Here is a 72,089-nt window from a genome sequence, read left to right on the forward strand (position 1 = left end):
TCCATTATCTCCGTCGCATCTGAAGCATATCATCTTTGCCGACAAAGGCAAAAGTCAGGTATTGGGTCTAGGTAACGTTGCGATCACAAAGGATCGACACATGGACAAAGTCATGCTTGTTGAGTCCTTAGGATACAACCTTATGTCTGTCTCAATGCTTTATGATCTTGATATGGTTGTTGTATTTGGCAAGTACCATTGTGTTGTGGTTATGGAAGCTGACAATTCCAAAGTCTTCGAAGGCTTTAGGAGAGGAGACCTGTATGTTGTTGATTTCTCTACGGGACCACAACCAGCCGTGTGCTTACTTGCAAAAGCTTCAGAAGGCTGGCTCTGGCATCGACGACTTGGTCATGCAGGCATGAGGAATTTGCACACGCTTGCGAAGAAGAAGCATGTCATTGGCATTGAGAATGTCAAATTCCTTAAGGATCACTTATGCGGAGCCTGTGAAGCTGGGAAGATGACGAAGGCCAAGCATCCAGCGAAGACTATCATGACCACCACTCGCCCATTTGAATTGCTTCACATGGATCTCTTTGGTCCTAATCATTATTCTGCTATTTTAAATGAAGCATCTCAATATGGGGTTGTTATTGTTGATGATTATTCTCGCTACACATGGGTACACCTTGTTACTTACAAACATGAAGTGCAGGAAGTCTTCAAACGATTTTCCTCGAGGGCTTCAACCAACTTTGGTGTGAAGATCAAGCACATCAGAAGTGACAATGGCACTGAGTTCAAGAATTCTGGTCTCGATGACTATCTTGATGAACTTGGTATTACTCATGAGTTATCTGCTCCTTATACTCCTCAGCTGAACGGTGTCGTGGAGCATAAGAACAGGACTCTTGCTGAGATGGCTCGCACTATGCTTGATGAATACAAAACGCCTCATCGGTTCTGGACTGAGGCAATTGATACTGCGTGCCACATCATCAACAGAGTATATCTTCACAAATTCTTCAAGAAAACTGCCTATGAACTCCTCACTGATAAGAAACCCAATGTAAGTTATTTCAAAGTCTTCGGTGCTAAATGTTGGATTAGAGATCCTCATCACAACTCAAAATTTGCACCGAAAGCACATGAATGTTTTATGCTTGGTTACGGAAAGGAATCGCACACCTACAGAGTCTTCAGCAACGTTCTTCATAAGGTTGTTGAAACTATAGATGTGCGGTTCGACGAAACTAATGGCTCGCAAAGAGAGCACCTACCTACTGTGATAGATGAACCAGCACCTGAGGAAACTATAAATTTCAAGGCTACTGAGGATGTCATTCCCACTGAAGAATCTGCTGAAGAATTCATTCCAAAACATGAAGAACGTCGAGCTAATGCACCTGAAGAAAATGCTGAAGAAAATGGTGCTGAAGAAAACGCTGATCAAATTCTTCAACGGCAACCAGCTCATCCTCGCATTGCAAAAGAAGTGCAAGTTGAAAAGATCATCAATGACATCAAAGCGCCAGGTCCTCTCACACGCTCAAAAGCCTCACATTTGTCTAACTTTTGTGGGCACTATGCTTTTGTCTCTATTACAAAGCCCACTAAGGTAGATGAAGCATTTCTGGAGCCTGAGTGGATTCAGTCCCTGCAAGAAGAATTACATCAGTTCGAGCTCAACAATGTCTGGGAACTGGTCAAACGACCAGATCCTCGCAAGCATAATATCATCGGCACAAAGTGGATCTACCGCAACAAGCAAGATGAAAATGGCCTTGTGGTGAGGAATAAGGCACGGCTTGTAGCTCAAGGCTACACACAGGTTGAAGGAATTGATTTCGATGAAACTTTTGCACCTGTTGCTAGACTTGAGGCTATTCGCATATTACTTGCTTATGCTAACCATCATGATATCACTTTATATCAAATGGATGTGAAAAGTGCATTCCTCAATGGTAAGCTTGAGGAAGAAGTATATGTTGCTCAACCCCCAGGTTTTGAAGATCCAAAGAATCTTGACAAAGTCTTCAGACTCAACAAGGCCCTCTATGGCCTCAAGTAGGCCCCACGGGCTTGGTATGATACTTTGAAGGAATTCCTCATGACGAAAGGATTCAAACCCGGTTCACTCGACCCTACTCTTTTCACTAAATATTATGATGGTGAATTTTTTGTGTGCCAAATATATGTTGATGATATTATCTTTGGCTGTACTGACCAACGTTATAGTGATGAATTTGCCTGTATGATGAGTGAAGAATATCAAATGTCTATGATGGGAGAGTTGAAATTCTTCTTAGGTCTTCAAATTCGTCAACAACGCAATGGCATATTCATATCTCAGGAGAAATACCTCAAGGGTGTACTGAGGAAATTTGGCATGCAAGATTGCAAAGGCGTCAAAATTCCTATGCCCACAAATGGCCATCTGTGCACTGATGAAAATGGTATTGACTTTGATCATAAGGTATACCGCTCCATGATAGGTTCTTTATTGTACTTATGTGCATCTAGGCCAGATATAATGCTTAGTGTTTGCATGTGTGCCCGATTTCAAGCTACACCAAAGGAATCACACCATAAGGCTATGAAGCATATTCTTTGATATCTAGCTCACACATCGACACTTGGATTATGGTATCCCAAGGGCTCGGCTTTTGATCTCATTGGATATTTTGACTCTGACTATGCTGGTGATCGTGTGGACCGCAAGTCAACATCTGGTACATGTCATTTCCTCGGACGATCTTTGGTCTGTTGGTCCTCGAAGAAACAGAACTGCGTATCACTATCTACTGCTGAAGCTGAGTACATTGCCGCTGGTTCTTGCTGTGCCCAATTGCTATGGATGAAGCAAACTCTCAAGGACTACGGCGTCAACATGAAGAATGTGCCTCTCTTCTGTGACAATGAGAGTGCCATCAAGATTTCTCACAACCCAGTTCAGCACTCGAAGACAAAGCACATTCAGATTCGTCATCATTTTCTTCATGATCATGTGTTGAAGGGCGACATTTCTATTGAGCATGTGAAGACTGAAGAACAACTAGCCGATATCTTCACAAAGCCCTTGGATGAGAAGAGATTTAGCAAGTTGCGGTGTGAGCTAAATATCCTACAATCGTCGAATGTTCTTTGAAAAGGACACTCATCCTAACACTTATGCAAAATTGATGACTTAGATGTGCAACACATGAAGAAACGTTTTTCTTCAATCAATGAAGAATAACACTCCTAGTGTGAAGAAATTAATGAAGAATTTGATTCTCACAACCCTACAATAATTGTACGCGGTGTCTGAAATCATCATTCTTATACGGTGGGTCACGCCACCACCAAAAGTTGAAATTCCTCAAAATTGTTCATATTCTTCAACTTTGCATAGTCTTCACTATTTCCGTTGTTTCTCTTCATTGGCTATATATATATATATATGAGTTTATGTCCTCTACAGCATTCACTTATTGCTATATCTTCAAGTTGGTTTTCTGCTAAGTGAAAGTGATCAGACCCTTCCCCTCTATGCTATACTCAACCCAATCTGTTCACAAATTCTTCATGTGCGTTCTATTTGAAACTCGTTCAAAATCTTCACTGTGTCCTTGTCAGCTGAAGAAATTGCGAATGGAACTTTAAAACCTATCTTATCTATATTTTCGGCTTTGCCACTCAAACCGTCCCGCATCCCACGTTATATTTATCCACTCACCCACGATCGCACACGATCTCCACCTCTCACTACGTGGGTGACACATGTCATGCGAATGAGAAGGGTCAGGGGCACGTTCGTCCAATTTCTTCGGGCAAGAAGTTTTTCACCGTGGCTATAAATACCCCTCCTTCCCTTCCTCACTTCTTTTACTCCGCTCGATCTCTCTCCAGCTCGAGCTTCTCAAACCCTAGCGCCTCTGCTACTTCATCGCCGCCGGTGAGGAAGAGCTTCACTGCCTCGACCTCGTCGCCGACGTACTCATGCCGACCGCGGAAATCTTCACTCCGCCGCCGCCGTAGCCGTCTTCCTCCACCAAGTTAGGGCGTGGAAGATCTGCACAGACGAACTTCACATCTCCTCACTCCAGTTCGTCGTGTTCTTCGTCCAGGCTAATTAAAAGTTAATTTTACTACCCTCATTGATTCGAATGATTATCTTCAAAATCTTCAAAGGTGTTTTTCTTCATAGTTTCACACACTAAACACCTCACCAATCATCTGTTCTTGATTCGTTTTTCTAAGCATCATTTTTCTTCAAGATTCCTCAATTGTGTGGTTCTTCGATCTATATAGCTCTGGAACCTAAGACAAAGAACGCTTAGTGAAATTCTTCAAGACTCATCTGGTCAAATTCCTCAAACTTGTTCTTTTGAAAAACCCTCTGAGAATGCATATGACCTCTCCAAATTCCTCGCAACTATACTCTATTCATAGGTACACATGTCAGCTGCTGAATCACTAGGTTCTCATCAACTTAACTCATTTGCAGCGTTCCTCGAAGAAAAGTTGCATACTTCTTCACAGAATTCAATTGTTCAAATTCCTCAACTGAAGAAAATGGCTGACGGTAAGAAGCCATAGAAGGGAGGAAAGAGGCCTGAGGTAAATACAATGTTTGAGATCCCTGATGAAATATATGCTGGGTACTGCACACCTATTGAGGAAACCAAGAATGAGCGCAAAGTGCACATTCAGAAGATAGAGAGGAGATGGGCAAGAGAATGGAGGGAGTACAGATATGTCACTCCTAAGTATATGAAGAAATTCGCACTCAATCATCCATGCCCAAGAACTCCATTGGCACCTAGCCAAATCGCTGATCCCACTAGCCTCAAGCGCGGTGAGGACTATCCTAATGAATGGGCCAAGCGCCAAGGCAAGTTGGCTAAGCAAGCCAAAGAAGCAGTAAGGAAATTCAATGAAGACTCTGCTGCTGCTGCTGCCTCTGCTGATGCCTTTACTGTCAAGCCAAAGAAGGCTATGTCAAAGAAGCCTGCGTGCAAGCCAAGTGCTTCACCAACAATGCCCTCAAGGCCAAGTTCCTCAGCAATGCCCTCACGGCCAGAATCCTCAAAGCCCTCACGACAAATTCCTCATGCTGCTTCTGTTCCTCCAAAGTCCTCATCTCCTCCGCCTAAGCCCTCAGTTGTTCTGACTAAATCCTCAGCACCTGTGCATCTCGCCTTGTGCCAAAGGACTGCAGGCATCTCCATTGCCTCAGGTGTCTCAGCTAGTTCCTCAGTTGCACCAAGTTCCTCAGGTGGCCCCTCACTGCTGAAGAGAAAGGCCACTGCTAGACGAGGTCCTCGCCCAAGTCCTCAAAAGAAACAAGTCGCTTTGCAAGTACCGTCTGAAGAAGACGAAGCTGATGATGGTGAACTTGCAGAAATCATCAAAGACAGGCAAGTCAGGGCCGCTAGAGCCAAAGGATCAGAGGTGCCACTGCTTTTGGATCCCAAGTTGATCCTCGACTACATTGACGTCTGGCACAAGGACCCCAACACTCCCTTGCCTGACTTCAAGCTGACTCCTGGCCAAAGTCACATGCTGACCCACTTCATTCAAGAAGAAAAGTGGAAATTTGAGAAGGCCAGGCAGATCAAGAAAGCGCAGTACAAGAAAGAGCGCTATCTGAAGAAAAACGTTGTCTCTATGACAACTGAAGAACTTGTCACTATTCAGACTGAGATCAAGAAACTCAGTGATGACTTTGACGCATATCGCGCTGATTGGCTTGGAGCCAAGGTTCGTTTTGTGAAACTTGCGGATAACTTCACTTCCAATGTTGCAGCCCCAACGCAACAGGAAATTCCTCAGGCTGAAGCATCTGCTCAGCCTACTGAAGAAAATGCCAGCACCGCTGATGACAATCAAGCTGCTGAAGAAAAATGTGAGTTCCAGGGCTGAGGACTGCATCCCAGCCACTGAAGAAATTGCCAGGGCACCCACTAGTGGTGCGCCTGAAGAAACTGAAGAACTCAGGGCAACTGCATCAGTTGTGCCTGAAGAAAATCAACCGGATTCCTCAGCTGCTCCTGCACCAACTTCAACTCCAATCCTTCCATCTGCATCAGATGTGAAGAAGACCAAGGCTGTAGAGCGTGCTGCAGTGAAGAAAAGGAAAGCATCAGCTGCTTCAGATTCTTCAGCTTCGAAGAAAATGAAGCCTATGACAAGTTCATTTGCAAATCCAATTGATGTTGTTCCCATCTCAACCAGGCCATCAAAGGACCTTGTTCCTTTTGATGAAGAATATGTGATCCCCAGCGGATCTGATGAAGAAACTCCTTCTGCTGCTTCGTATGAACCGTTGGATGAAGAAATTGAAGTGGATGCGATCCCTTCAACACCTATCATCTCCTCGCCTATGCCTCAGTTCACAGCTGAAGAGGCTGGCGTTGAAGAAATGGAAGATGAAGATGTGGACGTTGGCTGCTGCACACCCGTAATCAGTGATGAATTCTGGGAAAGTCAGCATCCAAACTCTCCAATGTTCACCCCTCTACAGCAAATTCCTCAGTCCCCCACCCAAACTGTACCAATGGGCTCTGAAGAAACTCATCCCACTGCATCTGTCCATGAGGAAATTCCAACCACTAGCACTGAAGAAACTGCTGATGCTGAACAACCAATGACGCAGACTGCCACTAAGGAGGAACTAGAAATTCCTCAGCCTGAAGAACCTGCGATTGAGATTCCTGAGGTCGTGATGCAACTCACTGACACTCCTCTGCTGAAGCCAAAGGACCCATTCTCACACAAGCAAAAGTTCAAGGCTGATGATTTCTTCGGCGAGCACGTATTCTTCGAAGATTACAACCCATAAAACTCTGCTCGCATTAGGAAGAGGCATTTCTGGACTGCTAGACAAGCCAATTTTTATTCCTCAGTGCTATTCAACAAGGAGAAGATCTTCTACCATGAGCATATTCCTCACGTGGATATGGAATCTCTGCCGTGCTTCGCACCAGTCCCCAGTGTTCTTCATGACACTGGACTGCTAAACTTTTGCTCTGACATCTGCGATTGGAATGAAGAACTGATTCTTCAATTCTATGCAACGCTGCACATCACTGGAGATGCTGAAGATGTGAATTCTTGGGTGTTGGACTGGATGTCTGAAAACACTCACTACACTGCACCAGCCTCTGAATTGCTTCGTGCTCTACCACTCAGTCCTCCCCTTGAAGAAGCTCGCTGCATCTACAGTGAACCTGACCTCACACATCATTACATGCAGGTGCTGATGAAACCTTTGAAGCCAGGTCAAGCACCAAGAACCAAATTCCTCGTGAAGGAATTGTTGTATGTGCCCAGAACTGTCTATCGTATTCTTACGAGGACAATCAGTCCGATCAAAGGCCACAACTCATCTGATGAGGAAATTGTTGGCATCATGAAGAATCTGGTATTCAACATCGTTCATGGCATTCCTGTCAATTATCACGATTTCTTCATGAGCACTATGGCAAATGTTGCACTGTCTGTGTTTGAGCTGAAGCCTTATGCACCTTGGATTATGAGATTCCTCAGGACAAGGTCTTCACTCAACTACAAAGCTGATTTCCAGAATCACCTCAGCTACTTGCCCCCAATTGAAGTCCTCAAGCAGACATATTCCTCAGTTGATGGAAAGGGCAAGGCACCAGCTGTAATAGATGAAGGCATTCGTCCATTGGATTGTCAGTTTCGCAAAGCTGCATCTTATTCCACCAATGATGACTCTGCCACACATGACTCTGCCAATGCACCCAAGTCCACTCCTCAAGCCACTCCTCCGCGCGTGATGACTGACCGTGAACTTCTCCTTAGTCTTCACCAGAAGGTGGATCGAAATCACAAATGGGTTAAGCATCAGTTTGGTTCACTTCTTCACAACATGACTGCCACACACAATGCAGTGAAGAAAAACCACTACTACCTCCATCAAGTCTTCGGTCGCACCTGGGCAATCCTGTCACATCTGTATGGTGAAGAAGATCTGAAGAACATGGGTCTCAAAGAAGATTTTGACTGGTCTGCACCTCCACCGAAGAAATTCAAGAAGGTCAAGGTTCCTTCTCTGGTGGCCAGCTCATATTCTTCATCGCGCGACATTGATGAAAATGAAGACTTGCACGACACTGCGGCAGGCCCTACTATGACAAACGACCCCAACAACCCTGGCGCTCCTTCATCAACTTGATATTCTTCAGGGCATTAGTCCTCATATTCGATCCTTTTGGTCATTTGATGACAAAGGGGGAGAATTTTGAGTTAATCTTCAAGCGGGTCTTACTATATGGGCATTTTTGTTAAGTTACAACTCTCGTTCTTCTACGACTTTATTGGATCGAGTTGTAAACTTAATCCTGATGGTGCTCTGATACTCTTGATACGTTTTTCCGCATACTTATTCCTCGTTAATGTTATTGCACGCATGTTGAATTACATCAGTCACCATATTTCATCATGCATTTCAAATTCTTCACTGTTATATGTCAAATGCGTGTATGAATTACAAGATATAGGGGGAGATCTCCATGATTCAACTCTTCAAGTGTGCATTGCTTCAAAAGCAAATTCCTCACTATGCACATCTTCAGGGGGAGTTCTTCTATATCTTGCAATCAAATTCCTCAATATTAGTAGTTACACTTCATATGTTTATCCCCGTTGAAAACTTAACCTATATTGTCATCAATCACCAAAAGGGGGGAGATTGTAAGTGCATCTAGTGCCCCTTAGTGATTTTGGTGTATTGAAGACTTATAGGTTAAGGGACTAATGTGTTTATGAGTGTACACAGGTCTATAAGTCTATGAGGAGCTTGATATTTACAGAGAAATTCGACCCCTAAAAATGAAGTTCTTCGACTGAAGACTTTGAATTTCTGAAGACTTTCTGAAGACTTTGAAAGTGAAGAAATTGGTGTGACCTTGAAGACTTGGTATTCATTCGAGGAACATGAAGCGTGAAGACTTTTGTTTTCGAAGTTTCATTTTCTCTTTCTTGAGTCATAGGAAACACCGTACTGTTAAAGGGGGTCGAGGAAATACTAAAGAAAAATTTCCATGTGATGCTCAACTCAAAATCCTACACCTACCAATCCCTTCGAGTGAAGCCATTGGAAATCTCATACAGTTCAGTCAATTTCTTTAGTGACAGAGACGAAGTTATTCTGGTCTCTGAGGAATCTGTTCTGACTGAGGAGTTAGGAATTCGCTAGTGCGGATTTCCTACACAGTGAGGAACATGATATCCCTGAGGAATTTGATACTCAAATTTCCGACCGTTGCTGTGCAATGCGCCAGCTGTCCCAAAATATCTACTCACCTAACGGTCATATCATTGAAGGGCATTTATGTCTTATCATGTCGGGCTGCTCCCTAGGCTATAAATAGCCGCCCCCTACAACCACTAGCTGGTTGGCTGCTCCGAGAGAAACTGACACTTGTCATTTGAGAGCAACCCATCCTCTGAAGACTTTGAGCGAAAATCATCAAGTGAGGAAAAACCAAAAACCCAAAACCCAAACACCTACAAACCCCAAGTGATTGAGCATCACTGAAGAGATTGATCCTGCGTGGATTCGACTCTTGTTACCTTTGAAGACTATGCTTCTTCCAGATGGTTAGGCGTCATGGTCTAGAGCATCCAAGAGGAATTGTGGATCGCCGAGTGACTGAGTTTGTGAAGGTTTGGAAGTCGCCTGAAGACTTACCACGAGTGATTGGACGAGGTCTGTGTGACCTTAGTTCAAGGAGAATATAGTGAGGACTGGGTGTCTTGAGCTGCGTGTTCAGTACTGGGTGTCCAGGACTGTGTGTCCTCGAGTTTAAATACTCAGCCGCTCCAACCAGACGTACAACTGAGACAGCAGTTGGAACTGGTCTACCAAATCATTGTCTTCACCAAGCTTACTGGTTCTATTTCCTCAACTCTTTCATTTCCTCATAACCGTGTTGTGTGCTTGTTCATATCTGTGTTTGAAGACTTTGACTGAAGACTTCCTCAATTTCCTCAGTTCAATTCTTCAGTCTGTTTGTCTTCATCCTGTGTTATCCTGTGCTTACGCTTCCTGTACTTTGTGCCTGTCTTCATTTCATCATGATGACTATGCTTGTATTCTGTTATGTTTACTTTTGAGTACTCATTCCGCTGCTAGTAGTTCTTCGCTAAGGAATTTCCTCACCGGCAAATTCCTCAGTGAAGAATTTCATAAAAATCGCCTATTCACCCCCCCTCTAGTCGATATAATGCACTTTCACAATTGCAATTTATCATAACATTGGAAAGAGTCAATTCAAGTGCTTTTCAGCAAGTCCACATACTCAACTATCATATAATCTTTCACAATTGCTAACACTCATGCGATACTTAGGGGTACAAAGTTTCAATCGGACACAGAGAAAGATAGGGCCTTATAGGTTCACCTCCCAACTATTTACCTCAAGGGTAATGTCAAGAATAATACTTTATGATAACCTACATCCGAGTGGATATATATATCCGGATCTCTCCAACACATAGTGCTTGCCAAAGGAAAAAGTGTAAAAAGGAAAGGTGATGATCACCATGACTCGTGTATAAGGGTAGGAGATAAAAGTAAAAGATATGCCATTCGCAGAGGGAAGCAGAGGTTGTCATGGGCTTTTATGGTTGGATGCACAAAATATTAATGCAAAAGAATGTCAGTTTATATTGCCGCTTGTGATAAAGACCTTTATTATCCAGTCCGTCGCTTTTATTTCTTCCATATCATAAGTTCGTATAAAGCTTATTTTCTTCACACTAATAGATCATGCATATTTAAAGAGCAATTTTTATTGCTTGCACTGATGACAACTTACTTGATGGATCTTACTCAATCCATAGGTAGGTATGGTGGACTCTCATGGCAAAACTGGGTTAAGGGATGTTTGGAAGCACAAGTAGTATCTCTACTTGGTGCAAAGAATTTGGCTAGCATGATAGGGAAAGGCAAGATCAACATGTTGGATGATCCATGAAAATATAACTTCTATTCAGATATAAGCAAACATAACTCATTATGTTGTCTTCCTTGTCCAACGTCAACTTTTTAGCATGTCATATTTTAATGAGTGCTCACAATTACAAAAGATGTCCAAGAAAGTATATTTATATGTGAATCCTCTCTTTTTTATTACTTCCTATTAATTGCAACAATTGCCAAAACTAAGTTTACCAACTCTCAACAACTTTTATTCATCATACTCATTATATGTGAAGTCATTACTCTCCATAAGATCAATATATAATCTTTTATTTCTTTCTTTTTATTTAATTCCCTCAAGATCATAGCAAGAAAGCAAAGCCCTCTACTCAAAACTACTCTTTATTATACAATCATGGACTCGATTACATAGAAGGAACATAAAGCAAAACTCAAAGCTAGATCATGCTAAAACTTTATTCTACTAGATAAAGATATAACCAAAAGGATTGAACTAAGAAAATTGATAAAGATAAATATGTGATGGTGATACGATACCGAGGCACTCCCCCAAGCTTGGCAGTTGCCAAGGGGAGTGCCCATACCCATGTACTTAGATCTATTTCTTCAGAGGTGGTGATGAAGGAGTTGTTGCTGAAGTAGGCTTGTCATCCATCTTCCAAGGCATAGGCACACCATCATAGAAAGATGAACTAGTCTCTGGGATCCTCAAATCCGCAGCCAAACTCATCCTCTTAAATCTGTATTCATGCTGACAATTTTGGTTTCGCAGGTCATAGATATGGGCTTGGAGGTGCTCGATTTTCTCGTGAAGCTTGAAGATGGTCTCCCCAATGTTCTTGGCATCCAGCTTGTGATTGTTGGTGAACTCTGTGATCATCATGTGATTGGCGTTAAGTCCATGCTCCACCATCCCTTGACACTTGAAAACTTGCTGCTCCATTGCTTCGAGTCTTGTCTCCAGGCTTCTGGTCTTCTTCAGCCCCTCAACATCGCGGATGTGCAGCACCCCCTCACGGATCTCAATGGCTTTAGGGTGTCGTAGCACCTCCGCAAGGTATGGGTTGATGACCTTCACAAAAAAATTATCCTTGGGGGCGCTTGGAGACGTCATGGCAATCTAGATCTGTCAGGAAAAGCAGCTCAAAACAAAAACAGGAGATATTTGCATGGTACAGTGGTCAAAACCTTCAGGAAATTATATAATGAATTTTTACTGACCATAAGAAGTATTCTGCAAGAAAATGGAGTCCGAAGGGCACACGAGGTGGCCACAAGGTCGGGGGGCGCCCAGGGGGGTAGGGCACGCCCTCCACCCTTGTGGTGGCCTCGTGTCTCTTTCAGACTACTTTTAATTTTCCTAATTTTTTAAATATTCCAAAATGGAGAAAATTTATCATTGGAAACCTTTTCGGAGACTGAAGCATTCCGGAAAGTGTCCCTTATGTACTCCTTCGGGGTTACGATATCAATTATATTGGTCCCGTCATTTATGAGAGTACCTGAGATATAATGATTGAGTCTTTGACCATTTACCACCCTTGGATTTTTGCCTTCGGCATTGTTAATTTTTATGGCGAACGGTAGACCTCCTAGATAATGTAAGGGCTTCCCATTTAGAGAGAAGCTTTCCTGCAAAAAATCGTAAACGAGAGTTGTATAGAAAAACATGACCACCTACATTAAACTCATGCTTTTGTATCCTCCTGTCATGCCATCTTTTAATGTTTTCTTTAAACAACTTGTCATTCTCATAGATTACGTGCAAATCAGGATGTAATGTTCCATCTCCTGCATAAGGATTAGCTAGCAGTTTCTCTATCATACCCGAAGGAATTTCATAATAAATGTTTTCATTAGGTGCAGTAGGTTGAGGGGTAGCTAATTGTGGTTCCGGTCGAGGTGAAGATACCTTGAACAAACCCCTCAAAGGATTATTTTCATTAGTAACAAGTGACAGTAAATTTCAGCACACTATATAAATGTTTCCTTACCAATTTCCACTTACCAAGGCGCTTCACTCCCCGGTAACGGCGCTAGAAAAGAGTCTTGATGACACACAAGTATAGGGGATCTATCATAGTCCTTTCGATAAATAAGAGTGTCGAACCCAACGAGGAGCAGAAGGAAATGACAATTGGTTTTCAGCAAGGTATTCTCTGCAAGCACTGAAATTATCGGTAACAGATAGTTTTGTGAGAAGATAAATCATAATGGGTAACAAGTAATAGAAGTAAACAAGGTGCAGAAAGGTGGCCCAATCCTTTTTGTAGCAAAGGACAAGCCTGGACGAACTCTTATATAAAGCAAAGCGCTCCCTAGGACACATGGGAATTGTTGTCAAGTCAGTTTACATCATGCTCATATGATTCACGTTCGTTACTTTGATAATTTGTTAAGCAGGTCGACCGGTGCTTAGGTGCTGCCCTTCCTTGGAAAAGCCTCCCACTTATGATTAGCCCCTCTTGCAAGCATTCACAACTACAAAAGATGTATTAAGTTAAACCTAACCATAGCATGAAACATATGGATCCAAATCAGCCCCTTACGAAGCAACGCATAAACTAGGGTTTAAGCTTCTGTCACTCTAGCAACCCATCATCTACTCATTACTTCCCAATGCTTTCCCCTAGGCCCAAATAATGGTGAAGTGTCATGTAGTCGATGTTCACATAACACCACTAGAGGAGAGACAACATACATCTCATCAAAATATCGAACGAATACCAAATTCACATGATTACTTATAAAAAAACTTCTCCCATGTCCTCAGGAACAAACATAATTACTCACAAAGCATATTCATAATCATAATCATAATCAGAGGAGTATTAATTATCATTAAGGATCTGAACATATGATCTTCCACCGAATAAACCAACTAGCATGAACTACAAGGAGTAATCAACACTACTAGCAACCCACAGGTACCAATATGAGGTTTTCAGACAAAGATCGGATACAAGAGATGAACTAGGGTTTGGGAGGAGATGGTGCTGGTGAAGATGTTGATGGAGATTGACCCCCTCTCGATGAGAGGATCGATGGTGATGATGATGGCGATGATTTCCCCCTCCCGGAGGGATGTTTCCCTGGCAAAACAGCTCCGTCGGAGCCCTACATTGGTTCTGCCCAGGTTCCGCCTCGAGACGGCGGTGATTTTTCCCGAAAGCTTCTCTCTGATTTTTTCAGGGTAAAAGACACCATATAGCAGAAGATGGGCACCGGAGGCCTGCCAGGGGGCTCACAAGGTCCGGGGTGCGCCCTATACCCTTGTGGCTGGCTGGTGGCCCCCTCTGGTTCTTTCTTCGCCCAATATTTTTTTATATCCCAAAAATAAGCTCCATGAAATTTCAGGACTTTTGGAGTTGTGCAGAATAGGTCTATAATATTTGCTCCTTTTCCAGTCCAGAATTCCAGCTGCCGGCATTCTCCCTCACTACAAAAAAAAATACACTTCCGTGATGATACGTGTTTGTCACAGTAGGTCACGTTTTCTGTCATGCATGTACATCCATGACGTTTTTATGACAGAATTAGGATAGTCATACATGTGCTGTCGTAGAAGTGTTCCATGACATACCAAAATTATCATCATGGAAGTGTCCTCTTCCATGACGAAAAATCGCGCGTCATAGAAGTGCTTTCGTCAAGGGTGACCGACACGTGGCATCCACCATAACGGGTCGCCGTTAAGCTATTGGGTCCGGTTTTGGATCCGATAACCCGTTAATAAGCCCGGACCAATGAGGATTTTTCACGTGTAAAATTGTCATTGGCCGGAAGAAACACGTGTTGGCTCACCGTTGGGACAGATATCATCCATTCATTGGACACGAGGCGCCTATGATAGGTTGACATGTGGCACGGCCTAATAGAGGCCCATTCCGGTGAAAAGGCCGGCACGTTTGACTTGGTCAAAAGGTAATGGGCTGGCCCACGGAAAGCCTGTTAACGACCTATTCATATATAGCCCATTTACGACCCGCTAACTTCTGGCCCATTGCAGCCTATCGAAGTTAAGCCCAGTAGCTTCATCTGGGCCGTCCAATCTGATTCCATCCCATTGTAACTTTAGGCCCATGTATGGCCCATGATGTCTTTTAGCCCATATGAGGCCCTATGTAACTGGGCCTATTATAGGCCCGAGATGAAACTCGCCCATAATGAACAGTGTATCGCTTTATACCCATTAACGAACCATTATTCCGTCGGCCGTTTCCAGCCCGTGTTAACTTTTGGCATTTTAAGGGCCCATTTATTCTTGGGCTCATTTCTAGAATTCGGTTAGTTACGGTTGAGGGAGTCCTGGACTAAGGGGTCCTCGGGCGTCCGGCCTGTTAGCCATGGGCCGGACTGATGGGCTGTGAAGATACGAAGACCGAAGACTCTACCCGTGTCCGGATGGGACTCTTCTTGGCGTGGAAGGCAAGCTTGGCGATCACACATGTAGATTCCTTTCTCTGTAACCGACCTCTTGTAACCCTAGATCCTCCCCGGTGTCTATATAAACTAGAGGACTTAGTCCAGAGGGGAGAGACTCATTACCCTAGTCATACAGGCTAGACTTCTAGGGTTTAGCCATTACGGTCTCGTGGTAGATCAACTCTTGTAATACTCATATTCATCAAGATCAATCAAGCAGGAAGTAGGGTATTACCTCCATAGAGAGGGCCCGAACCTGGGTAAACATTGTGTCCCCTGTCTCCTGTTACCATCTACCTTAGACGCGTAGTTCGGGACCCCTACCCGAGATCCGCCGGTTTTGACACTGACATTGGTGCTTTCATTGAGACTTCAACTGTGATGTCGACGACAGGGTCAATGGCTTGCCTTGTTCTCAAACACAACATCACCTCCGGAGGAGCACTGGCCCCAGGCCAAACCCTCCGGCTGGGCGGCTTTACCATGACCGCCCATTCGGCTGTTAAGCCGACGATGACCTCTCAGGTCATCAAAAATCCCATCCGTGCCGAATCCGAACGCGCCAAGCAAATGGATCCAGCAGATCTTTCGTCTTTGAACGAGCTCCTTGATCGCATCGCCACCCTGGGGATCGCCACAGATTACGATCGGATTGGGCTTAAACCCGATCAGAGAGAAATCAAATCTCCACCGATCACCCACCAGATTGCGGTAGTCGTGGAGCAAGATGACTCCTCCTCCTCTATACCGAGGACGGACTATGTTCGGATCTTTGATCCCGACGAGCAGGACACTCACCTGCAAAAAGATACGGCTTACCTTTCGAACATAGAATCGAACAGCGGGCCCAAGAAATCAGTGGATACTCCGAAGCCCACACTGTTAAGTCCAGAAGATCTTCAGACTCCAGATCGTCAATTGGGTCAAGGTTCGGATTTAAAGCCACCCACCCAGATATAAGAGCTCTCATGAGCATACAACAGCAGTCTCAGGAAATGGTCCACCACTTCTGGGCCAGATTCCTCCTTGTCAAGGACAAGGTTAAGGATTGCCGTGACGAGGATGCGATATCAGCGTTGTGTAATAATTGCATGGACGAAGGAATCCTCAACACCATCAATGGCCGCCACATACTACACTTTGCTGACTTGGCAACTATTGTACAGAAGTACAGCGCAATGGAAAGCGCATGGAAAGCACAGTCAGCTCGTTGGGAGCCGTCGGCCCCAGCTCATTCTCTCATTCAAGCGAAAAGGGCGCACCCTCGTGGCACGCCCAGTCCAATGGCCAAGAAATATAATCCCAATACGCAGCACGGAACCGTTCTGGAGGGATGGCTCGATGGCCCATGCAAGATACACACAACACCGGATACCATATCAACCCACAGCCTTAGAGCACGTTGGATACTCCGGCAGGTAGCCAAGAGCGGCGAGGATATCCTCACCAAAAAAGCCCCAGAGCAACACCGCCTAGAAAATTATGACCTCAGAGTATTGACGGTCTTCGAGACATTCGCTTCAAACAATAAGAGCAAAAGGGCACTCCGTGACCTCGCCGAAGTCTGCCAAATCGCTGCAATAAACCCTTGGAACGACATGGCTATAACCTTTAATGCCAGAGACGTCCGAGCGCCAGCCGCCTTAGTCCTCAGTCCAATTGTGGACGGCTTTCGGCTCACCAAGGTCCTCATGGACGGAGGCAGTGGACTAAACCTCATCTATGAGGATACACTCCACAAAATGGAAATAGACTGGAGCCGCATCGAGCAAAGCAGCACGACCTTCCGAGGAATCATTCCCAGTCGGGAGGCACAGTGTGCGGGAAAAATCACACTTGACGTGGTATTCGGCACGCCAGAGAATTATCGGTCCGAAGAGATAACCTTCCAAGTGGCCACTTTCAACAGTGGATATCATGCCCTGTTGGGGCGAGACACTTTTACGCGTTTCCAAGCTATACCTCACTATGGGTACATGAAGCTCAAGATGCCCGGCCCAACGGCATAATCACTCTTGTCAGTGATTCAGACGTAGCACTCCGCAACGAAAACAAAACTGCATCCATGGCCCTTGAGGCATTATCTGAAGCCCTCGCGGCCGAAGAATTAACCGCATTGCACTACATGGTGGATAGGGACGATGTGATCCTAGACAAGCGACCCAAATCCACCTCCTTCAAACCGGCAGAAGAAATACTCAAATTCCTGGTCCATCCAATGTACCCCAAGAAGACAACATCTATTGGAGCACAACTAGACCCAATGGTCGACGCCGCGCTACGGGAATTCCTGCACGAAAACTGGGATATATTCGCCTAGAACCCCTCCGATATGCCAGGAATCCCATGCAAATTGGCCGAACACAGCCTCAATATATTAAAGGGATACAAACCGGTCAAGCAAACACTGCGGCGCTTTTCCAAACCCAAACGCCAAGCTATGGGGGAGGAGCTAGCCAAGCTAATTGAGGCCGGATTCATCAGAGAAATAAAACACCCGGACTGGCTGGCAAACCTGGTGATGGTGCCAAAGAAGGACAAATCCCGGCGCCTGTTCGTCGATTTCAAAGACCTCAATAAGGCTTGCCCTAAGGATCCCTCCCCCTCCCCCGCATTGACCAGATCATTGATGCCACTGCAGGACATGACTCACTATGCTTCCTCGACGCATATTCCGGATACCATAAAATTAAAGTGAAGGAGTCCGATCAAGCCACAACAACATTTATTACCCCATACGAGCCATTTTGCTTCAACAGCATGCCCTTCGGGCTCAAAAATGTCGGCGCCACCTACCAACGCATGATTCAAACATGCATGGGGAAACAGATCGGCAAGACAGTTGAAGCATACGTGGACGACATTGTCAACAAAACTAGACACGTCGAAACACTCATAGACGATTTACGTCTCACATTTGACAACCTCCATGCATACGACATTAAAGCTCAATCCGAAAAAGTGTGTTTTCGGCGTCCCCGCTGGAAAACTGCTGGGCTTCATTGTTTCCAATAGAGGAATTGAAGAAATCCAGCCAAAATCTGACCTTTGTCACAATTGGCTACGCCAATGGACCTTAAACAACTCCAAAAACTCGTCGGTTGCGTGGCAGCTTTAAGCCACTTTATCTCTAGATTGGGAGAAAAGGCATTGCCACTCTATCGCCTTCTACAGCGCATCAATAACTTCAAGTGGACGGATGCGGCAACAGCCGGACTGGAAGAAATAAAAACCCTTCTAGCAAGCAACCCAATCCTGGCCGCGCCGAACGTCGGCGAACCCATGTTATTATACATATCGGCAACAAACCAGGTGGTGAGCGCGTGCTCGTCATGGAACAAGAACAAGACGGACACAAATTCCCGCTTCAGAAGCCAGTATACTACGTATCCACTATCCTCACACTAAGCAAATCCCTGTACCCTCATTATCAAAAGATAGCGCACACGGTCTTCATGGCATCCCGAAAGCTACAACACTACTTCCAGGAGTGTTCGATCATGGTGGCTTCGGAAATACCACTCAATGACATAATAAACAACCGCGATGCTACCGGCCGGATTGCCAAATGGGCCATTTAGCTCCTTCCATTTGACATAGCATATAAACCGCGTCGAGCCATTAAATCCCAAGTAGTAGCTGACTTCGTCGCCGAATGGACAGAGGCCGAACTCCCTAAAGAGTACGGCACATACTCCAACTGGATTATGTATTTTGATGGCTCCAAAATGTTGGCAGGGCTAGGAGCGGGCGTCGTTTTAACGTCCCCCACCGGAGACGTCTTCCAGTACGTACTCCAAATATTATACACAGACTCCAATAACACAGCCGAATATGATGCCTTATTGCATGGGCTTCGAATGGCTGTCTCCATGGGCATACACCACCTGGGAGTGCGCGGGGACCAAACGTCGCAATATCTCAAATAAATGGAGACTTTGATGCCAAAGATCCGAAGATGGCGGCTTATCGTAATGTCGTCTTAAAAATGTCGGCTCGTTTCGAGGGGCTCAAGTTGCATCACGTGGCCCGAGAAAGTAATCAAGCGGCGTACGTCCTTGCCCGCATCAGCGCCAAATGCGACCCCCTCCCACCTAACATCTTTCTGGAAAGGATTTTAAGCCATCTGTGGTGTGGCAAGAGGAGAGAGATAGCACCAGTCCGGATCCAAACCCAATCTCAGATCCCGAACACTCCGATATCACCGGGGGCTCAGCCACCGAAATAACACCGCCGACACATATCATTATGGAAGTCATTGCCCCATGGACCGAACCCTTCTTGGCCTACCTCAATAGAAAGGAACTCCCTGAGGATCAGAACGAGGCCTGCCGCATTGTCCGGCGTTCGAAGGCCTACAAGGTTCACGACGGTGAACTCTACTAGAAAAGCGCTACTGGAGTCCTTCAAAGATGTATCTCCGAGGAATAGGAGCGGTAGCTCCTGGCTGAAATCCATGCCGGTCTCAGTGGGCACCACGTCACAGCTCGAGCCCTTGTTAGCAAGGCCTTCCGTACAGGGTTTTATTGGCTGACGGCCCGAGCAGATGCACAGGACCTTGTCCAACGTTGCGTTGGATGCCAACTTTTCGCCAACCAAACCACATGCCCCCACTGCCCTACAAACAGTCCACATCACTTGGCCTTTTGCGGTCTGGGGATTGGATATGGTTGGACCCCTTAAAGGAGGAATCCATAAGAAAAAATATCTACTTGTCATGGTGGATAAATTCACAAAGTGGATAGAGGCCAAACCAGTTAAAACGGTCGAGTCTGAGCCGGTGATAGAATTCTTATCCGGCGTTGTGCACTGCAATGGTGTGCCACACAGCATCATCACCGACAATGGCTCCAATTTTACAGCCGACGAGGTGAAAACCTGGTGCGCTAATCTGGGCATTAAGCTCGACTATGCCTCCGTCTATCACCCACAAACAAATAGTCAGGTCGAAATGGCCAATGGTCTTATTATGAGTGGCATTAAACCCAGACTAGTGCGGTTTCTGAGAGAATCATACAAGCACTAGGTTGAGGAGCTCGACTCCGTACTCTGGGGCTGCAAACCACGCCCAACCGTACTACTGGATACACTCCTTTCTTAATGGTGTATGGTGCAAAGGCGGCGTTACCCTGCGATATTATCCATGACTCACCTCGAGTGCGCATGTACGAAGAGAGAGAGGCCGAGCTTGATCGGCAGGACAACCTAGATGCCCTAGAGGAAGAGTGCGATGTCGCAAAAGCCCGTTCCACATTTTATCAATAGCAGGCCCGCAGATATCAAAGCAGAGAAGTACGAGCCAAGACTTACGTTCGTGAATTCGTTCTACGCTTGCCGGAGAAGAAAAAGGACAAACTCAAGCCCAAGTGGGAGGGTCCCTTCATCATTGACGAAGTTCTCACTGGAGGAGCGTATCGCCTGCGTGATGCATCAGACAATCGCCTAGAGCCGAACCCTTGGAACACGGTCAGACTCTGAAGATTCTATGCCTAGCGCCAAACTATTTGTTCGTTTCTTTCCCCCTGTGGTTTCCATTATTTTCTCTCACTTTTTCATTTTTCTTTTTTCGCCCTAAAGCTCTTGTGCGGCTAGACCACGCACCTTGGACCTATACATCTTCAAATATGTATGGCCATTATACCTGGGGGCTTCTTGAATAGAAGCTTGTTATTATCATTTCTCTAGCATCAAGCTCCTCACATATGCGTTTTTTTCCATATGTACCTTTTCTTCGCCATTATATGCATTGATATGACTTAAGTTTTGGCCAAGCTGGGTTGTCTGGCTCCTGTGCTTATGCCCTACGTTCCCGTTAGTTCAGCTAGGGCATAAAGGGAGCACCTCTGCGATTGTTACTGCCGGGTCATCCGGATGTGTACCTCAGACTGGGTCAGGCCGAAAGCTAGCGTTCTTAAGGGAATATTCGGTCGATGAATTAAAGATGTTTTTTGCATTCACACCATTGTGAAACCCCAGAAGCTATATACACTGTGCTTTTTCCATCATAGTTCGGACATGCACGCTAACGCATGCACACCCACGGAAAGGAACCCTTAACGAAACTATTCTCTCTGGAAGATGTTTCTTACAATATTAATGTAATATAACATAACTAGACGGATAAAACTTGTTTGTTCAAGCAACTATGACCCCTACGCTTGGTTTCCACGCATACCTCGGTTTATTTTGTCGCTCAGGTATTCGGATGCACTCCGCACCTTCGGGTCGAGAGGTAAAAGCGAAAAGGTCTGCCATGACAATCGTTTTACAATCCAGCTTGAGTTGAATATATCCAGGAAAGTACATAGTCACTTAAGACTCAAAATTTTCATGTTCTATGCCGTCCAACAGGCAGTCTAATTTACAATCCTCTTGGGAATACTTGGCAGCTACTTCTACTTGGTCATATACCAAACTAACGGGAACCTCCTTCCCGTCTGACCCTAGAGGTCCGACTCGGGCCATGCGATTCGGATCAAGCTTGGTATACCGTGCTTTCACCATAACCAGGCCTCCCATGCACCTTCCCGGCTGGCCGATATTTTCCATAATTGGAAACGCCACTGGGCTCCCTTGAATAGCTCTACCAGCTCCTCCATACTTCCTGGAGGGGAGACGGAAGCCCACAAGGCCTTGGCAACGCTCTGCATTGCGAGCCGAGCTTTCTCGTGCATTTGGGACAGCCCTTGCAGTAGATCGCTCGTCGATCCGGACACCTCCTCTTCGGGACGGCCCGTCAGCATACCTACAAACGTACCTCTATCAGACCCTTTGCATCGCGCAATCAAAATAAGGTAAGTTCCGCCACATACTGAATATGCCGCCTCGCAGCCTCTTATTTTCCTTTACAGAATCAGCCAGCTGGGCGCGCACATCTTTTAGCTCTTTGCCTAGCTGGGTGCTGGAATCTTGGAGCTTGTTTTTCTCCCCTCTAACCCAGGTAAGCACACGCTCGCCTGCGGCATGTAGCCTTTCGACCTCCTTTTCTCCCGCTTGAGCGGTCTTCAGCTTCTCCTCCAGTTGATCGGACGATCCTGTTTGGAGATAAGCAACAGTATTAGCACAACTGGCATATAGATATTGTTTCTCGATGGAGGGAAATATCACTAGACAATGCCTTCTTGGACTCTTGTAGTTCGGCAGTAACAGCAGTCAGCTGTGTCCGATACTTTTCTAGCTCTTGGGCTAGCAGGTCACTCTTCTCCATGAGAACCTGCTTATACAACGATCCTTAAATCAGTTGTACCAACTGCTTCAAGTCTCGGGGGATAATAATATATGGTTATCATATCTGGACAAGGCAAACTTATTTGCACATCCTTCAAATGCCGCTCTGTGGCTCTGTTAAGCCCATCTCGAGCAGCTCGGCTGTAGGCGTCAGCCGAGCTGAAGGCATTGAACGCCTCTTTCGAGAACTTCGGGCTCGTAAAATGCCCCTCCAGCGCCGATGGTTCATGGCGCTCTCCACTTCTGAATTGGTAACAGACATATTTTCGGAACCCCCGGCTGAAGGACTGTTCGGCGCCACTCCCGTATCGGCCCCGTCTCTCTGACAGGGTCCGAACCCCGGTTGTTGGGGGTACGACTGGCCGGACCCCCGGATATAGTCTGGTGAACTCTTTTCCTGATACAGGACAAAACATAAAAGTCACAGTCGAATATGACTGCTAAAGAACATATTTACGAATCTGCACCTCTTTGATGAAGGCTTGGCTGTGTCTTCATTTGCCTTCCTTTTCGAAGGCTTGCCCGGTGTAGGAGTCGCTCTCTTCGGGGTCGCTCCTGAAGTAGCATGGCGCGTTGAACGCCTCCCCTTTGGAGCATGAGACAGTGCGGTGGGTGAGGCGGAATGAGGAAACTCTCTTGGGGGTCTCCTGATTACTTACGTGTGAGGCGGGAAATAGACCAAGATAATCGGCGATGATGGCCACTTCTGTGCCGTCATAGCTCACCTGGTAGAACACCCCGCCCTCGAGCACCACAGATATATACGGATCCTCTTCGAATCCGGGGTCAAGCTCCCGATTGTGGTCCTCTGGCTGAGGGGCGGGGCTATGAAGCCCCTTGGAGACCTTGCGCCAGTGCTGTCATAAGTGAGCGGGTTAAATACTCACTAAAGATTACTTGAGGAACGAAATGAGTAAAGTGGAGGACTGGGGACTTACCCAGCTAGGAGGATCATACATCGAATACCTGTCTCTGCGCTTAATGTGAAGGAACTCCTCTTCCTCCCCCTTGAACAGTTCAACCAATATGTTGGCCAAAGCGGCGGGGGTGTCCGGACCCTTCCGACTACAGCGGGAGGCGTCATCCTCCCCATTGTAATGCCACATTAGAATCCCTCTGTATTGGAGCGGCTAAACCCCTCGTACTATGGAGGTCGCCATTACCTCGACTATTGTTAATCCGGACTGGGCGAGCGTCCTTATCTTGTCCATGAGTTGACGAACTTACGCACTATCATCCTCCTAAAGACTCCGAGGGTGCCAGCTGTGGCGTTTCTTGAACGGAACGCTTGTGAACTCGGGAAGAGCCTTCCGAACTGGGCTGGGAAGTGTGACGTCCTCAATATAAAACCATTCAGAAGGCCATTCTCTGGATGCCTTCCTTGGTGTACCGGACAGGTATCCGGTATCGGTGATGCGCCATATTTCGGCTCCGCCCACTTCAAATATTGATCCCTCATGGTTATGAGGGACGAGGCAGAATAGATTTCTCCACAATTCAAAGTGGGGCCTCGCAACCTAGAAACAACTCGCATAAAGTGACATAACCCGCGATGTGCGGGATGGAGGCCGGAGTGAAGTTGTGCAGTTGGAGGCCATAATACTCTAGAAGACCTCGAAGGAACATATGAATTGGAAACCCGACGCCTCTTAGTAGATAGGGGACAAAACACACTCATTCCCCCTTGGATGGATTAGGGAAACCCTCTGCCTGGGTCTCGCCATTAAAGGAGGCCAGCCCTGCCCGAACGGGGACCAAATCTGCAGGAGGAAGAGATCCCTATTTTTGCAGCTTCTCCAGCTGATTGTGGGATATAGAGCACTTCTCCCACTCACCTTTTTCTGGGCCACAGGGATGGGAGGAGGAGCCAGGAGGACTAGCCATGTTAGTATGGTTTTTCCTAGCGATCTCTGAGGATTTTTCTGCGTGGTGCCGAATGGATCAAAGATCCAGTCTCTTTAAATAGACATTTTTTCTCATGTCGCCGGGGTGTTATTTGCAAAAATACCCTGACCTATTACATTCGCTTGACACGTCGAACCTGAAGCTGTTGATGCGCAAAAACCGAGGGGTATGACATTAAATGGAAGGCCGAATACATCACTTGGTGGTCAGAGGAGGAGGAACCCACCTTGCAATGCCGAAGACAATCTATGCGCCGAACACCTCGTCATTGAAGCCTGGTTTGGGGGCTACTGAGGGAGTCCTAGACTAAGGGGTCCTCGGGTGTTTGGCCTGTTAGCCATGGGCCGGACTGATGGGCTGTGAAGATACAAAGACCGAAGACTCTACCCGTGTCCAGATGGTACTCTTCTTGGCGTGGAAGGCAAGCTTGGCGATCAAATACATAGATTCCTTTCTCTGTAACCTACCTCTTGTAACGCTAGATCCTCCCGGGTGTCCATATAAACCGGAGGACTTAGTATGGAGGGGAGAGACTCATTACCCTAGTCATACAAGCTAGACTTCTAGGGTTTAGCCATTACGATCTTGTGGTAGATCAACTCTTGTAATACTCATATTCATCAAGATCAATCAAGCAGGAAGTAGGGTATTACCTCCATAGAGAGGGCCCGAACCTGGGTAAACATTGTGTCCCATGTCTCCTGTTACCATCGACCTTAGACGCGCAGTTCGGGACCCCTACCCGAGATTCGCCGGTTTTGACACCGACAACGGTCCGTTACTGGCATGTTCCGGTTGTGGGCCAAATTCAGCATGTGGTTACATTCAGCCCGTTTGTGGCCCGTTAGCCCATTGGGTTGTTGTCATAGCGTTATCAAATACGGCCTATTAACGGCCCATTATGGTCCACGAATAGTACGGCCCATGTTTGGCGAAATGATTATACGCCCCGTAGAAGGCCCATGGATCCTACGGCCCGTAGAAGACCAATGGATCATACGACCCGTATAAGGCCCATGGATGATACAGCCCGTATAAATTCCATGGATCCTATGGCCCGTAGAAGGCCCATGGATCCTACGTCTCGCAGGAGTACCATGGTTACAACAGTCTATGTGTTGCCATGATTATTGTGGCCTAGTTACCAAAAATAGGTTATTGTGGCCACTAGAAAAACGCGGAAAAAGAACTGCAGCGACTACAAGCCAACAACTAAACAAGACAATAAGGAAATAAACAAGCAAGCAACTAATGCTAGCCTATTACAGCTATTACACATATTACATCCATTAGGCATCAAAGTTCGCCACCAATGCAAATATAGGGAACAAAGCAGCATATTACATACACTGGCCGTCAAAATTGGCCAGTGGTGCAAATAAATGCAGCAGCAAAACAAGTCCATAACTGAAACAACTTCACAAGATCTCAAGAAATGTTATCCTGGGTATCCACCATGCTAGCATTAAGCTTAGCAAGCTTATTAGCTTTGTCCTGTTTGGCGCTAAAATCCTCCAACGCTTGTTGTTGCATGATATGTCCATTTTGCATCATGTTTTCTTATTGTTATTTATAATGTTTTTATCCATTATAATGCTTTTTGGAGTAATTCTAATGCCTTTTCTCTCATAATTTACAATGTACACACAAAGAGGGAGAATTCCGGCCGCTGGAAATCTGGACCTGGAAAAGCTACGTCAGGCCACCTATTCGGCACAACTCCAAACAAGCTGAAACTTGACGAAGATTTTTATGGAATATATAAGAATTATTGGAGCAAATAACTACCAGAGGGGGCCCACCAAGTGGGCACAACCCACCTGGCCCACCTCCGGTGCCCATCTTCTGGTATATAGGTCATTTTGACCTAGAAAAAATAAGGAGAAGACTTTCGGGATGGAGCGCCGCCGTCTCGAGGCGGAACTTGGGCAGGAGAACTTTTGCCCTCCGGTGGAGCGATTCCGCCGGGGGAACTTCCCTCCCGGAGGGGGAAATCATCGTCATCATCATCACCAACAACTATCCCATCTTGGGGAGGGCAATCTCCATCAACATCTTCAACAACACCATCTCATCTCAAACCTTAGTTCATCTCTTGTGTTCAATCTTGTTACTGGAACTATAGATTGGTGCTTGTGGGTGACTAGTAGTGTTGATTACATCTCGTAGTTGATTACAATATGGTTTATTTGGTGGAAGATTATATGTTCAGATCCAATATGATATTTAATACTCCTCTGATCATGAGCATGTTTATCATTTGTGAGTAGTTACTTTTGTTCTCGAGGTCACGGGAGAAATCATGTTGCAAGTAATCATGTGAATTTGATATGTGTTTGATATTTTGATAGTATGTATGTTGTGATTCCCTTAGTGGTGTCATCTGAACGTCGACTACATGACACTTCACCATATTTGGGCCTAAGGGAATGCATTGTGGAGTAGCAATTATATGAAGGGTTGCGAGAGTGACAGAAGCTTAAACCCCAGTTTATGCGCTATTCCGTAAGGGACCGATTGGATCCAAAAGTTTAATGCTATGGTTAGAATTTATTCTTAATACTTTTCTCGTAGTTGTGGATGCTTGCGGGAGGGTTAATCATAAGTAGGAGGTTGTTCAAGTAAGAACATCACCTAAGCACAGGTCCACCCACATATCAAATTATCAAAGTAGCAAACAGAAATCGAACCAACATGATGAAAGTGACTAGATGAAATTCCCGCGTACCCTCAAGAACGCTTTGCTTATCATAAGAGACTGTTTTGGCCTGTCCTTTGCCTCAAAAGGATTGGGTACCTTGCTGCATATTTGTTACTACTATCGTTACTTGCTCGTTACAAATTATCTTGCTATCAAACTACTCCGCTACTTACAATGTCAGCACTTGCAGACATTACCTTACTGAAAACTACTTGTCGTTTCCTTCTGCTCCTCATTGGGTTCGACACTCTTACTTATCGAAAAGAGCTACAATTGATCCCCTATACTTGTGGGTCATCTAGGCTATTTTTTGGCGCCGTTGCCAGGGAGTGAAGCGCCTTTGGTAAGTGGAAATTGCTAAGGAAACATTTATATAGTGTGCTGAAATTTATTGTCACTTGTTACTATGGAAAACAATCCTTTGAGGGGTTTGTTCGTGGTATCTTGACCTCATCCGGAACCACAATTAGTTACCCCTCAACCTACCGCATCTACTGAAAATATTTAATATGAAATTCCTTCGGGTATGATAGAACAACTGCTAGCTAATCCTTATGCAGGAGATGGAACCGAACATCCTGATTTGCACTTGATATATGTGGAACAAATTTGTGGATTGTTTAAGCTTGCAGGTTTACCCAAAGATGAACTTATGAAAAAGGTTTTCCCTTTATCTTTGAAGGTAAAAGCATTGGCGTGGTATAGGCTATGCCATGATATTGGATCTTGGAATTGGAATTATATATATATAATTTTTGGCCTCGTGAAGGAAAAAGTATCCTATGTATCTAGTTCATTGTGATCAAAGTTATATATATAATTTTTGGCCTCGTGAAGGAAAAAGTATCGCTCTAGCTTGGGGGAGGCTTAAGTCAATGTTATATTCTTTCCCCAATCATGAGCTCTCAAGAGAAATTATTATCCAGAATTTTTATGCTCGGCTTTCTCGTAATGACCAAACCATGCTTGATACTTCTTGTGTTGGTTCTTTTATGAAGAAGACTATTGAATTCCGGTGGGATCTTTTGGAAAGAATTAAACGCAACTCTGAAGATTGGGAACTCGCCGAAGGTAAAAAGTCAGGTATTAAACTTAAGTATGATTGTGTTAAATCTTTTATGAATGCCGATGCTTTTCAAAAGCTAAATATGGACTTGACTCTGAGATAGTAGCCTCCTTTTGTGAATAATTTGCTACTCATGTTGAACTCCCTAAAGAGAAGTGGTTTAAATATCGCCCACCTATGAAAGAAGAAATTAAAGAACCGCTACCAACTAAGGAAGAAACTATACTTTATAATGTTGATCAAGTTGTCCCTTCTGCTTATATTGAGAAACCACCTTTCCCTGTTAGGATAAAGGAACATGCTAAAGTTTCAACTGTGGTTAAAAAAAGCTACATTAGAACACCTAAACCTGATGAACAAATTAAAGTAGAACCTAGCATAGCTATGGTTAAAGATCTCTTAGAAGAAGATATAGATGGGCATGTTATTTACTTGTGTGAAGAAGCTGCTAGAATTGCTAAACCTGATAAAAGGGATAAACATAGACCTATTATGGGCATGCCTGTCATCTCAGTTAAAATAGGAGATCACTGTTATCATGGTTTATGTGACATGGGTGCTAGTGTGAGTGCTATTCCTTACACCTTTATCAAGAAATTATGAAAGACATAGCACCTGTAGATTTAGAAGAAATAGATGTTACTATTAAACTTGCTAATAGAGACACCATATCACCATTTGGGATTGTTAGAGATGTTGAAGTCTCGTGTGGGAAAAAAATACCCTACTGATTTTCTTGTTCTTGGTTCCCCACAAGATGACTTCTGTCCCATTATCTTTGGTAGACCTTTCTTGAACACCATTAATGCTAAGATAGATTGTTAGAAACAAACTGTTGGTGTTAGGTTCGGTGATGAGTCTCATGAGTTTAATTTTTCCAAGTTTAGTAGAAATCTTTATGAAAAATAATTGCCTAGTAAGGATGAATTAATTGGTCTTGCTTCTATTGTTGTACCACCTACTGATCCTTTAGAACAATATTTGCTAGACCATGAAAATGATTTACATATGCATGAAAGAAATGAAATAGGTAAGATTTTCTTTGAACAACGTCCTCTGCTTAAACACAATTTGCCTATTGAAACTCTGGGAGTTCCTCCTCCACCTAAAGGTGATCCTATGTTTGAATTAAAACAATTGCCAGACACTTTGAAATATACTTATCTTGGTGAAAAGGAAATATATCCTATTATTATTAGTGCTAACCGTACCTTCAAAAACATGACTAAGAAATATTATTGAAAGTTCTAAGGAAGCACCGAGCTGCTATTGGATATACTCTTGATGATTTAAAGGGCATTAGTCCCACTCTATGTTAGCACAAAATTAATATGGAACCTGATGCTAAACCTGTTGTTGATCACCAACGTCGGTTAAAACCGAAGATGAAAGAGGTGGTAAGAACGGAAATATTAAAACTTTTGGAAGCAGGTATAATATATCCCATAGCTGATTGTAGATGGTAAGTCCTGTTGTGTCCCTAAGAAAGGAGGTATTACTATTGTTCCTAATGATAAAAATGAACTTATTCCACAAAGAATTATTCCAGGCTATAGAATGGTAATTGATTTTAGAAAATTAAACAAAGCAACTAGAAAAGATCATTAACCTTTGCCTTTTATTGATCAAATGCTTGAAAGATTATCTAAGCACACACACTTTTGTTTCCTTGATGGATATTCTGGCTTTTCACAAATACCTGTTTCTCAACCTGATCAAGAAAATACCACTTTTACTTGTCCCTTTGGAACATATGCTTATAGACATATGCCTTTTGGTTTATGTAATGCACCTGCTACCTTTCAAAGATGTATGACTGCTATATTCTCTGATTTTTGTGAAAAGATAATTGAGGTTTTCATGGATGACTTCTCTGTTCATGGGAAGTCTTTTGATGATTCTTTAAGCAATCTTGATCGAGTTTTGTAGAGATGTGAACAAACAAATCTTGTCTTGAATTGGGAGAAGTGCCACTTTATGGTTAATGAAGGCATTGTCTTGGGTCATAAAATTTCTGAAAGAGGTATTGAAGTGGACCAAGATAAGGTTGATGCAATTGAGAAAACTAGATGACACCCCACGCGTTGCTGTGGGAATACATGCTAAAAATAAAACTAACAATAACAATAAACATTTCTTTAAATAGAAGTGGAAATAACAAAATATTTTTTAGGAAACCTAAGTTTGGGGAAAACCGGAAGCTTGAAGCAAAAATATTGATATATCTTAAAATTATGTTTAGTAGTAGAGCACTAGATCACGTGACCATATGAAAGGTAAACTGCCATAGACATCACAACTGACATAGAACAAAAGAAAGGCATGAACTATCCGAGCCTAGTTAAAAAATTGAAGGGCAAAAGAAAGGCATGAATGACCAGAACCTGATCCAAAAATATGCCCACAAAAATCTTCCAAGGACAAAAAATATAGCTGCTAGTAATAGTAGTCGGTAACATCAAGAAATGAAATTAATTCTCGTCCCCAAATTTACATACTAATAACAATGGAACAGGTACCAAGATTTGAAATTAAAGTCGCATCAACATTCTAAGTGAGGATGGGCAACAAATAATTAACGCGACCAGACCAGCGTAAGAAAAAAGGCACCTTTTGTTTTACCTGCGGTGGGGCTTCAATTATCGATACTATGGCCACACCAATAGAAGTAGCCCATTGGTCTGCACCGGCTCATGCACACTGCCTGACACCGTTAAGTGTGTGTGCTGAAGTGACACCGTCGAGGGTGTTGACTAGTCAGTGGTGTCGATGATGCGGAGTGTAATGCAATCGGTCATCCCAGCTAACGGAGGCAATCTTTGGTTAATCAGCATAACTTAGTCAACCCCAATACCCCATCCTAACCACAACCAAATGAAACGACACAAAAATGACTCAAATGAAGTTAGCGGGTGGGTTAAGAAAAAATACAAAATCCAATTGTAGAAGGATGAGTAGCAGAGGCGTGTGCATAGTTGGTTGCAATACCAGACCGACATCTCCATCTGCCTGTTCCTCTCCCAGCCCTAAAGGAAGCCAGCACGGGACTCATGTACACCTGATTAGATTGCTGAATTTAGTTTCACCGGAACAGAGAGAGAGGAGGAGGAGGAGGATGACCGCCTCCATCTCAACAATGCCACAGGGCACCACAGGATTCCCACTAGGAATGGAATCATAATCAGAGAGAGAGGAAAAGCATCAACATCGCTGCCATGTCGATGGCGCTACAACTCACCAGATCCGTTCACACCTGGAATAGAACCATAGTCGGAGAGAGCATAGAGAGCCGACGGACACGCCGAAGACCGATGGTCATGACCAGATGCGAAGATTGCCTGTTTTTCTAGCCGCATAGAGGCGGCTATTTAGGGGTGGGGGAGATACGGCGTGATGGAAGACTATTTGGCTCTTTTCTTAATGAGACGGTCGGTGTACTTGTCAATCAATACCATTGGACTTTCCGTTCGTGAAATGTGAACATAAAAATAGCTAAAACGAAGAATAATTGTTGATGTGGCAAAGTGATGAGGTGGATAGGCTGCATGTCAAGAAAAATAAGATAGTGGGGATAAACTATTTAGGTATTATAGATGCCATGCCCTAAAGATATAAAAGTTATTCATAGTTTCTTAGGTCATGTTGGTTTCTATAGGAGATTTATCAAAGACTTTTCTAAAATTTCTAGGACTCTTACTAGTCTTTTGCAAAAGGATATTCCTTTTATTTTTTATGATGATTGTTTAGAAGCCTTTGAAACACTCAAGAAAGCCTTAATTTCTACACCTATTGTTCAACCAGCTGATTGGAACTTGCCTTTTGAAATTATGTGTGATGCTAGTGATTATGCTGTTGGTGCCGTTCTAGGACAAAGAGTTGATAAGAAATTGAATGTTATTCATTATGCTAGTAAAACTCTAGACGGTGCTCAGAGAAATTGTGCTAGTACTGAAAAGGAATTCTTAGCAGTGGTGTTTGCTTGTGATAAATTTAGACCTTATATTGTTGATTCCAAAGTAACTGTTCACACAGACCATGCTGCTATTAAATATCTTATGGAAAAGAAAGATGCTAAACCTAGACTTATTCATTGGGTTCTCTTGTTAGAAGAATTTGATTTACATATCATTGATAGAAAAGGCGCTGAGAACCCCATAGCTGATAACTTTTCTAGGCTTGAAAATGTGCTTGATGACCCACTACCTATTGATGATAGTTTTCCTGATGAGCAGTTAGCTGCAATAAATGTTTCTCAAGGTACTCCTTGGTATGCTGACTATGCTAATTACGTTGTTGCTAAATACTTACCACCTAGCTTTACTTACCAACAAAATAAAAAAATTCTTCTATGATTTAAGACATTACTTTTGGGATGACCCTCATCTATATAAAGAAGGAGTAGATGGTATTATTAGACGTTGTGTACCTGAGAATGAACGGGGAAAAATCCTACGGAAATGTCACTCCGAAGCTTATGGAAGGCATCATGCTGGAGATACAACTGCTCACAAGGTATTGCAATCTGGATTTTATTGGCCTACTCTCTGCAAGGATGCCCGTAAGTTCGTCTTATCTTGTGATGAATGTCAAAGAATAGGTAATATCGGTAAGCATCAAGAAATGCCTATGAATTATTCACTTGCTATTGAACCATTTTACGTTTGGGGATTTGATTACATGGGACCTTTTCCTTCCTCTAATGGGTATACACATATTTTGGTTGTTGTTGATTATGTTACTAAGTGGGTAGAAGCTATTCCAACCAGTAGTGTTGATCACAACACCTCTATTAAAATGCTTAAGGATGTTATTTTCCGAAGGTTTGGAGTCCCCATATATTTAATGACTGATGGTGGTTCACACTTTATTCATGGTGCTTTCTGTAAAATGCTTGCCAAGTATGATGTTAACCATAGAATTGCATCACCCTATCATCCCCAGTATAGTGGTCAAGTTGAGCTTAGCAACAGAGAAACAAAATTAATTTTGCAAAATATTGTCAATAGGTTCTAGAAGAATTGGTCTAAGAAATTAGATGATGCACTTTGGGCTTATAGAACAACATATAAAAATCCTATGGGTATGTCTCCTTATAAAATGGTTTATGGAAAAGCTTATCATTTGCCTCTTGAGTTAGAACATAAAGCATTTTGGGCAGTTAAAGAAATCAACTATGATTTCAAACTTGCTGGTGAAAAGAGGTTAATTGATATTATCTCTCTAGATGAATGGAGAACCCAAGCTTATGATAATGCAAAATTATTCAAAGAAAAAGTTAAAAGATGGCATGACAAAAGAATTCAAAAGTGTGAGTTTAAAGTCGGAGAATATGTTCTTTTGTACAACTCTCGTTTCAGATTCTTTGCAGGAAAACTCCTCTCAAAATGTGAAGGCCCATATGTCATTGAGGAGGTTTACCGGTCTAGAGCCATTAAAATAAATAATTCCGAAGGTACTAACCCGGAGGTTGTCAATGGGCAACGAATAAAGCATTATATCTCAGGTACGCCCATTAATATCGAAAGTAATATTATCCAAACTTTGACGCCGGAAGAACACATAAAAGAGTCCTTCTGGAACACTCCAGAATCGTGAAAATAAGGAGGTACGTGATATGGTAAGTAAACGGACTCTGAAAAATCTGAAAAAATATTTTTTATCAGTTTTGGAATATTTAAGAATTTTGGAAATAAAGGACCTTCCAGGAAGCATCCCCTGGTGGGCACAATACACCAGGGCGCCAGGCTTGCCTGGCGCGCCCAGGTGGGTTGTGCCCACCTGGGACACCTTCCGTACTCCGGTTTTCTCCTGTATGCTTGTCCTCCAAGATAAAAAAATCTATATATACTTCATGAACCTGTTAGCGACCGTATCGCGGAGAAAATCCTCAGTTCTCTTTTCTTGTTGTTTCCGGTTAGATTTATCAAGCCAGGCATCATGTCTTTCTGCGCCTCCAACCACATGGAAGAAGATGCTTGGCTGATGAAGATCGAGACGAAGAGGAGGAACCTACGGACGCCATCAAGGGAGACAAGGGCAAGGAAGCTACCGTAGATCCATCCCCGGTGGCAACACAAGCACTACTAGCCGAGGAGGAGGAAGATATGTAAGTCCTACCTTACTCACCTCACTCCTGCTGAGATTGAAGCTTTTCGCGTCATTGAAATAGTTCGCATACAAAATAAGTATCTCACTTGCGAAAATAATCTGCATCAAGAGCATATCACCTATCTCCGGAGCGTCATTCTTCGGTTGGAGAATCTCTTGATCCTTAAGGATAGATTTCTTGTTCACCACCATCTTCTTCTACACCACCAAAGGAGAATTGAGTATCGGGTATGGGCACTCCCTTTGGCTTCCGCCAAGCTTGGGGAGGTGCCCCGGTATCGTATCATCCCACTATCTTTTTGCTTTTACTTATCTTAGTTCGATCTTTTGCTTTAGAATGAATGAAATTTTAGTTCAATCCTTTCTTATTTGAGAGTTTGCTTAGTGATCTATCCTTGTAATCGTGTGCAAGTTATATAATCAAGCGTAGTTTGAGTTTTTGCTTTGTTTACTTTCATGTTGCAAATAAAGAAAAGAAATAAGAAAGAAAGAAAAAGAGAAATGAAATAAATAAATAAAAGAAAGGAAATAAATCAATAAGATCATATACTAATCCTATGGTAGGTGATAACACCACATAAGGAAAAGTATAAGTAGGAAATTTTATTAGAGAATGACAAACATAGCATTAGTCAATGATGCAAATCATGAAACAATTAATAAGGGAAGAGAAGATTCACATATAAATATACTATCCTAGAGATCTTTTGTGATTGTGAGCCCTCATCAAAATATTATATGCAAAAATTGTTGACGTTGGACAAGGAAGACAACTTAGTGGTTTACGTTTGTTTATATTCACATAGAAGTCATGCGGTCATAGATCCTTCAACATGTGGTGCTTGCCCCTATCTTTGCCCCCTATCTTTGCTTTGCCCCCTAACTTGTGCATCCAAAAACCCTTAAACCCAAATCTCATTTTCAAAGTGTCCACCATACCTACCTAGGGATTGAGCAAGATCCCAAAAGTAAGTTGTCATCGGTGCAAAAAGGCAATAGAAATTGCTTCTAAAAATGTGAGATCATTTAGTGTAAGAGAAAATTGAGCGTTGTACGACCTTGGATGACAAAGAATAAAAGCGACAGACTACATAATAAATGTTGTCATCTTAAGGGGCAATACAACATGATGTTCTCTTGCACTAACGGATTGAGCATACAAACAAATAAGCGCATGGCAACCTCTAATTCCCTCTGCGAAGGGCCTATCTTTTACCTTTATGTATTTACTTTTATGCAAAGAGTCAAAGTTTTCCGTCTATTCCTTTTTATTTTTCTCTCTTGGCAAGCATCATGTGGTGAGGAAAGATCTAGGCACATATGTCCAGTTGAATAATGCTTTCATGAGTTATTATTGTTGACATCACCCTTGAGGTGAGTATGTTGGGAGGCAAAACAATAAACCACTATCTTTCTATGTGTCTGGTTGAAACATTTTGCTCATGTGTACACAGTGAGTGTTAGCAATCATAGAAGACTATATGATGGTTGAGTATGTGGACTTGCCTAAAGGCTCCGACATGTGACCCTTCCTGAAAAGATGATGAATTGTAGTTGCAAAATTGACTGAGAACATAGTTTGTTGGTTTCTAATAGAGTTTTAGCTTTATAATTCGATTGTGTGATGAACTGTTACTTATTCATGAGAAGTTATGATAAAAGTCTGATGTTTAAATTTGTTGTTGTTATAATAATCCACATGATGCTTCTATGTCCATATTTTGTTTTTATCGACACCTCTCTCTCAAAGCATGTGGACATGTTTTTCGATTTCGATTTTCGCTTGAGGACAAGCGAGATCTAAGCTTGAGGGAGTTGATACGTCCATTTTTCATCATGTTTTCTTACTGCTATTTATAATGTTTTTATCCATAATAATGCTTTTTGGAGTAATCCTAATGCATTTCCCTCATAATTTACAAGGTACACACAGAGGGAGAATTCCGGCAGCTCGAAATTTGGACCTGGAAAAGTTACGTCAGGCCACCTATTCTGCAAAACTCCAAACAAGCTGAAACTTGATGGAGATTTTTTATGGAATATATAAGAATTATTGGAGCAAATAACTACTAGAGGGGCCCCACCAGGTGGGCACAATGCACCTGGGCGCGCCAGGGAGCCTAGGCGCGCCCTGGTGGGTTGTGCCCTCCTCGGCCCACCTCCGGTGCCCATCTTCTGGTATATAGGTCATTTTTACCTAGAAAAAATAAGGAGAGGACTTTAGGGACGGAGCGCCTCCGTCTCGAGGCGGAACTTGGGCAGGAGCACTTTTGCCCTCCGGCGGAGCGATTCCGCCAGGGGAACTTCCCTCCCAGAGGGGGAAATCATCGTCATCATCATCACCAACAACTCTCCCATCTTGGGGACGGCAATCTCCATCAACATCTTGAACAGCACCATCTCATCTCAAACCCTAGTTCATCCCTTGTGTTCAATCTTGTTACCAGAACTACAGATTGGTGCTTGTGGGTGACTAGTAGTGTTGATTACATCTTGTAATTGATTACTCTATGGTTTATTTGGTGGAAGATTATATGTTCAGATCCAATATGCTATTTAATACTCCTAAGATGATGAGCATGTTTATCATTTGTGAGTAGTTACTTTTGTTCTTGAGGTCACGGGAGAAATCATGTTGCAAGTAATCATATGAATTTGATATGTGTTCGATATTTTCGTAGTGTGTATGTTGTGATTCCCTTAGTGGTGTCAAGTGAACGTCGACTACATGACACTTCACCATATTTGGGACTAAGGGAATGCATTGTGGAGTAGCAATTAGATGATGGGTTGCGAGAGTGATGGAAGCTTATGTTGGGGAACATAGTAATTTCAAAAAAATTCCTACACACACGCAAGATCATGGTGATGCACAGCAACGAGAGGGGAGAGTGTGATCTACGTACCCTTGTAGACCAACAGCGGAAGCGTTATGACAACGCGGTTGATGTAGTCGTACGTCTTCACGGCCCAACCGATCAAGCACCGAAACTACGGCACCTCCAAGTTCTAGCACACGTTCAGTTCGATGACGATCCCCGGACTCCGATCCAGCAAAGTGTCGGGGAAGAGTTCCGTCAGCACGACGGCGTGGTGACGATCTTGATGTTCAACTGTCGCAGGGCTTCGCCTAAGCACCACTACAATATTATCGAGGACTATGGTGGAAGGGGGCACCGCACACGGTTAAGAGAACGATCTTAGAGATAAACTTGTGTGTCTAGGGGTGCCCCTTGCCCCCGTATATAAAGGAGCCAAGGGGGGTGCGGCCGGCCCTAGGAGGAGGCGCGCAGGAGGAGTCCTACTCCTACCGGGAGTAGTACTCCCCTCCCTTTTCCTTAGTTGGATTAGGACTTGGGGGGGGGGGAAGGAAGAGAGGGAAGAAAGGAAAGGGGGGGGCGCCGCCCCCCCCCTCCTTGTCCAATTCAGACTTGGGGGGAGGGGCGCGCGGCAGCCCCTAGGCTTCCTCTCCTCTTCCTCCACTAGGCCCATTAAGGCCCATCAGGTTACCGGGGGGTTCCGGTAACCTCCCAGTACTCCGGTAAAATGTCGATTTCACCCAGAACACTTACGATGTCCAAACATAGGCTTCCAATATATCAATCTTTATGTCTCGACCATTTCGAGACTCCTCGTCATGTCCGTGATCACATCCGGGACTCCGAACTAACTTCGGTACATCAAAACTCATAAACTCATAATATAACTGTCATCGAAACTTTAAGCATGCGGACCCTATGGGTTCGAGAACAATGTAGACATGACTGAGACACGTCGCCGGTCAATAACCAATAGCGGAACCTGGATGCTCATATTGGCTCCCACATATTCTACGAAGATCTTTATCGGTCAGACCGCATAACAACATACGTTGTTCCCTTTGTCATTAGTATGTTACTTGCCCGAGATTCGATCGTCGGTATCTCAATACCTAGTTCAATCTCGTTACCGGCAAGTCTCTTTACTCGTTTCGTAATACATCATGTCGCAACTAACTCATTAGTTGCAATGCTTGCAAGGCTTATGTGATGTGCATTATCGAGAGGGCCCAGAGATACCTCTCCGACAATCGGAGTGACAAATCCTAATCTCGAAATACGCCAACCCAACATGTACCTTTGGAGACACCTGTAGAGCTCCTTTATAATCACCCAGTTACGTTGTGACATTTGGTAGCACACAAAGTGTTCCTCCGACAAACGGGAGTTGCATAATCTCATAGTCATAGGAACACGTATAAGTCAAGAAGAAAGCAATAGCAACATACTAAACGATCGGGTGCTAAGCTAATGGAATGGGTCATGTCAATCACATTATTCTCCTAATAATGTGATCCCGTTAATCAAATGACAACACATGTGTATGGTTAGGAAACATAACCATCTTTGATTAACGAGCTAGTCAAGTAGAGGCATACTAGTGACGTTTAGTTTGTCTATGTATTCACACAAGTATTATGTTTCCGGATAATACAATTCTAGCATGAATAATAAACATTTATCATGATATAAGGAAATAAAATAATAACATTATTATTGCCTCTAGGGCATATTTCCTTCAGTCTCCCACTTGCACTAGAGTCAATAATCTAGATTACACAGTAATGATTCTAACACCCATGGAGCTTTGGTGTTGATCATGTGTTGCTCGTGGAAGAGGCTTAGGCAACGGGTCTGCAACATTCAGATCCGTATGTATCTTGCAAATCTCTATGTCTCTCACCTGGACTAGATCCCAGATGGAATTGAAGCATCTCTTGATGTGCTTGGTTCTCTTGTGAAATCTGGATTCCTTTGCCAAGGCAATTGCACCAGTATTGTCACAAAATATTTTCATTGGACCCGATGCACTAGGTATGACACCTAGATTGGATATGAACTCCTTCATCCAGACTCCTTTGTTTACTTCTTCCGAAGCAGCTATGTACTCTGCTTCACATATAGATCCCGCCACAACGCTTTGTTTAGAACTGCACCAATTGACAGCTCCACCGTTTAATGTAAACACGTATCCGGTTTGCGATTTAGAATCGTCCGGATCAGTGTCAAAGCTTGCATCAACGTAACCATTTACGATGAGTTCTTTGTCACCTCCATATACGAGAAACATATCCTTAGTCCTTTTCAGGTATTTCAGGATGTTCTTGACCGCTGTCCAGTGATCCACTCCAGGATTACTTTGGTACCTCCCTCCTAGACTTATAACAAGACACACATCAGGTCTGGTACACAGCATTGCATACATGATAGAACCTATGGCTGAAGCATAGGGAACATCTTTCATTCTCTCTCTATCTTCTGCAGTGGTCGGGTATTGAGTCTTACTCAACTTCACACCTTGTAACATAGGTAATAATCCTTTCTTTGCTTGATCCATTTTGAACTTCTTCAAAACTTTGTCAAGGTATGTGCTTTGTGAAAGTCCAATTAAGCGTCTTGATCTATCTCTATAAATCTTAATGCCCAATATGTAAGCAGCTTCACCGAGGTCTTTCATTGAAAAACTTTTATTAAAGTATCCCTTTATGCTATCCAGAAATTCTATATCATTTCCGATTAGTAATATGTCATCTACATATAATATCAGAAATGCTACAGAGCTCCCACTCACTTTCTTGTAAATACAGGCTTCTCCAAAAGTCTATACAAACCAAATCTTTGATTACACTATCAAAGCGTTTATTCCAACTCCGAGAGGCTTGCACCAGTCCATAAATGGATCGCTGGAGCTTGCACACTTTGTTAGCTCCCTTTGGATCGACAAAACCTTCCAGCTGCATCATATACAACTCTTCTTCCAGAAATCCATTCAGGAATGCAGTTTTGACATCCATCTACCATATTTCATAATCATAAAATGCAGCAATTGCTAACATGATTCGGACAGACTTAAGCATCGCTACGGGTGATAAGGTCTCATCGTAGTCAATCCCTTGAACTTGTCGAAAACCTTTTGCGACAAGTCGACCTTTGTAGACAGTAACATTACCGTCAGCGTCAGTCTTCTTCTTGAAGATCCATTTATTTCCTATTGCTTGCCGATCATTGGGCAAGTCAACCAAAGTCCATACTTTGTTCTCATACATGGATCCCATCTCAGATTTCATGGCTTCAAGCCATTTTGCAGAATCTGGGCTCACCATCGCTTCTTCATAGTTCGTAGGTTCATCATGATCTAGTAGCATGACTTCCAGAACAGGATTACCGTACCACTCTGGTGCGGATCTTACTCTGGTTGATCTACGAGGTTCAGTACTATCTTGTTCTGAAGTTTCATGATCATCATCATTAGCTTCCTCACTAATTGGTGTAGGTGTCACAAAAAATGGTTTCTATGATGTACTACTTTCTAATAAGGGAGCAGGTACAGTTACCTCATCAAGTTCTACTTTCCTCCCACTCACTTCTTTTGAGAGAAACTCCTTCTCTAGAAAGTTTCCGAATTTAGCAACAAAAGTCTTGCCTTCGGATCTGTGATAGAAGGTGTATCCAATAGTTTCCTTTGGATATCCTATGAAGACACATTTCTCCGATTTGGGTTTGAGCTTATCAGGTTGAAGCTTTTTCACACAAGCATCGCAGCCCCAAACTTTCAGAAATGACAACTTTGGTTTCTTGCCAAACCACAGTTCATAAGGTGTCGTCTCAATGGATTTTGATGGTGCCCCATTTAACGTGAATGCGACCGTCTCTAAAGCATAACCCCAAAACAATAACGGTAAATCAGTAAGAGACATCATAGATCACACCATGTCTAGTAAAGTACGATTACGACGTTCGGACACACCATTACGCTGTGGTGTTCCGGGTGGCGTGAGTTGCGAAACTATTCCGCATTGTTTCAAATGTACACCAAACTCGTAACTCAAATATTCTCCTCCATGATCAGATCGTAGGAATTTTATTTTCTTGTTACGATGATTTTCAACTTCACTCTGAAATTCTTTGAACTTTTCAAATGTTTCAGACTTATGTTTCATTAAGTAGATATACCCATATATGCTTAAGTCATCTGTGAAGGTGAGAAAATAACGATATCCGCCACGAGCCTCAACATTCATCGGACCACATACATCTGTATGTATGATTTCCAACAAATCTGTTGCTCTCTCCATAGTACCGGAGAACGGTGTTTTTGTCATCTTACCCATAAGGCACGGTTCGCAAGTACCAAGTGATTCATAATCAAGTGGTTCCAAAAGTCCATCAGTATGGAGTTTCTTCATGCGCTTTACACCGATATGACCTAAACGGCAGTGCCACAAATAAGTTGCACTATCATTATCAACTCTACATCTTTTGGCTTCAACATTATGAATATGTGTGTCACTACTATCGAGATTTAATAAGAATAGACCATTCTTCATGGGTGCATGACCATAAAAGATTTTACTCATATAAATAGAACAACCATTATTCTCTGATTTAAATGAATAACCGTCTCGCATCAAACAAGATCCAGATATAATGTTCATGCTCAACGCTGGCACCAAATAACAATTATTTAGGTCTAATACTAATCCCGAAGGTAGATGTAGAGGTAGCGTGCCGACCGCGATCACATTGACTTTGGAACCATTTCCCACGCGCATCGTCTCCTCATCCTTATCAATCTTCGCTTAATGCGTAGTACCTGTTTCGAGTTGCAAATGTTAGCAACAGAACCAGTATCAAATACCCAGGTGCTACTGCGAGCATTAGTAAGGTACACATCAATAACATGTATATCGTATATACCTTTGTTCAGCTTGCCATCCTTCTTATCCGCCAAATACGTGGGGCAGTTCCGCTTCCAGTGACCAGTCTGCTTGTAGTAGAAGCACTCAGTTTCAGGCTTAGGTCCAGATTTGGGTTTCTTCTCTTGAGCAGCAACTTGCTTGTTGTTCTTTTTGAAGTTCTCTTTCTTCTTTCCTTTGCCCTTTTTCTTGAAACTAGTGGTCTTGTTGACCATCAACACTTGATGCTCCTTCTTGATTTCTACCTCCGCAGCTTTCAGCATTGCGAAGAGCTCGGGAATAGTCTTATTCATCCCTTGCATATTATAGTTCATCACGAAGCTCTTGTAGCTAGGTGGCAGTGATTGGAGAATTATGTCAATGACGCAATCATCTGGAAGATTAACTCCCAATTGAATCAAGTGATTATTATACCCAGACATTTTGAGTATATGCTCACTCACAGAATTGTTCTCCTCCATCTTGCATCTATAGAACTTATTGGAGACTTCATATCTCTCAATCCAGGCATTTGCTTGAAATATTAACTTCAACTCCCGGAACATCTCATATGCTCCATGACGTTCAAAACGTCGTTGAAGTCCCGATTCTAAGCCGTAAAGCATGGCACACTGAACTATCAAGTAGTCATCAGCTTTGCTCTGCCATACATTCATAACATCTGGTGTTACTCCAGCAGCAGGCCTGGCACCCAGCGGTGCTTCCAGGATGTAATTCTTCTGTGCAGCAATGAGGATAATCCTCAAGTTATGGACCCAGCCCGTGTAATTGCTACCATCATCTTTCAACTTTGCTTTCTCAAGGAACGCATTAAAATTCAACGGAACAACAGCACGGGCCATCTATCTACAATCAAACATAAACAAGCAAGATACTATCAGGTACTAAGTTCATGATAAATTAAAGTTCAATTAATCATATTACTAAAGAACTCCCACTTAGATAGACATCCCTCTAATCCTCTAAGTGATCACGTGATCCAAATCAACTAAACCATGTCTGATCATCACGTGAGATGGAGTAGTTTCATTGGTGAACATCACTATGTTGATCATATCTACTATATGATTCACGCTCGACCTTTCGGTCTCCGTGTTCCGAGGCCATATCTGTATATGCTTGGCTCATCAAGTATAACCTGAGTATTCCGCGTGTGCAACTGTTTTGCACCCGTTGTATTTGAACGTAGAGCCTATCACACCCGATCATCACGTGGTGTCTCAGCATGAAGAACTTTCGCAACAGTGCATAATCAGGGAGAATACTTCTTGATAATTAGTGAGAGATCATCTTAAAATGCTACCGTCAATCAAAGCAAGATAAGATATAAAAGATAAACATCACATGTAATCAATATAAGTGATATGATATGGCCATCATCATCTTGTGCTTGTGATCTCCATCTTCGAAGCACCGTCATGATCACCATCGTCACCGGCGCGACACCTTGATCATCATCATAGCATTGTTGTCGTCTCGTCAATCGTATGCTTCCACGACTATCGCTACCGCTTAGTGATAAAGTAAAGCATTACAGCGCAATTGCATTGCATACAATAAAGCGACAACCATATGGCTCCTGCCAGTTGCTGATAACTCAGTTACAAAACATGATCATCTCATACAATAAAATTAGCATCATGTCTTGACCATATCACATCACAACATACCCTGCAAAAACAAGTTAGACGTCCTCTACTTTGTTGTTGCAAGTTTTACGTGGCTGCTACGGGCTTAGCAAGAACCATTCTTACCTACGCATCAAAACCACAATGATAGTTTGTCAAGTTGGTGCTGTTTTAACCTTCGCAAGGACCGGGCGTAGCCACACTTGGTTCAACTAAAGTTGGAGAAACTGACACCCGCTAGCCACCTTTGTGCAAAGCACGTCGGGAGAACCGGTCTCGCGTAAGCGTACGCGTAATGTTGGTCCGGGCCACTTCGTCCAACAATACCGCTGAACCAAAGTATGACATGCTGGTAAGCAGTATGACTTATATCTCCCACAACTCACTTGTGTTCTACTCGTGCATATAACATCAACGCATAAAACCTAGGCTCGGATGCCACTGTTGGGGAATGTAGTAATTTCAAAAAATTTCCTACACACACGCAAGATCATGGTGATGCACAGCAACGAGAGGGGAGAGTGTGATCTACGTACCCTTGTAGACCGACAGCGGAAGCGTTATGATCAAGCACGGCCCGACCGATCAAGCACCGAAACTACGGCACCTCCGAGTTCTAGCACACGTTCAGCTCGATGAAGATCCCCGGACTCCGATGCAGCAAAGTGTCGGGGAAGAGTTCCGTCAGCATGACGGCGCGGTGAAGATCTTGATGGTCAACTGTCGCAGGGCTTCGCCTAAGCACCATTACAATATTATCGAGGACTATGGTGGAAGGGGGCACCGCACACGGTTAAGAGAACGATCTTAGAGATCAACTTGTGTGTCTAGGGGTGCCCCCTGCCCCCGTATATAAAGGAGCCAAGGGGGGGGTGCGGCCGACCCTAGGAGGAGGCGCGCAGGAGGAGTCCTACTCCTACCGGGAGTAGGACTCCCCTCCCTTTTCCCTAGTTGGATTAGGACTTGGGGGGGAGGAGGAGAGGGAAGAAAGGAAAGGGGGGGGGGGCGCCGCCCCCCTCCTTGTACAATTCGGACTTGGGGGGAGGGGCGCGTGACAGCCTCTAGGCCTCCTCTCCTCTTCCTCCACTAGGCCCATTAAGGCCCATTAGGTTACCGGGGGGTTTCGGTAACCTCCCGGTACTCCAGTAAAATGTCGATTTCACCCGGAACACTTCCGATGTCCAAACATAGGCTTCCAATATATCAATCATTAAGTCTCGACCATTTCGAGACTCCTCGTCATGTCCGTGATCACATCCGGGACTCCGAACTAACTTCGGTACATCAAAACTCATAAACTCATAATATAACTGTCATCGAAACTTTAAGCGTGCGGACCCTACGGGTTCGAGAACAATGTAGACAGGACCGAGACACGTCTCCGGTCAATAACCAATAGCAGAACCTGGATGCCCATATTGGCTCCCACATATTCTACGAAGATCTTTATCGGTCAGACCGCATAACAACATACGTTGTTCCCTTTGTCATCGGTATGTTACTTGCCCGAGATTCGATCGTCGGTATCTCAATACTTAGTTGAATCTCGTTACCGGCAAGTCTCTTTACTCGTTTCTTAATACATCATCTCGCAACTAACTCATTAGTTGCAATGCTTGCAAGGCTTATGTGATGTGCATTACCGAGAGGGCCCGGAGATACCTCTCCGACAATCGGAGTGACAAATCCTAATCTCGAAATACGCCAACCCAACATGTACCTTTGGAGACACCTATAGAGCTCCTTTATAATCACCCAGTTACGTTGTGACGTTTGGTAGCACACAAAGTGTTCCTCCGGCAAACGGGAGTTGCATAATCTCATAGTCATAGGAACATGTATAAGTCATGAAGAAAGCAATAGCAACATACTAAACGATCGGGTGTTAAGCTAATGGAATGGGTCATGTCAATCACATTATTCTCCTAATAATGTGATCCCGTTAATCAAATGACAACACATGTCTATGGTTAGGAAACATAACCATGTTTGATTAACGAGCTAGTCAAGTAGAGGTATACTAGTGACGTTTAGTTTGTCTATGTATTCACACAAGTATTATGTTTCTGGATAATACAATTCTAGCATGAATAATAAACATTTATCATGATATAAGGAAATAAAATAATAACATTATTATTGCCTCTAGGGCATATTTCCTTTAGCTTAAACCCCAGTTTATGCGCTATTCCGTAATGGACTGGTTGGATCCAAAAGTTTAATGCTATGGTTAGAATTTATTCTTAATAGTTTTCTTGTAGTTGCGGATGCTTGCGGGAGTGTTAATCATAGGTAGGAGGTTTGTTCAAGTAAGAACAGAACCTAAGCACCGGTCGACCCACATATCAAATTATCAAAGTAGCGAACACAAATCGAACCAACATGACGAAAGTGACTAGATGAAATCCCCGTGTACCCTCAAGAACGCTTTTCTTATCATAAGTGACTGTTTTGGCATGTCCTTTCCCTCAAAAGGATTGGGCTACCTTGCTACATATTTGTTACTACTATCGTTACTTGCCCGTTACAAATTATCTTGCTCTCAAACTACTCCGCTACTTACAATTTCAGCACTTGCAGCCATTACCCTACTGAAAACTACTTGTCATTTCCTTCTGCTCCTCGTTGGGTTCGACACTCTTACTTATCGAAAAGAGATACAATTGACCCCCTATACTTGTGGGTCATTATTGCACCAGAAAGTATGCATCTGAATGCTCCAGGGACTTCCGCGGTCCTTCCGCTTCTTGTCGCAGCACAACTGATCAATGTCTTTCAGCTTGTAGTTGAGACTCAAGAAACCGAACTGATTCAGACAGTGAGTTTGAATAGCTTGTGCAAGAGGTAGTGGCCAGTAACTCGAACAGTAAACCAAGACAGGACTTTGGGGTTGTCTCACTCTCTTCAAGATAGTTTTCCTTAGCTGTTTTCTCAGCTTTGTTAGAGACCAACAAGGATGTCTCACTATCCGGAACCTTATCTGCATTGCTTCCTTTACCATTGCTTAATAAGGCACTCTTCCCCAATATTCCTTCAGCATTCTAAAAGAAGAAGCAAGTAGACACATAAACAGGTTTAGCATGTACTACTATATGAAACTCATTTCGGTGAACCGGTTCATTAGTAAGGTGGACGAGATTAAACTACCAAGTCTTCTATTGCCAAGTAAATAGTACATTATAAAAGCATCAAAAAAATATATGTCTATGTCCTATGGTCACTGCATTTTCTTGCCAAATCAAAATAGAGACACGGTTCAAATCATATCAGTTCAAGAGAAAGTAGAACTGAAAGAATACAAAGCGTGGGAAACTACACGGCACAACAAGATTCCAGATGGGTACCATAGGTCTACATGTACAACAACACTATTGGCCCTGTTGTGATGCTAGTAATGTGCATGATATGAGAAGTCAATTGTATACACAATTGAAATTGAAATCAACAGAGCTATTTATAAGAGCAAACCTGTTAGAGAAACATGCGTAAACATACCTGTTGTGCCATTGGAGTTTCCATTGGATCGTTCAATTTAAAATAAGTTTGTATGAGTAAATACAATGATACAAGACCAAAGCCGTAGCACACGACGCTCTAAGATTTAACCATATCATGTGACGAATAAAAATATAGCTCCAAGTAAAATTATCGATGGTTGTTAGAAGAAACAGGGGATGCCTTCCGGGGCATCCCCAAGCTTAGTTGCTTGGGAGTCCTTGAATATTACCTTGGGGTGCCTCGGGCATCCCCAAGCTTATGCTATTGCCACTCCTTATTGTTGGGGAACATAGTATTTCAAAAAAAAAATCCTATGATCACGCAAGATCTATCTAGGAGAAGCATAGCAATGAGCGGGGAGAGTGTGTCCACGTACCCTCATGGACCGAAAGCAGAAGCGTTAAGTAACGCAGTTGATGTAGACGAACGTCTTCGCGATCCAACCGATCAAGTACCGAACGCACGGCACCTTCGCAATCTGCACACGTACAGCTCGGTGACGTCCCTCGAACTCTTGATCTAGCTGAGGCCGAGGGAGAGTTTTGTCAGCACGACGGTGTGGTGACGGTGATGATGAAGTTACCGACGCAGGGCTTCGCCTAAGCACTGCAACGATATGACCGAGGTGTGTTTCTGTGGAGGGGGGCACCGCACACGGCTAAGAGAAACTTTGGTGTACCTTTCGGGTGCCCCCCTCCCACGTATATAAAGGGGGGAGGGAGGAGGAGGCCGGCCAAGAGGAGGCACGCCCAAGGGAGGGGTCCTACTCCTAGTAGGATTATACCCCCCTTTCCTACTTCCACAAGGAGAAGGGGGAAAGAGGAGGAGGAGAGAAAGGAAAGGGCCCCCCCCCAACCCCTAGTCCAATTGGTTTGGGCATGGGGAGGTGTGCCTCCCTCGCTGCTGCCTCCTCTCTTCCACTAGGGCCCATGAAGGCCCATTAACCCCCCGGGGGGTTCCGGTAACCCCCCGGTACTCCAGAAAATACCCGATACACCTCAGAACTTTTTCGGTGTCCGAATATAGTTTCCCAATATATCAATCTTTATGTCTCGAACATTTCAATACTCCTCATCATCTCCGTGATCTCATCCAGGACTTCGAACTACCTTCGGTACATCAAAACTCATAAACTCATAATACCGACCGTCGTCGAACATTAAGCGTGCAGACCCTACGGTTTCGAGAACTATGTAGACATGACCAAGACACCTCTCCGGTCAATAACCAATGGCGGAACCTGGTGCTCACATTGGCTCCTACATATTCTATGAAGATATTTATCGGACAAATCGCATAACAACATATGTTGTTCCCTTTGTCATCGGTATGTTACTTGCTCGAGATTCGATCATCGGTATCACTGTACCTAGTTCAATCTTGTTACCAGCAAGTCTCTTTACTCCTTCCGTAATGCATCATCCTGTAACCAACTCATTAGTTACATTGCTTGCAAGGCTTATAGTGATGTGCATTACCGAGAGGGCCCAGAGATACCTCTCCGACAATCGGAGTGACAAACCCTAATCTCGATCTATGCCAACTCAACAAACACCATCGGAGACACCTGTAGAGCGTCTTTATAATCACCCAGTTACATTGTGACGTCTGATAGCACACTAAGTGTTCCTCCGGTATTCGGGAGTTGCATAATCTCATAGTCATAGGAACATGTATAAGTCATGAAGAGAGCAATGGCAATAAACTAAACGATCACAGTGCTAAGCTAACGGATGGGTCATGCCAATCACATCATTCTCTAATGATGTGATCCCCTTTATCAAATAACAACTCATGTCTATGTCTAGGAAACTTAACCATCTTTGTTTAACGAGCTAGTCAAGTAGATGCATACTAGTGACACTCTATTTGTCTATGTATTCACACATGTACTAAGTTTCCGGTTAATACAATTCTAGCATGAATAATAAACATTTATCATGATATAAGGAAATATAAATAACAATTTTATTATTGCCTCTAGGGCATATTTTCTTCAGTCTCCCACTTGGAGTAGAGTCAATAATCTAGATTACACAGTAATGATTCTAACACCCATGGAGTCTTGGTGTTGATCATGTTTTGCTCGTGAGAGAACCTTAGTCAACGGGTCTGCAACATTCAGATCTGTATGTATTTTGCAAATCTCTATGTCTCCCTCCTTGACTTGATCGCAGGTGGAATTGAAGCGTCTCTTGATGTGCTTGATTCTCTTGTGAAATCTGGATTCCTTTGCCGAGGCAATTGCACCAGTATTGTCACAAAAGATTTTCATTGGACCCGATGCACTAGGTATGGCACCTAGATCGAATATGAACTCCTTCATCCAGACTCCTTCATTTGCTGCTTTTGAAGTAGCTATGTACTCCTCTTCACACGTAGATCTTGCCACGATGCTCTGTTTAGAACTGCACCAATTGATAGCTCCACCATTCAATATAAACACGTATCCGATTTGTGACTTAGAGTCATTCGGATCAGTGTCAAAGCTTGCATCAACGTAACCATTTACGACGAGCTCTTTTTCACCTCCATAAACGAGAAACATATCCTTAGTACTTTTCAGGTATTTCAGGATGTTCTTAACCGCTGTCCAGCGATCCACTCCTGGATTACTTTGGTACCTCCCTACTAAACTAATAGCAAGTCACACATCAGGTCTGGTACACATCATTGCATACATGATAGAACCTATGGCTGATGCATAGGGAATGCCTTTCGTTTTCTCTCTATCTTCTGAAGTGGTCGGGTATTGAGTCTGCTCAACTTCACACCTTGTAACACAAGCTAGAACTCTTTCTTTGCTTGATCCATTTTGAACTTCTTCAAAACTTTATCAAGGTATGTGCTTTGTGAAAGTCCAATTAAGCGTCTTGATCTATCTCTATAGATCTTGATGCCTAATATATAAGCAGCTTCACCGAGGTCTTTCATTGAAAAACTCTTATCCAAGTATCCTTTTATGCTATCCAGAAATTTTATATCATTTCCAATCAATAATATGTCATCCACGTATAATATTAGAAATGCTAGAGAGCTCCCACTCACTTTCTTGTAAATACAGGCTTCTCCAAAAATCTGTATAAAACCATATGCTTTGATCACACTATTAAAATGTTTATTCCTACTCCAAGATGCTTGCACCAGTCCATAAATGGATCGCTAGAGCTTGCACGCTTTGTTAGCATCGTTTGGATCGACAAAACCTTTTGGTTGCATCATATACAACTCTTCTTCCAGAAATCCATTCAGGAATGCAGTTTTGACATCCGTTTGCCAAATTTCATAGTCATAAAGTGCGGCAATTGCTAACATGATTCGGACGGACTTAAGCATCGCTACGGGTGAGAAGGTCTCATCGTAGTCAACTCCTTGAACTTGTCAAAAACCTTTCACAACAAGTCGAGCTTTGTAGACAGTAACATTACCGTCAGCGTCATTCTTCTTCTTGAAGATCCATTTATTCTCTATGGCTTCCCAACCATCGGGCAAGTCAACCAAAGTCTATACTTTGTTCTCATACATGGATCCCATCTCAGATTTCATGGCCTCAAGCCATTTCTCAGAATCTGGGCTCATCATGGCTTCCTCATAGTTCGTAGGTTCGTCGTGGTCAAGTAACATGACCTCCAGAACAGGATTACCGTACCACTCTGGTGCGGATTTTACTCTGGTTGACCTACAAGGTTTGGTAGTAACTTGATCAGAAGTTTCATGATCATCATCATTAGCTTCCTCACTAATTGGTGTAGGAATCACTAGAACTGATTTTTGTGATGAAATACTTTCCAATAAGGGAAGAGGTACAGTTACCTCATCAAGTTCTACTTTCCTCCCGCTCACTTCTTTCGAGAGAAACTCCTTCTCTAGAAAGGATCCATTCTTAGCAACGAATATCTAGCCTTCAGATCTGTGATAGAAGGTGTACCCAACAGTTTCCTTTGGGTATCCTATGAAGACACATTTCTCCGATTTGGGTTCGAGCTTATCAGGTCAAAGCTTTTTCACATAAGCATCGCAGCCCCAAACTTTAAGAAACGACAACTTGGGTTTCTTGCCAAACCATAGTTCATATGGTGTCGTCTCAACGGATTTAGATGGTGCCCTATTTAGCGTGAATGCAGTCGTCTCTAAAGCATAACCCCAAAACGATAGCGGTAAATCAGTAAGAGACATCATAGATTGGACCATATCTAATAAAGTGCGGTTAAGACGTTTGGACACACCATTACGTTATGGTGTTCCAGGTGGCATGAGTTGCGAAACTATTCCGCATTGTTTCAAATGAAGACCAAACTCGTAACACAAATATTCACCTCCACGACCAGATCGTAGAAACTTTATTTTCTTGTTACGATGATTTTCCACTTCACTCTGAAATTCTTTGAACTTTTCAAATGTTTCAGACTTATGTTTCATTAAGTAGATATACCCATATCTGCTCAAATCATCTGTGAAGGTCAAAAAATAACTACACCCGCCGCGAGCATCAACACTCATTGGACCGCATACATCAGTATGTATTATTTCCAACAAATCTGTTGCTCGCTCCATAGTTCCGGAGAACGGAGCCTTAGTCATCTTGCCCATGAGGCATGGTTCGCAAGCATCAAGTGATTCATAATCAAGTGATTCCAAAATCCCATCAGCATGGAGTTTCCTCATGCTCTTTACACCAATATGACCTAAACGACAGTGCCACAAATAAGTTGCACCATCATTATTGAACTTATATCTTTTGGCTTCAATACTATGAATATGTGTATTACCACTATCGTGATTTAGTAAAAATAGACCACTCATCAAGGGTTCATGACCATAAAAGATACTGCTGAAAGTGCGTTAAGTCGACTAGAGGGGGGTGAAATAGGCGATTTTTATGAATTTTTCACTGAGGAATTTCAGGGTGAGGAAATTCCTAAGCGAAGAACTACTTGCAGCGGAATAAGTACTGAGATGCAGACATGACATAACATAAGCATGGACATCATGATGAAATGAAAACAAACTCAGAGTACAGAAAGAGTAAGCACATGATTGATAAGTCTGCGTTGTATCTACTTTTCCAAACACTTTTGCCCTTGTTTTGGACTCTAACTTGCATGATTTGAATGGAACTAACTCGGACTGACGCTGTTTTCAGCAAAATTGCCATGGTGTTATTTTTGTGCAGAAACAAAAGTTCTCATAATGACCTGAAAATCAACGGAGAATTATTTTGGAATATATAAAAAATACTGGCGAAAGAATCAAGGCCAGGGGCCCACACCCTATCCACGAGGGTGGGAGGTGCGCCTACCCCTGGACGGACCCCCCTGCCTCGTGGGCCCCCTGGTGCTCCACTGTAACACCCCGGATATAACTTTCCCTATTTGTACTCCAACTCTTGTCGTTTCCGGCGTTAAGTTATATTTATTTCCTCGGGTTCGGGTCTTTGTCTCCGTATGTTATTGTCATTGTCATGCATCTCATATCATGTCATCATGTGCATTGCATTTGCATACGTGTTCATCTCATGCATTCGAGCATTTTCCCCATTGTCCGTTTTGCATTCCGGTGCTTCGTTCTCCTCCGGTGGTCATTTCTAGCTTTATTTCGTGTGTGGGGATTAAGCATTTCCGGATTGGACCAAGACTTGCCAAGCGGCCTTGGTTTACTACCGGTAGACCGCCTGTCAAGTTTCGTACCATTTGGACTTCGTTTGATACTCCAACGGTTAACCGAGGGACCGAAAAGGCCTCGTGTGTGTTGCAGCCCAACACCCCTCCAATTTGGCCCAAAACCCACCTAACTTTGCTCCATCATCTAGAGCGTTCGATCACGATCGCGTGGCCGAAAACCGTACCTCATTTGGACTCTCCTAGCTCCCTCTATGCCTATTTAAAGAACCCCCTTTCCAAATCTCGGATCCCCTTCCCGAAACCCTAGTCTCCTTCGTCTCCACGCGCAGCCGGACAAAAATTACCGCCGACGGACACGTCCGGCCTGTCCCCGCCTCCGCCATGTTTCGCCTCCCCACTGGTCCGCGCCGCCACCCCACTTCGTCGCCGCCGCCGGCCCGGGAGGCCCAGATCGGGCCCCCGAGGCCCAGGTCTCCGCCGCCCGAGCGCCCGCGCCTCCATCGCCATCTCCACCGCCCGCTCTGCCGGCCGCTGCCCGCCGCCACCGACCTCGCCGGCGTCGCGGCCGCTGCTCGCCACCACCGGCCGCGCCGCCCCGCCGCGCTCGGAGCCCGCGCCGGCGCCACTCCGGCCATCTCCTCCTCCACGCCATGTCCGCTCCGGCCGGTCCTCTCCGGCGAGCTCCGAGGATTCCGGCGAACTTCGTAATCCGTGCCCGGATCTCAGATCTGAAATCCTAACCCTAGGTCGTTTTTTTCACCAAGTCCCAGGAATTCTGATCCAAGTGCTCCTGTTCACGGCTCCGTAACTTTGCATCCGTAGCTCCAATTCATGCATATAGCATATCAAAATGTTCATCTCAGAGAGTACATCATTTAATTCCATTGCATCATTTTTATTTGAGCTCATCTTGATGCCAGAAATGCTGTTAGAAGAGGGCTACTTGAGTTAATTGTCAGATCTGCTACTCCGTTTAGCACTTTTGTCATTTTTGCCATGATTAATGTGTGCATGCTATGCCCATGAGTTCTACATGTGTTTTGTTAAAGGTTTTGTCATCTCTCCAGAGGTGCAACCCATGTATTTTTAGGATGTGTGTGGTGACTTGTGCAAGCTTGCAAAGTGGTGCACTCACTAAGTCTGTTTTCAGGGACTTGGTGATTTCACTAAGTCCTGGAGCTGTTTATCTCATGATGCCATATGTTCATGTTGCTTCCTAGTGATCCGTGCCTCTTTTGAGGATGATTAGTAAGGGTGTTTTGTTAATATTGTAGTCCTCTATCCATCCATGTCTTTGTTTGCAATTATGGAGCACCCTAGCTTGAGTCAATCGAGCTCTACTTTTGCTACCTTGTGAATCTGGGCAGATCGTCAACTTGTTTGCGATTTTGCCGATGTTATTGTAGTTGATCCGTGCATGCTATGCCATTGTTCTTGCCATGTCTAGATTGAATTTTGTGCCTTATTAAGGGATGTATTCTTTTCTTGCCATGACTTGCACCGTGGTGAGTGCATCGAGCTCGTAAACATGCCTTCGTGAGTTATGTTTCAGCATGTCCCAGTTTTCACTAAGTTTGAAAACTGATTATGTTTTTGCTATGTTCGTGTGCTTGTTAGTATATTTTGTGATCCCTTTTGGCTCAAGGTCACTAAGGGACTTTTGTTAATCTTGTTGAGTAGCTCCATTCCATGCTTTACTTTGCCATGATCAGGTCCTGTAGCATGTAGTTTTGTTGCTCCGAAGAGGGCTACCTGATCTGAAATTCCAGACAAGTGTTGATTTCACTAAGTCTGAGATCTGTTTGCCATTTGCATTTTTTCCATGCTTGTTTGAACCTGTTAATGGATGATTTGGCCGTATCTCATTGCTAGACTTTTGTTAAGCATCTTGTGTGCATCCCTTCCATGTATTTTGTTGTCATGTTTGGTGGCTGTGGCATGTTCGTTTCGTTGCATTTAGATGCCTACTTGCTGTAAATCGCAGACCGGTGTCATTTTTGAATCGCTCGCCATTTCCAAACCGTAACTCCGATTCCGGCGTTCTTTATATCGTTTTCAAGCGATTTCATCTCATATTTCCAGTGGCACACTTGGTTTTCCAAGTTGAGGCCAGGTTCATGCATTTCCTCTCATATCTTGCATTTTGCATCCCGCATCGCATCCCGCATAGCATATCATCTTTGCATTGTGTTGTTTGAGTTTGCACGTGGTTGATTGTATCCTTGTTGCTTGTTTTTCTTGTTTGGGTAGAGCCGGGAGACGAGTTCGCTAACGAGGAGCCCGTTGAGTTTGCTTTCGAGGATCCAGTCAACTCTGACAACTGTGCAAGCAAGATGATCATACCCTATAAATCACTATTATCTTTGCTATGCTAGTTTGCTCGCTCTTTTGCTATGCCAATGCTACGATGCCTACCACTTGCTTGCAAGCCTCCCAAATTTCCATGTCAAACCTCTAACCCACCATTGTCCTAGCAAACCGTTGATTGGCTATGTTACCGCTTTGCTCAGCCCCCTCTTATAGCGTTGCTAGTTGCAGGTGAAGATTGGAGGCCGTTCCTTGTTGGAACATTTATTTACTTGTTGGGATATCATTATATTGCCTTGTTATATTAATGCATCTATATACTTGGTAAAGGGTGGAAGGCTCGGCCTCTCGCCTAGTGTTTTGTTCCACTCTTGCTGCCCTAGTTTCCGTCATATCGGTGTTATGTTCCCGGATTTTGCGTTCCTTACGCGGTTGGGTTATAATGGGAACCCCTTGATATTTCGCCTTGATTAAAGCTTTTCCATCAATGCCCAACATTGGTTTTACCATTCGCCACCTAGCCTTTTCTTTCCCTTGGGTTCTGCAGACTCAAGGGTCATCTTTATTTTTACCCCCCCCCGGGCCAGTGCTCCTCTGAGTGTTGGTCCACCTGTCAGGTACCGGTGGCCACCAGGGGCAACTCTGGGCTGGCCTACCCGTACCTAGGACAATCTAAGTGTGCCCTGAGAAAGAGATATGTGCAGCTCCTATCGGGATTTGTCGGCACATTCGGGCGGTGTTGCTGGTCTTGTTTTAACCTGTCGAAGTGTCTTGAGTTACCGAGATACCGAGTCTGATCGGAACGTCTTGGGAGGAGATCTATTCCTTCGTTGACCATGAGAGCTTGTCATGGGCTAAGTTGGGACTCCCCTGCAGGGATTGAACTTTCGAAAGCCATGTCTGCGGTTATGGGCAGATGGGAATTTGTTAATGTCCGGTTGTAGATAACTTGAACCTTAACTTAATTAAAATGAATCAACCGAGTGTGTTACCGTGATGGCCTCTTCTCGGCGGAGTCCGGGAAGTGGACACGGTGTTGGAGTAATGTTTGCGCAGGTTGCTCTCTAGTTTCTCGCTCGCGCTTTGCCTCCTCTTCTCGCTCTCTTTTGCGAATAAGTTAGCCACCATATATGATAGTCGCTTGCTGCAGCTCCACTTATGTTTACCTTGCCTCACCTATAAGCTTAAATAGTCTTGATCGCGAGGGTGCGAGATTGCTGAGTCCTTGTGGCTCACAGATTACTATTACACCAGATGCAGGGCCTGATGATTCCGCTCCAGGAGACGCGTATGAGCTCAAGTGGGAGTTCAATGAAGACTCTCAACGTTACTATGTTTCCTTTCCCGATGATCAGTAGTGGTGCCCAGTTGGGGGTGAACGGGACCGTTGTCGCATGTTGGGTTCTCTTTTATTTTGGCGTCGTAGTCGGGCCATGAGTGTTTGGTTGATGTAATGTTATTTATGTACTTGATTGATGTGGCGAGTGTAAGCCAACTATGTTATCTCCCCTTTCATTATTATATTACATGGGATGTTGTGAAGATTGCCTAACTTGCGACATATGCCTTCAATGCGATTATGCTTCTAAGTCGTGCCTCGACACGTGGGAGATATAGTCGCATCGAGGGTGTTACATCCACCGACCTCAACTCCAACTCTATATATTCACGTTCGGGGAGAAAAAAACGGAGAGAAGGATTCATCACGTTTTATGATATGGAGCCGCCGCCAAGCCCTAAACTCTCTTGGGAGGGCTGATCTGGAGTCCGTTCGGGGCTCCGGAGAGGGGAATCCATCGCCATCGTCATCATCAACCTTCCTCCATCACCAATTTCATGATGCTCACCGCCGTGCGTTAGTAATTCCATGGTAGCTAGGCTTTCTGGACGGTGATGGGTTGGATGAGATTTATCATGTAATCGAGTTAGTTTTGTTAGGGTTTGATCCCTACTATCCACTATGTTCTGAGATTGATGTTGCTATGACTTTGCTATGCTTAATGCTTGTCACTAGGGCCCGAGTGCCATGATTTTAGATCTGAACCTATTATGTTTTCATGAATATATGTGAGTTCTTGATCCTATCTTGCAAGTCTATAGTCACCTACTATGTGTTATGATCCGTCAACCCCGAAGTGACAATAATCGGGACAACTCCAGGTGATTACCGTAGTTTGAGGAGTTCATGTATTCACTATGTTTTAATGCTTTGGTCCGTTACTCTATTAAAAGGAGGCCTTAATATCCCTTAGTTTCCAGTAGGACCCCGCTGCCACGGGAGGGTAGGACAAAAGATTACATGCAAGTTCTTTTCCATAAGCACGTATGACTATATTCGGAATACATGCCTACATTACATTGATGAATTGGAGCTAGTTCTATGCCACCCTGGATTATAACTGTTACATGAATAATCGCATCCGACATAATTCTCCATCACCGATCCAATGCCTACGAGCTTTTCACATATTGCTCTTTGCTTAGTTGCTTTACCTTTGCCACTGTTATGGTTACTTCCATACTACTTTGCTACTAAATACTTTGATGCCGATATTAAGTTATCCAGGTGTGGTTGAATTGACAACTCAACTGCTAATACTTGAGAATATTCTTTGGCTCCCCTTGTGTCGAATCAATAAATTTGGGTTGAATACCCTACCCTCAAAAACTGTTGTGATCCCCTATACTTGTGTGTTGGCGTTCTAGGAACAGGGGTCCCCAGACTTTCCTGCCTGCGGCCCACAGTGTGGCTCTACGGGCAGGCCCGTACGGCCCATCTTCATCAATAAGGCATCCAAGACCCTCGCGAGGGGCCAAGCCTCATGAGGCGGATGACACAGGACCTCCTCAGGAGCGGCCTCACCAGGTTGGCTCGCGAGGGGCGGGGAGATCAAGGCAAGGCGAACCTCGTGAGGTTCATGTGATGTGAGCCAGGATGATCGAGAACAGGCGGGCGCCAGCGTGCACGGTGTCCTTGTTTCCTCTTCGGTGCTAAGGAGGCAAGCGCAGGCGCGGAGTACCAAGGCATCAAGCAAAGGTTTCCATATCAGTGCAACAAGACCAAGACCAGGAGGACAGCAAGATGGAGGTCACCATGGAGCCCAAGGAAGCGTCACCACCAGAGCCTTTTGCAGACGAAGACTGCTTTTGTCAGGATAAGCTATACTTGCTGTCCCCTTTCAAATTGGTCGTTGTTGGCTCCCTTCCTGCTCAATATTTGGGGACAGGACCAGGGCCTCTATAAATAGGACTAGCCACCACCGTAGGAGGCAACTCATCTGATCTTGAGTAATCCTCACCCACACAAGTTCACCAAGCACAAGAACACCTCGACCTCAGGAGGCTGTTCTTCCCCCTGTACTATTAATCATCAACCCAAGAGGCAATCCACCACCACCACACTGGAGTAGGGTATTACACCACAACGGTGGCCTGAACCAGTATAAATCTTGTGTCCCTTGTGTTGCGGGTTCGTCGAGCTAACCCGTGAGATCTTATCATAGCCAGGGCGTAGATCGGTAGGGGGAAATCTTCGTGCGCACCCCAGTGTTCGAACCTTGAGGGTTTTGCCGGAACCCGTGATCCGACATTTGGTGCGCCAAGTAGGGGTGCGCCGGAGTCTTCCTTCCGCCAGAGACTCGCCGACACTCCACGGCTCTGATGTCCAGTGACCGAAGGACCGGCGTCGACCGCTGGGCATCTTGGTCGGCCCGGGCGGCACCGCCTGCCCAAGAAGACCCCAACCCCATGCCCCAGGCAGCTCGCGCACCGCTAGGCACTGCGGGGCACGGGTAGCGTGGCCATGCGCCGTCCGTCCTTACTCCTCGACAGGCACGAGCGGCTGCAAGGGCCTTGAGCCATGCCGCGGCCACGGCGCCACACACCCGACGGGAGCAAGCAAACATGAGGGCCATGCTCATGGTGGCGCGGGAGCTGCTGCGATGCCGACTGATGGAGAGCGGCAGAGACGCGCTGCTGGAGCGTGTCGCCGAGCTACTGGACGCCGCGGTCACCGGGGCAGCACCCTTCTGCTCCATGCTTCTAACCCCGGCCGCAGCCAGGTCGCATGGCGGGCCGCGTCGTGCCCGTCCCCCCCTCGGGCGAACCAGGAGGCTTCATCGACGCAGGCGCAACCAGCAGTGCAGGGCGCATGATCACACCCGCACCACCTCCGACGAGCGTGGGTACGAGCGCCATTCACGGCCCCGGTGGCGTGCCGCCCTATCGTCCCCAGGGCGGTGCGCTGGGCCGGGTGACGTGGAGTGTGGGGCATATCGGCGAGGATTTCGGGGTGGCGACCCCGGAAGCCTGCGTGCCTGGCATGATGGACCAGGAGTACACACCGGAGGACGACCCGGTTCATTCTTTGAGGCAGGCTAGGAGGAGGAGGTGCTAGAAGCTGAGGACGCACAGGAGCCGCCTAGCAGCCACATCGCCCACGCCAACAGCAATAGCTACAGGGTACCGCTAATCCCTCAGGAGCAAGCTTACGCTAACCATGAGTCACAGGGAGATCAGGTTACCGCACCGGCTGGTGGCCCTAGCACAACGACCTCCCTTCTGCCGGGGGGAGTGCACTGGGGGCTGCAAGAGAGGGGTCGGGAGCCAGATCCCTCCCCACACCGCACGGAGCAAGGCGTCCCCGGAGGTAGGCCCTCTACTGGGGAGGTGCTGAAAAGTCTGCCCCTGGCAGAGGACCCGTGGTCGCCGAGGGCGCCACTGGCGTCCCTCTTGCCCCATTGGTGTTTTCCTAGTTTTCGGTCACCCCCAATGGTGGTCGAGGGTGGCGCAAGGCGGGGCCCTCGTCTGGCGATATGAAGTAAGGCTCACACCTGTGAAGATCACCGCCCGTGACACTCACCCGTAATAACGAGTGGGGTTGTACACGCCCGGGAATCTCCGGAGTGCCGCCCTCGGGCCTCGGGGGTCCCTCCCATGTCCTAGTGGCAGCACTTAGCTCCGCGCTGGTGAGAAGACTTGAAGACAAGAAGACTAGACTAGGTGTCGGACGCGGCCATTTGCTTTGAATCCCTTTTCTGTAGCCTTGCCTTTTGAATTTGGATTTGAGTTGAAGTTGAATTTTCATTGGTGCGTGCGGGGGGTGCCTTTTCTCGTTCGAGCGATTTCTTGCTATCCGGTTCTCGCCTTATTTGGGACTCATGCCCGTTGCCTTCCCCTCATGAGCCCCTTGCGAGTGGGGCTTGGCGAGGCACACGTGTGCCAAGCGTGCGCTAACGCCGCAACTGGTGCTTGCCTCTCATGGGGCCCCCTCGGACAGATCGACGGGCTCCTCAGGAGTCTCGGAAGCCCACCGCCTGACGATCCAGCTCGAGACTTGCGCTGACTAAGGTAAGCCACGATGGAAAACTCGCCTCTAGACTTGTGGTTTCGTGAAGACGCATACTCAATTCGGCATAAGAGAATAAAGGCTGCGATTTTCTTACATGAGGGGCTCCCCCTCTCAAAATGCTCTTACAGTTTTCTAGGGGCCGTACCCGAGTTCTTGCATACAGGGCAACAGCAGGGAAACTCGGGATCAGCCGGATATGTCGCTCGCCGCACCCCCCAGGTCATCTTCGGATGCACCACTGGTGTTGCTGTCGCTGCCGCTAGCGTCGCCGTCACCTTCTCCGGTGCCGCCATCACCATCGTCAACTACGCCGCCTTCATCCGCCGCAACAACCACCATGTCGTCCTCAGAAGCGAAGGCCTGGACCAACACGTCCACGTTATCCTCCACCCACCGTGCTAGGTCGCCTCGGATGACCTGGGGGACGGGTGCGATGGCGGCATCGAAGTCGAAGTTGGGTAGGTGTTCAGGAGATGGCTGAACACGCAGGAGAACGCTCACTCAAGCAGGCCGTGACTCCTCTCTTCCCCAAGCTGGCGAGCTCTATCAGATCGAGCCTCTAGGCGCGACACCACGTCGGAGAAGAAGCAAAGGTGGCTGGCATAGTCGTTCACTTGAGGGTGGGGGGCGTTCTCGTCGCAGACATGGCCCAGGGCAATGTTGGCCCTGTTCCGAAAGTCCTGAAGCATGGGAGCATGTACACGCTCAAGCGTCCGCCTCTTCAACACTTCCTCCCTGTTTTGCTGAGCAACGGACTCGGCATCGGCAACCCGCTTCTAAAGAGAGAGCAACTCGGCATGGGCGGAGGCCAGTTCTGCCTGCGCTATGACCAGGGCGGCGGCCGTGGCCTCCTCGCGCCTCTCCGCCTCAGCAAGCCTGGGCCTAAGGGCAACGGCCCTACCTGCAGCCTCCGTCTCCGCAAGCTTCAACTTCAGGTCATGCGTACCCTCAAGATCCGCGCGAGCCTCAGCCACCTGGCGATCAACCTCCTCCTGGGCTCTGGCCTCGCACGCATTGACGGCATCCTCTGCCTGGGCAACTTGGCGCTCCCTCGTCTCTAGTCGCCCAGCTCAAGGCTGCGTTCCACACCTTCCAACACGAGCGCTTCCTCGAGCTTCTGTATCTCTTCCTCCTCATCAGGCGTCCCCCTCATCGACGCAAGGGCGGTTTTGTGCTCCTCCACCTACTGCTCTAGGGACGCGCTCCAGGCCTGGAGCTCCCACGCGCGCTTCTCCATAGCCTCGCGCCGGCGGTCAGCCTCGCGAGTCTCCTCCAAAGCCCGGGAACAAGCCTCACGAGGGACCGCAAAAGACGCCTCGGCCTTCGCATTGTCAAGATCGCGCTGATGGTGGCCACGGTTGATAGCCACCTTCAGCTTATGCCGCTCCTCCGCCAGCCGAAGACCCTCAACCTTGAGGTGTGCGTTGACGTCCGCAAGTTCATCGCCAAGCCGGTTCATCGCGCCCATTGCCTCCTGGAAGAGCTCGTGGAGAACGACGCTCCGCTCGTGCTCAAACTCAAGCGCACGGCTCATCTCGTCCTCCACCACGGGAGCTGTAGGCGAGGCCTGAAGTGGCGTGCCCCTTCTCGGCGGGGGGCTGGGGGCTGGCGCAGACCCAGGCGTCAGCCAGGCCTTGCGGGGCCCCCGATCTAGTTGGGGCCCACTGCTTGAAGAGGAGCTGAGGATCGAAGCCAACCAGCCACCGTCCATGACCAGAGGAGGGGTCCTGGGCATGTCCACTGGGCTCTAAGCAAGGCCGCCAAGGACGGACGGCGAGACCACGGGTTCAAGGCACCACGGAGGTGGGCGTGCCTCCCCGACCGACCCCGCACCCGGGGCAGCGTGCGGGCTTGGGGCGCTCGAGTCCGTCGAGGGAGCCAAAGAGAGAGGAGGCTGCTCCTCATGAGATGCAGTGGCCTTGGCGGAAGGGACCCTGCAAGACCATTGTCAGGAAGGAAAGTAGCACATGAGAAGACACCAAGGTGCAGTACTTACTCATCGACGGCGATGTACTTCCTCCGCTTCAACGCCCCAAAGATACCACCGCTGTTGCTCGGGGATCCTTTCCTCTTGCAGAGCTCCTCGAAGTCCACGCAAAGCTGACCAAAGCACTTGACATGGCGGCCGGCACGGGGCGCGACCGAAGAAGCGTTCGGGAGGACGGCTTTAGGGGCGTCAAGCTGAGGAGAGCAATCGGGCACCGCCCCACCGCGACCCCCCAAAGCCTCAGGAGCTTCAGCCTTAGGAGCCGCGTACTGCACCACCTCAGTGACCAACGCCCCAGGGGAAGAATCATGAGCTCCCGAGGATGACACCCTGGGAGGCCCAGGCGGCATCTGCACCCCACCGGCCTCCGCCGGAGCTCGCCCCCTGCATCCACACTCGGGACGAGCTCAGCGCCGGCAGCGAAGAAGGGAACCACGTTGACGGGGTTCTCGCGGGGCCCCACCAGGCCGTCCGGGCGCAGCCCCCACTCATCAAAGGAAGGCATGTGCTCCACAAATTCTGCCTTGTTCATGCAGCGGTACAGCAGATAGCTCTTCCCAGGCATGTCGTCCGGTGAAGGGATGCCCGTTAGGACCTTGAGCACTGTTTGTCGCATCTCAAGAGGGAGCCCGGACTCGTGAAGTCTCATATGGTCCTGACTGTTGAGCAAGGCCCACATCGGGTGAAAATGGCGCTGAAGCGGAGCGACTCGGCGCCTGACGAACTCCTTCACCACCATAGGCGCAGTTACGCCATGGTCCTTCAGCCTCTTCAGCCTGAGCCAGACGGGGACGAGACAGGGGCTCACGAGCTTCTCATGGCCCCAACCAGAGTTGGGAACAGCAGGCGCCGATGAAGAATGGAGCAGAGGGCTGAGCACTTCGGCATCAACAAACACCCACCGTGTCCGAAACTCGCTCGTGGATGGAGGAAGCTCGAAGTCGATCCCCGCGCCTGCCGTCATAGCCACAGCCTGGAAGATCACGCATCCCGAGCTCTGCCAGGGATCCATCAGATGCAAAGAGAAGAAGTGGCGAAGAAGAGCCACAGAAGGGGCAATGCCCACCATGGCCTCACAAACAAAGGCGAAGATGGCGAGAAGAGTCACATATTGGGGGTCGAGATGTAGCATCTGGATCTGGTAATGTTCAAGCACTGCGTTGAAGAAGGCGGAGAAAGGGGGGACCAGGCCGGCCCAAAGGGCATCGACGAAGATTGGGACCTCGGTGGCTGCCCGGTTAATACGAGCACGAGACGCAGGCCAAGCCGCCGTCCTTCCCCACTCATTGAAGCTGGAGGCGAGCATGGGGCGCACCTTCCCCATAGCCTCATCATTGAGCACCATCGATCGGCCAACCGCGGGCTCGATGGCTGGAGGCGCACTGGCAGAAGATAGAGGTTTCTTCCCCTTATCCGCTTGTTTTGGCGCCATGGCAATGGAGTGGGAAGAGCTCAGGTCAGATTGAGAGGAGGAGTAGAGTCTCGGGGAAGCAGAGGAATTGGGGAAGTATGGCGCGGGCGATGGAATAATAACTATGTAAGTTGCGGGGGGCGCATAGCCAGGCGGGTTCCAAGGCAGCATGGGGAAGCGGAGATGCCCATGTCCAGTCAACCGCCACACGTCGACCAAGGCCGCAGGCTATTGGGGCCCGCGGCGCTCCACACTTGACCTTTGGCTTCGCCTCGAAGCCAAGCCCGAGCGCACCTTGGGCCCCGGGGGCTATCGTCAGCGTTCTGGGAACGGGGGTCCCCAGACTTGCCTGCCTGCAGCCCACGGCGTGGCTCTGCGAGCAGGACCGTACAGCCCATCTTCATCAACAAGGCATCCAAGACCCTTGCGAAGGGCCAAGCCTCGTGAGGCAGACGACACAGGACCTCCTCAGGAGCGGCCTCACTAGGTTGGTTCGCGAGGGGCGGAGAGATCAAGGCAAGGCGAACCTCGCGAGGTTCGCATGACGTGAGCCATGACGATCGAGACCAGGCAGGCGCCAGCACAGACAGTGTCCTTGTTTCCTCTTCGGTGCTAAGGAGGCAAGCGCAGGCACGGAGTACCGAGGCATCAAGCAAAGGTTTCCATATCAGTACAACAAGACAAAGACCAGGAGGACAACAATACAGAGGTCACCATGGAGCCCAAGGAAGCGTCACCACTAGAGCCTTTTGCAGACGAAGACTGCTTTTACCAGGATAAGCTGTACTAGCTGTCCCCTTTCAAATTGGCCGTTGTTGGCTCCCTTCCCGCTCAATATTTGGGGAGAGGACCAGGGCATCTATAAATAGGACTAGCCACCACCGTAGGAGGCAACTCATCTAATCTTGAGTAATCATCACCCACATAAGTTCACCAAGCACAAGAACACCTCGACCTCAGGAGGCTGTTCTTCCCCCTGTACTGTTCATCATCAGCCCAAGAGGCAATCCACCACCACCACACTGGAGTAGGGTATTGCACCACAATGGTGGCCCGAACCAGTATAAATCTTGTGTCCCTTGTGTTGCAGGTTCGTCGAGCTAACCCGTGAGATCTTAGCATAGCCAGGGTGTAGATCGGTAGGGGGAAATCTTCGTGCGCAGCCTAGTGTTCGAACCTTGAGGGTTTTGCCGGAACCCATGATCCGACATTGTGGGTTATTAAGACTATTTTCTGGCGCCATTTCCGGGGTGCATAGCTCTATTCTTTGAGTCACTTGGGATTTATATCTGCTGGTCACTATGAGGAACTTGAAAGACTAGAAAACCAAATTTTATCCCTCAACTACGAGGGGAGGTAAGGAACTGCCATCTAGCTATGCATTTGATTCTCCTTCTGTTTTGAGTAAACTTGTGACACCTAAACCTGCTTCTGCTATTAATTCTGATATGTCGCATGTTATTGATGATGCCACTTCTGCTTTGCATGAAACTTATGATGAAACTACTTCTACGCTTGATAATACTTTGCCACTAGGTGAATTTATTGATGAACAACTTGCTAGGGCTAGAGAGAATGAAATTATTGAAACTGATAATATTGATGAAAGTGATGATGAAGATTCTCCCCCTAGATATGAATTGCCTGTTGTGCCTGAGGGTTATGTTATGGATGAAGAAACTTCTAGAGATTTTCTTGCTTGCAATGATAGAAGTGATCTTAAGAAATTATTAGCTAACTTGAAAGAAAAATCTTTGAATGCTAGAATGAAATATGACCCTGCTTTTGCTACTTCACCTATCTGTGTTACCGATAAGGATTATAATTTCTCTGTCGATCCTGAGATAATTACTTTGGTTGAATCTGATCCTTTTTATGGCTATGAATCTAAAATTGTTGTGGCACATCTTACTAAATTAAATGATATAGCCACCATATTCACTAATGATGAGAAAACTCGCTACAACTATATCTTTAATTATTTCCATTATCATTAAAGGGTGATGCTAAGGCATGGTTTAATTCTCTTGATCCTAGTTGTGTGCGTAGTCCCCAGGATATGATTTATTACTTCTCTGCTAAATATTTCTCCGCTCATAAGAAACAAGCTGCTTTAAGGGAAATATATAATTTTGTGCAAATTGAAGAAGAGAGTCTCCCGCAAGCTTGGGGGAGGCTTCTCTAGTTACTTAATGCTTTGCCTGATCATCCTCTCAAGAAAAATGAAATACTTGATGCCTTTTATAATGGACTAACCGATGCTTCCAGAGACCACCTGGATAGTTGTGCTGGTTGTGTTTTCAGGGAAAGAATTGTCGATGAAGCTGAATTGCTATTGAATAATATGTTGACTGATGGAAATAATTGGACACTTCCTGAACCAACTCCTAAGCCAGCTCCGAAGAAAAGGGGTATTCTATTTCTCAGTCCTGAAGATATGCAAGAGGCAAAGAAATCTATGAAAGAAAAGGATATAAAAGCTGACGATGTTAAGAATTTACCTCCTGTTGAAGAAATACATGGTCTTAATCTACCACCTATTGAAGAAACACATGGTCTTGATAACCTAACATAGGTAGTAAAGGTAAATTCTCTCTATAGATATGATAAAGCTGAAATCCCTCCTACTAAGTTTGCTAGCCAGTGCTTAGATGAGTTTGATAATTTTATGGTTAAGCAAGAAGATTTCAATTCTTATTTTGGTAGGCAATTAAAACGCAATGCTTATATGATTGAGCACTTGAGTGATTATATGTCTAGAGTTAAAGGTGAACAAAAAATCATTAGTAAACATGCTTCTATGGTCACCACTCAAGTAGAACAAGTACTTAAGGCTCAAAATGACTTGCTCAATGAATTAAATAGTAAGAAAAATGATAATGTTGTTAGAGTTATGACTAGAGGGAGTAAAATGACACAGGAACCTTTGTATCTTGAGGGCCACCCTAAGAGAATTCAGTAAGATTCTCAAAGAACTATTGATGCACCTAGTCCTTCCAAGAGAAAGAAAAAGAAAAATGATAGGACTTTGCATACTTCTAGTGAACCTGTTGTTGACACACCTGAGAATCCCAATGATATTTCTATTTCTGATGCTGAAATAGAATCTGGTAATGAACAAGAACCTAGTGATAATGTTAATGATGATGTTCATGTTGATGCTCAACCAAGTAATGATAATGATGTAGAGATTGAGCCTGTTGTTGATCTTGATAACCCACAATCAAAGAATCAATGTTATGATAAGCGAGACTTTGTTGCTAGGAAGCATGGTAAGGAAAGAGAACCATGGGTTCAGAAACCCATGCCTTTTCCTCCCAAATCATCCAAGAAAAAGGATGATGAGGATTCTGAGTGCTTTGCTGAAATGATTAGACCTATCTTTTTGCGTATGCGTTTGACTGATATGCTCAAAATGAATCCTTATGCTAAGTACATGAAATAAATTGTTACAAATAAAACAAAATAACCGGAATCTGAAATTTCCACCATGCTTGCTAATTATACTTTTAAGGGTGGGATACCTAAGAAACTAGGAGATCCAGGATACCATGCTCGATTAAAAGAAGCTATGTTAAAACTGCCTTGTGTGATCTTGGAGCCGGTGTTAGTGTTATGCCTCTCTCTCTTTATATTGTAGACTTGATTTGAATAAGTTGACACCTACTGAAATATCTTTGCAAATGGCTGATAAATCAACTGATATACCTGTCGGTATTTGTGAGGATGTGCCTGTTGTGGTTGCAAACTTTACTATTTACCAGACTTTGTTATTCTTGATATTCCCGAGGATGATAGTATGTCGATTATCCTTGGTAGACCCTTTTTGAATACTCCAGTGGCTGTTATTGATTGCAACAAGGGCAATGTCTTTCATGTTAATGGTAATGAGCATACGGTACACTTTCCGAGGAAACAACCTTAAGTCCACAGTATCAATTCTATTGGAAAAATTCCAACGATTATTTTTTGAGGTTTTGAATTTCCTCTTCCTACTGTCAAAAAGAAATATGATATTCTTATTATTGGGGATGTGCATATCCCCGTGGAGATAACCTAGTGCTATTCGAAAATTCTCCGGTTTCATGCAATTCGAAATGAGTTTGTTAACAAGACCTGATCAACCTTGTTAGTGGATTCCTTTTGATGAGCATGAGATGGATGAAGTTAGAAAGCACAACTCTCTGTACCCTCCTTTTACTTTCTGTTATCTAGTTGAAATAAAGCAAAAATAGTATTTTCTATCCGTTTTCTGAATTATCCGTGCAATAAAAAATACCCCGAAAATAAAAGTTCTCCATATGCCCTGAAATTGAAATATGATTTTTTTTCTGGAATATTTAAGAATATCTGGCACTAAGAACACATCAGGGGGAGCAAGCACCTGGCCACGAGGGTCCAAGGCACGCCCACACCCCCTGGGCGCGCCTCCCTGCCTCGTGGGCCCATGGTGGCCCCCCTCCACTTATTCCAGCCACCACACACTCCTTCTTCCTCCCAAAAAAATCACCAGCCAGCTCAAGCACGAGTTCTAGCTCATCTTGCTGCCATTTTTGATCTCCTTGCTCAAAGCTCCACTCACAAAACTGCTTTGGGGGATTGTTCCTTGGTATGTGGCTCCTCCAATGGTCCAATTAGTTTTTATTCTAGTGCTTTATTCATTGCAAATTTTTGCTGCTTAGGTGACCCTGTTCTTGAGCTTGCATGTCAAATTTATATGGTCCTAAGTAGTTCTAGTGCATGATATAGTCTCTAGGCACTTGTGAGAGTAGTTGTTATGAATTTCGTTGAGTTTGGTTCACTTTTATTTGAAGTTACTAAAAATTTCAGAAATTTTTCAGAGGGAGAAATATGTTTAGGAAAATGTACCAAGGTGGTTCTTCAAGGAAGCAAGGACCCAGACCCGCAGTACGTGATCTGAACCATGAACCACCAAGAGAAGCTCAAGTGCGGCCCTGTGAATGGTCGTCAGAAGATTTCATGGTTTGAGCAGGAATTAAGGAGGAATTTGATGCATACGTGCGTAATGCTGAACTTGAGGGCTTCATGCTAGATAAGTGCCCTCAGTATTATTACCTAACTGAAGGTTCAAATTTTCATCTTCACGTAATTCTCACACTGTCCTATTTGATCTTTATGGTAAATCTTATACTATGGACTTAGAGGATTTTAACACTGCTTGTAAACTTCCGCAGTGGGGTAGTGCTAGTGAACCCTGCAAATCTGAGTTTAGGGATTTTCTTGCTAGTATCACTGTGGGGGAATCTAGAGATATAACACAAGCTACCATAGGGAGCATTCATTTTCCTGCTATACATTATTTTACTCTTTTTATAGGTAGATGCATAAATGGTAAAGATGAGGCATGCCACATGTGTGTTCCAGATCTTAGTGTTCTCAAGAGTGTTGTTTTAGAAGATAAACAATATAACTTGGGGGCCATTGTTGCATGAAGGTTGCATAATAATGGTTTAAGTGGAGACTTGTTTGGTGGAATTTATGCAACCCGTGTGGCTAATTTTCTTGAGATACCCATACATGAAAATGATACGGAATTGCCTCCTACTTACCTAGGTTATGAGGCTATGGTTCGCCATCAGTTTATTGAGAGGAAAGAACAACCTCTCCAGTATCAACTAATGTTTGACAGGCGCCACATTGTCCATGTTACCCTCCCTGCTCCTACTTTATTTGACTTTCAGACAAAAGGGAGACATATTATAACCAGGGAGGAGGAAAACGAGTATAAGAGGAGGACCGAGACAGCTCGTCTCCAAGCCGCAGCTCGCGATGCAATAGCGGCTGCATCTCAGTACGGCCCCAGTTACAACTACGGATATCTGCCAGGCTAGTCGTGGCCATAGACCAACTTAGGCCAAAAGCCTAAGCTTGGGGGAGTACGTATTTCCCACCGAGATTACATTTATGTTCACACACTCATTTTAGTTGTCGGTGCTCATACTTTTTCATCGTACCATCCATGCTAGTTTATTTTCATTTTTATGCTTTCTTCTTGCGTGTTTGAAAAACCTTAAGAAAAACCAAAAAGAAAAAAAATAGTAGTAGCTTTTAGCTAGTTTACTTTTCTTGCTTGTAGTAGTAATAATTAAAAGAAAACCCCAAAAGATTTCTCGTTCTTCTTTTGCTTGTTGGGAGCTTTCCCATGTAAATAGTTTTGTTTCTTTTCTTTGGGGGTCGATAGGATAAGACCATAATGAAAATGTTGAGTGGCTCTTCTATGCATTATTGTTGATTTAACAAAGAGCCCATATTGCCTTGTCTTCTCCTATTTATTGAATGCTTGCAGATTCCAGCTTAGTCCAATGCACTTGCACTATTATTATTATCTACATCGTTCGGTCGTGCAAGTGAAAGGCAATAATGACGATATATGATGGACTGGTTGAGATGAGAAAAGCTGGTATGAACTCGACATCTCTTGTTTTTGTAAATATGATTAGTTCATCGTTCCTAATTCAACCTATTATGAATAAACATGTTTGCAATGACAATTAGAGATTATAGTTGCTTATACCATGCTTAATTAGCTAGGAGTTTATAATGGTTTACCTTGCATGCCAACATGCTATTAAAATGGTTGTGATATGGTATGATAGGGTGGTATCCTCCTTTGAATGATTCAAGTGATTTGACTTGGCACATGTTCACACATGAAGTTGAAACAAAATCAACATAGCCTCCATGATATTTATGTTCATGGTGGATTATATCCTACTCATGCTTGCATTCAGTGTTGATTAATTTTAATGCATGTTCATGATTGTTGTTGCTCTCTAGTTGGTCGCTTCCTAGTCTTTTTTAGCCTTCACTTGTACTAAGCGGGAATACTGCTAGTGCATCCAATTCCTTAAAACCCAAAGTTATTCCATATGAGTCCACCATACCTTCCTATATGCGGTATCTACCTGCCGTTCCAAGTAAATTTGTATGTGCCAAACTCTAAACCTTCAAATGAAATTCTGCTTTGTATGCTCGAATAGCTCATGTATCAACTAGGGTTGTCTGTATCTTCCATGCTAGGCGGGTTATTCTCAGGAGGAGTGGACTCCGCTCCTCACTCACGAGAAAATGGCTGGTCACCGGGATGCCCAATCCCATGCTCTAAGCAAATCAAATCAAATTAATTGCAAACAAAACTACCCCGGGACTCTTGTTAGTTGGAGGCACTCGTTGTTTCGAGCAAGCCATGGATTGATGCTTGTTGGTGAATGGGGAGTACAAACTTTACCATTCTGTTTGGGAACCGCCTATAATGTGTGTAGCATGGAAGATAGCGAGAGCTCTCGGTTGTTATGTTGACAATGAAAGTATACCACTCAAAATATTACTTATCTCTATTTCAAAATCGAGCTCTGGCACCTCTACAAATCCCTGCTTCCCTCTGCGAAGGGCCTGTCTATTTACTTTCATGTTGAGTCATCACCCTCTTATTAAAAAGCACCAGCTGGAGAGCACCGCTGTCATTTGCATCCATTACTATTAGTTTATATTGGGTATGACTATGATTGGATCTCTTTTACCATGAATTACAATGTCTAGTCAGTCCTTGATCTTTAAAGGTGCTCTGCATTTATGTTTTGCGGTCTCAGAAAGGGCTAGTCAGATACCATCTTGTTATATCATACTATGACTGTTTTGAGAAAGTGTTGTCATCCGAGATTTATTATTATTGCTTGCTAGTTGATTATGCCATTGATATGAGTAAACATGAGACCTAAGGGTTATTGTGAATGTGGTTAGTTAATAATCGTTGCTGAAAACTTGAATGCTGGCTTTACATATTTACAACAACAAGAGCAAACAGAGTTTGTAAAAGTTTTTCTTTATCACTTTCAGTTTATAAACTGAATTGCTTGAGGACAAGCAAAGATTTAAGCTTGGGGGATTTGATACATCTCCGTCGTATCTACTTTTCCAAACACTTTTGCCCTTGTTTTGGACTCTAAATTGCATGATTTGAATGGAACTAACCCGGACTGACGTTGTTTTCAGCAGAATTGCCATGGTGTTATTTTCGTGCAGAAACAAAAGTTCTCAGAATGACCTAAAAATCAATGGAGAATTATTTTGGAATATATAAAAAATACTGGCGAAAGAATCAAGGCCAGGGGGCCCACACCCTGTCCACGAGGGTGGGAGGCGCGTCTACCCTGCCTCGTGGACCCCTGGTGCTCCACCGACCTCAACTCCAACTCTATA

This window comes from Triticum urartu, chromosome 6, assembly GCF_003073215.2.
Source record: "Triticum urartu cultivar G1812 chromosome 6, Tu2.1, whole genome shotgun sequence".
Lineage (NCBI taxonomy): Eukaryota > Viridiplantae > Streptophyta > Magnoliopsida > Poales > Poaceae > Triticum > Triticum urartu.